Source organism: Tauraco erythrolophus, chromosome 4 (genome assembly GCF_009769465.1).
Source record: "Tauraco erythrolophus isolate bTauEry1 chromosome 4, bTauEry1.pri, whole genome shotgun sequence".
Classification (NCBI taxonomy): Eukaryota; Metazoa; Chordata; class Aves; order Musophagiformes; family Musophagidae; genus Tauraco; species Tauraco erythrolophus.
The window spans coordinates 64,955,367-65,027,455 of NC_141468.1; the positions used below are offsets into that span (position 1 = coordinate 64,955,367).

Here is a 72,089-nt window from a genome sequence, read left to right on the forward strand (position 1 = left end):
AAAAAGGCAGAAGTATGTGCACCCATCGGTAGTACAGTACAAAAGTAAAAAATAAAGAATATCAGAGCTTTGATAATTTATCTTCTCACATTCTGTTATTATGCTGGTGGAGTAAGTGATACATGTGCAATGAGTTGCAGCAGGCTACATCAAGCTACTTGTAGAATTCTGCCACTATTCAATGACGTCTGAAGTGCAGAAGGAAGAATAAAAGAGACCAGAATATGAAAATACAGCACCTGCAGTACAATTGTGTATTAGAATACTTGGAAAACTGCTATTACCTGAACTAAACAAACTTACCTCAAAGCCCTCTGTGATTCTGCCATTATGCTACATTAGAAGAAATCCCTTCCAAAGATTAACAGCTTAGCTAACTAAACACAGTTTAAACCTACACAGAGCAGAGTATAAGCCATTCATAGAGGATACAAATAACTAAATGTGTCCTTCCTGCCTGAGAAGCACCATACAGTTCAAGGTGGATCTGAAAACTGAGAATGGACCCGGGCCAACATGATCTCAATAGTTATTTTCAATAACAAAGTACAGCTAGCACCTCAGCATGCAACACTCGCTTGAGTGGAAGGGGACAGGGACAAAATGCAATGTTCTAAACAGCTTTTATGGAAATCACGCATTTTTCGTGGCTTGTGTTCGGTCTCTGGAGCTGCAGTCTTGTTTCATCATCTACTTTTAAATACCATCTTCCAAAACCAAAGGGTAACAAGTATAAATTGTGTCTATAAAACAGCATCACAACTTTATTCTCAATAGCTAAGTATTGAAATGCAAGCATACATTATAAATAGAAAAACAGCTGGCTTGGAGCACATTGCAAGCCACTAGCACAGTTGAGGGATTTGAATGACATCATAACCCGTGAGAGCATGTTGCTGGCCAGCTGGTGTTATTTATAATATACTCATAATTGAGGAAAAATAAAAACGCAAAAGTTAAGGTATTGTAGAACTAAGAAAGTTGAATTCTCTCTTGCCCAGTGTCATTTAAATTGTTATCGAGAGTAATTATGAAGATTATTACTAAAAAAGGAGGAAATCACTTTATAAATTACAACAGCACATTTAAGATAATTGTCATGGAAGCCCCCCAAACTGGACTACTTGTGTTACTATATTCATAGTACTGTAAAATTCTAGGAAATAATAGACTTCTCTTGTGTGGTTGCTAAATGATCAGAGCTATTTTGCCCTATTTACAAGTAACGCTCAACAATTCTGTTATTTTTAGCAAATTACAAACTGCTATTTTAGGGTTAATAGTACAGAGAGTTGGAGGTTTTAATTGTTACTCAGCATATAGGCTTGCCAGGTTTAATAATGTAAAGATTCATTAGGAAAAAAGTAGATAATCGAATGCCTGTCTTTCTATACTGTATAAATAAAATACCTGAGTCTCCATGCATAAATAAAATGTGTACATACATATGAAGATATTCACATACACGACAATGCCCTTACATATATAAGATTCTGTATATTTGAAATGCAGACACACACACACAGAGATAAATACAAATGCACACATAGCTATCTGAAAGTTAACCAGAATACATTTTCTTATTTTTCGTGGCAGCACAGGCTTTTTTGTCTGCTAACCCCTCAGTCACTAATGCACATTCTTTTAAAGGGAAAAAAATATGCTTCTGTGCTCTAGTTTTAAAATGCAAAGGTATGATGTTATTTGTCACCATGCCCAAAAAAGTCCTTACTCGGTAACTTTGCCAGAAGAGGGAGAGAGAGAGAAGGCAAATGCTCCCCCAGCTGTTTCCTGTCTACAGTGTCTGTGTAATGTAGATAAATGTGAGGATTTTCTCTAAATCCCTCTTCTGTTTGCTAAATCTCACTGTCACTGCTAAAATCAGAGCAGATAGAGCCTGCGCAATGGAATAAAGTCCTCAATATTGAAATGTGACATTGCTCTCAACATCTCACATCTCTCTGGATTTCTTTTTTCTCATCATTACTGCTAACAAATTCATTTCCAGACTTTGCACTTTTAAGAAGCAATGGAAAAAATCAACAGTCTTTCAACACAATTAGTTAAGTGCTGCTTTTGTGATTTCTTGAAGGTAAATATTTATTACTATTTCAAATTATTTTTTAGTTTTATTTTACTGTGTATTGTCTGCTTCTGGTTTGAGGAGTATTGTGCACTTTTCAATAACATTATTTTAGAACTGAGAATTATTTATAAATTGCTGAACATGCAATTTTATGTGTTCTGGAAAATGGCTGTATGTAATAGTTGCAATTACATAGATAACTGTAAGGGTAAACTATTGCAGATACATGTCTTAAATTTCACTTCTGTTCAGAGAACTTTGCAATATTTCAGTTATGTCATTATTAAAGGGTCCAATTACATCATTGTCTATATTGTTAATTAATGCTTCTGAAGACAAGAAGTTTTAGTTATTTTCTGCAGGTGCAGGGTTTTATAGGAAAAAATGTATTATTCACATGTTAAGTTTCTGCAGTTTTACGATACACAATCATAGATAAAGTGTTAATGTTTTCACAGGGAAACTTTTAAGGGATGTTGTCACTACAGCTATTTTCTGGCAGCATTGTAGAATTTACGTGGTTTTGCTTTCATAAATTAAAAGTAAATGCGAAGTTCTGTTTGTTTTCTACGTTAGAAACCAGCTGCAACTCTTGCTGACCTTGCATATTTGTATAGCTTAAGCAATTGTACATAAAGAAAATGGAAATTCCCTTACATGTTCATCTCCAAGTTTTCCCTTGTAGGGAGAGCTGTTTCAGGAAAGTTTGCATGTGAAGTTTCATGTTACGACCCTATAATTTCTACACATTAATATAAACTGTCTTTAAGTAAATTTGGCTTCAGTAGGTGCATTGATCTCTGTTTCTGTCAGCTGGCCCTAGTTCAACTGTCCATTATCAGCAAATTTATACCCTTCAAGAACATTTTTTTGTTTAATATTTTGCAAGGATTCTTATGCAATCGACAGAATTCTCCTGTTTTAATTGTTTAGGGCCTAATTATTTTTTTAAAAATGTCTTACACTTAAAACACACTTTTTCCTTAATGTGGTTCAAAAGAGCAGGTCTGTAACTGCAATGGGCGAAACCATTCTCTTAATGTATAAATGGGCATGCCTTCCAATATACTTGAAGGGAATTTTTTTTAAAGTATTGAGCAAGGCACTAAGAGACATAAAAGTAATGTGCTAGTTCCTCAGCTGGTGCATCCTGCCAAGCTTCCTTGGAATCAATGGAACATACTGATTTAAGTCAGGATGTAGCCCAGATCCTTTCATCAAAGTTAGCAGTATGTAAACCTTGATCCATACTAGAGTATATATGCTTCATTTATATAATAATTACTAGTGAATACTGTTATTACACACTAATTACATACTTCTACTATGTCTTGGTAATCAAGTCCAACTTCTATGTAGCAAAATATAATTTTGAATATAACTCTTTTTTTCTATAGCATATACTCTCTGTAAAAATGTTGTTCCCTTCAAGATATTTATCATTATTGTAGATATTCTTATATATTATTAAAATGACCAAACCTGTGAAGAATTCTTATGCACAACTTGTGCCAACTGATAGTTTGCAACATTTGTTAGACAAAAAGGATTTATACAGAAGAATTAGGAACTAAAAGAGATGTAAAGTGTTCATATATGACATTCCTCTGTGGTGCCACTCTTCTGGACTATAAAAGAGGAATGCAGCAAAAGCTGGTTATTTTACTGAAAAAAAGAGGAAATTCCAGCTGTGAAAATATGGTCAGTCATTCTAAGCAACTAAAAGAAGTGCTTAACCAGGCTCATCCTGAACCTGTATTCAATTTCCAAATGTAATTAGATGCTTCAACAAACCCCACCCACATGCCAATGTGTTTTAAACTCTCAGCTTTCTAGTCAAACTGGGGATATTGTGAGCACTCTGCCTGTTTGTAAAGAACCTGAGGCAATATTGGATTACAACTTTGTATTTGCTTAAGAATATTCCCCTCAGACATAAATAGGAACTTTGATTTTATCACAAGCATGTTGAATTGACTAATGTTATGTTTAATTTAAATGATGAAGTAAAGTACAAATTTTAAACTATGTTTTGGAATTAGTTTTGAAGAAATGGCACTTAATTTAACAACTAATTTATTGAGCCCTAGAAACATGTGAGTCTGTTTTCTTTTCCCCAAAGTTTTTACTTGTTTGAAAGATCTTGACTGTTTTTAAATTTAGAGATAAAGTTAGAAATTCTCTGTGGTTTATACTGTGCAGCCTTTTTGGCTTCCACTAAAGGAAAAACAGTAGATAATCTGTTTTGTTGTAGTTCAGTGCTGATATTTATCTGAAATACAACCCAGCTGAAAAGTCTTGAAAAATACAAAATTGTTAAATAGCTAAGATTTGTGCTTATTTCTGGCCCAAATGTCATACAAGAACAAATTGTTAAATACATAATGTTCCTGTATTTGTAATGTCTTTCAGCCTTCTGAGGTGGTGTGCTAAATAGTTTTCTGCTTTACCTCCTCAGAGCTGGGAACCATCTTAAGCTGCAGGTGCATCACATTTATCTTAGAAATGCAAAATTATGGCAAAGGAAAAAAGAAATTGATGTTGTTAAGACATGGAATCATTACAGGCAATAATGCCTTGTGTTATCATCATTCATCTGTAATCTGATCTTCCTCCATCTGTCACTGAAGCCATGTCCATGCATTAAATCTTGTTGGTTTTTGCATGGCAAAGTTGGCTAAAGACTCTTGTGAATGGGAAAATAATTATTCTTTCCTTTTATGATATATCATGGGATTTAGATTTGTTCATTATTTTCACAGTGGAAATATCAGGAAATAAAGGGGGATAAATCCTGACTTATTTATAGGTTTGTCGTTTATTCACCTTTGACTTAAGTTGAAATAGGGGACTCATCCAGCAAGGTGCTAAGATCCTTTGCCAAGAAAATAAGAATTCTTAAAAATTATTGACTAGAGAAGGCTCAATACCCCACTGGATGAGATCCCATATGAGCAGACAATAGATAATTTCATCAGTTTTTCTAAAGGTCAGTGAAAAAATAAGATTAAATTTTCTCTGAAACCCTGAAAGAAACTTTAGGGAAGACTAATCATTTTATTCCAATTACTTTGCACTAGTCTGATAATAGAAAGCAGTTTTAAGCCAAGGTTAACAGTACGTGCAAAAAGGATTTGTAACTTCTTACCTGACTGCAATACGAATGTTAACCTTGAAAGAGAATTAAGTTAAACACAGATTTACACCTTTCAAAACCAGCATTTTTGGCAAGTGATCTAAATCTTCAGAGTATGCATTAAGCACATTCTTCACTGTCCTGCTACTGACTATAAACAGCTTCCCCTGGTATTTAATGCTATCTTCTTTGACATGTTGGATAATATCTTTGATCGATATAAATTGATATAAAAGGAAGTTGATAAGTGGAATGGTGCAAATTTACACCCATTGAGGACTGGCCTTTCTTCAACTATAATTCCAGGAAAAAGATAGTTTGTAACTAAATGTAAATAAGAAAGAAATTATCACCTCTGTGTATACCCTATAACCAATCCTGACTAAGAGGATATAACGGAGGTCAGTGAAAGTATAGCTACTTCCATCAAGTAAAAATACAAATTCTTAACACTTTCACTAGTTCTCTTAATTTCTTGAATGCTTCCAAATGTTAACTTGCTAGCAACAGAGGACTGTAAGAGTCATTGAATACAGTGCCCTAGTATGGAAGGTCCCACATAACTCTTCTGTAACTTTGGCAAGCTCTACCTTGAAACTTCTTTTGTTTTGTCCTGGTGTTTCCCTTTTTAAGGTGACTGGAGAACCATGGAATACTACCTATGAATCCTTTTCCTACTGGGCCAAATTTCCTTCCATCGAGTTTACAGCCATTTATTCTCGTGCCAGTGCTGTTCTTCAGTTTAAATAGCTCTTCTCTGTCATGCCTCCTCCATCTCCCACAGTACATTGGCAGGCAACTGTCACATTCCCTCTTAGTCTAACTGGTCTCAGACAAAATCATTCAATGTTATCTAGTCTTCCTTACTCTGGTTATTCTGGGCTTTCCTTTGCCTGTCTATTGCACTTTTCCATATCCTCCTTTTGCAGGAGCAACCATAAATCATAATTACGACAAGGTTCTCTAACTACAGGTGAATGTGAACCAATAATATTCACCAGAGGAAGTAATCAGTTTACAAAATACATGGACTAGAATATGTAGACAGTTGCAAAATTATGGTGAGGCATTTCCTGATACTGTGTTTATTGTCTAACATATTGCAGTACATAATGCATTCTCAAGTCACAAGGATGCAGGAGTCATTTTCTTTAGGACTCTCTTGGGAAATTCTGACATAGCTTTTGCTTCCTTGGCAGGTGAGGATGCACACTGTGTCCTACATTCATTTCTTCTACCTTGGCCTGTGTTTGCTTACCTTAACCAGTTCTGCTGCTGCTGGCCCAGAAACACTTTGTGGTGCTGAGCTGGTTGATGCTCTTCAGTTCGTGTGTGGAGACAGAGGCTTTTACTTCAGTAAGTCACCACTTTCTTTCGTTCAACTGCTAAACTTTTCCATGTAATCTGTGTTGGGATTTGCAGCTGCTCTAAATGAGCTTAGCTGCTGAGTATGACTAGTATCCTTTATCTTGGAGATGCCCAAGTCTTCAGTGACCATGAAGTCTCAGTAACTGCTTTGTGCTGTCCTGCCACTGAAATTAAGTGGATGAAAGCACATGCTAGACCCAAGACATTCATAATGCAGAACTGCATGTACCTGTTATGTCAGACTACTTGTAAACAGTTTAAGTTGTATCATATTAAAAACACACTAAGCTTCAACATCTGGTTTGAAAAACAGGAAAGCTGGGAGGCAGCAAGCACAAAGTTACAACATCCAAGAATCCACATGCTTCATCAGTTAAATACAGGTGATGGAAAACTCATGCATGGTGTGATAAAGACTAACAAGTACAGACAGCTATGCAAAGATTTTAAATTGTGCAAAGCTGGAGTAGTTAGATAAGTAACAACTCTTTTATTTTAATACGTCCTTACAGGGGTTGTCAAGATCAAGAAATACACAACTTGTAAATAGTAGAAATCTATTTATAATTTTAAGCTATTAGTTACTCAAATAACATAAAGTTAATGAAACTTTTAGCTAAGGATATATTAATTCTGAATTCACTCATTAATATATTTATTCAAAACATGCAAGAATTTGTGCTTCTAGAGCCTCTGAAGCTAGTGTTTACTTTTAATAACCACATGTCCTTGTTCGAATTTCTGGTCTGAAGTTACCCGTCCTTCAGGGCCTCAGTTACCTTTCCAAACAAGCATATAACTAAGAAAAGGAAATATCGGGTGGTTAGGCTATAAAGACAATAAATTAATCATGTTGGGTTTTTTTTTTCTATTTATTTTTATAACTCTTGCCTTCTAAGCTATCACTTTTGTTTTTCTGATCTTACTCACCCCTTTCTTATCCATTTCTATTCATGGAGTTATTGCTTTCAACGTTTTTCTCCTTGCTTGCAGTAAAAATAGAGGGGAAAATCAGATTCTTGCACCTTTAGTTTACAGAAAATCCTGATTTCCTCAACATACAAGCTGCAGACATTTTCACTATCTTCTTGGCAATTTCTATTAAAGTGTATCTTTGAAACTGAGAGCCTTAGTTTCGTAGATGCAAAGTAATTCATTAAAGAACCCTGCTTTTCTGTATTCAACACTTTAGTTACCGTTAATGAGCATCTACTCTAGGGTACAGTTTAACTTAGTATACTGGTGCTAAACATAATATTAAAAATACTGGAATCTCTCATGAAGGAATTTACATTTTTCCACCAACTCTTTATGTGTTCATTTGAACACCAAAATCTGTTACATTTACCAGCAGCTGAGTTACACTAAAGGGGTTATTTCGGTGTCCTACAAATACTTTCTCTTTGTGGTCGGAAGGAATGTAAAGAAAGACTTTAATCTCCCTCTCTTGTTTCCGTGTCAGAAAACAATGAGACAATATACTACATCCTTAGAACAGCTTAGCACTTTTTTTTTTTTTTTTTGTATGTATCTTAGGCACTTTCCCAGTCATTCCTCTCAGAAAAATATTTGCTGCTTGTTCAGAGAACCATCACGCTTGCTTACCACAAGAGTGGCAGGTTCTGCCAAGCAATCAGACTTATTGTTACATGTGCTCTTTGTGTTCCTTGAGGTAAAAGGACATATGAAACGCAAATCATCATCAAAAACCCTCTTTGTTTCCAAGCTCAGTTATTCTAAGGTTGCACAATCTGTTTCAAATCTCTACATTCCCATACACAGTTTACTATGTCTTCTTTACTTTGAAATACCAGGATGGGATTCTGACATTTAAAGGAGGTCTTTACTCTTGTAATCTTGAGTTTTATGTGCTGTCAGTAAAGACTTTCTCTCTAGTTTTCTTTGTTGTTTTCTTACATTCTGAGTTTCACTTGAAATTAATGTCACTGTTGACACCATAAAGGTCTACCTTGTTTTGTATGGAAGACTATGGAAGATTTTACTAATGAATAACCACCTTGTTTTAGGAAAGTCTTGCACTGTTGTAACCAACAGACTGCAATTGCAACGTTCAATAGGAATTTTATGAAGTTGATACGTGGCCCTTGAACGCTAAGAAATGTGTGTCCTCTATCCGACTGCTTCTGATTCAAGAGGCAGTAATTTAATCTGTTGTAGCCTTCTGCCTCATATTTGTTAATGTTTAATCTAAAATATAGAACTATAGAAACATAAATCCAGTAACATTGGTGAAACGATTTGAGATTCTTATATCAAATGTATTAGAGAATGTAGCATATTATTGGAAGTTAAAAATGTTGCTCCATTTCCTGTGGCTTTTTAAGAATGCTCTATCCTTTGCAGAAGTAAAAATCCAGTTAACTTTTTTCTTTTATTGTGAAGAGAACGTCAACTTAAATTGTATTTTAAGCCTTCTATTCTCATACTCTGGTTCCTTCATATAAAGTATAATCAATGGTAATGTCTCCCTTGAACTTGCACAGGAAATAGCTGTGAGGGAAGGTTTTTCTTCCATCATTTTGTATTTCACTAGAGACTCCAAATATAAAGAATACCTTTTGGCTGAGGTGGAACTCCTGGTTCAAATTCAAGGTCAAAGCTTCTGTCTCTTCCTTGGGAGTTGTGGGTGGAAATGAAGATAGAAATAATTGAGTTACTTTCTGTTGAAACTCTCTACTTCACAACCACAAGGCTATATCTATGACTGGACTAAATTCCTTTATATAGTCTACTCGGTCCAACTTCCTAGCTATAAAAGGAAATTCTTCATAGCTTCTGAAGAGATGCCCCAGCTGCTTACCACACTCAAAGAAAAGTATTGACTTCAAGAGCAAGTCAAATGTGGTTTCTACCACTCCCTTTCTTCATGAGGTACACTGGCAAGGAACATTTTTTAATGTTTTTTAGGGGAGAACACTGCACGAGTCCCAATATAGAGCATCTGCTTTTTCCCTTGGTCACATTCATCCCAAACAGGACTGGCTACTTCTTGGACAGCTTTTTCTCTCCCATGATTCACCAGTGAAGAGCAGTTTGTTGCCACCTTGTATCTAGCAACACCTCTCCAGCAGAACTTCTGCCACTCAAGTTCCTGTGTGTTAGCCTATGTTAGGAGAAGCCAACAAACAGAGAGCTTGGCCACAGCTACGCAAGTGGCTACGCTTAGACACAACTCTTCTCAATTAATTTTTCTTCAGTCTCAGAAACTCTGCATTCAACAGTTATGAAGCAAAGTGGGATGTCTGCTATGTTCATTTGAATTTTGATGCCCGGAAAGATCTGCCATGCTATTATGAAAAATTAAAAGGTCAAATTACAGAATACTTACAGAAGTGATAGCCCAGGATGGGAGAAATTTTCCTTGAAATAGTCTAGTTGTATCACAGGAATTTACTTTGTAGATTAATTAAAAAAAAAGAATTTTCTTCATACAAGTTGAATTTGACGGACAATCATTCATCCTTGTTCATGTTGTTTCCTGAGGACTATTACTCCCATGAGAAAGAAGAGCAAATGTAATTTGCTCTAAGGAGCAAATACTATATTCTTTTTTATGTAGTTTCTTCTCTTTTAAAAATATACCTTTTCCTTTTCCAATAAATGGATACCAGTTTGACTAACAATACATACGAGTGCAAACAAAGAAAGTTTTCTTATTTCCTTAGTCACTTTGTTCATTCTAATTTCTAAAGCGCAAGTTAGATGGCAATACTTATTTGAAACCATGACAATCAATTTCATGAATTAAAACATCACCTTTTTTCTGTTAAAAAAACTGCTTTGGGCTTATGGTGAATCTTCTGAAGTACGACTTGAACAGAAAAGGAGCTTATTTAGATGCCTGACACAATGGAGTTCTGATATTCTTCAGAGAATGGAGAATGATCTAGCACATGCTTCCATATGTAAAAGAGTGAATCCCGTAAAAGACAGGCTTTTCTGGTACCCAGCCTAATGCTCACTGTGTCAAGTGTTTTGTGGAGAATCATTGCAGATTTTTACTACATTTGTTTCCACTAAGACAATCAGAACTGTGTGTTGTCCTTGGGAATATCCCCAGCTGTGCACGACGTTAAGACTATTGGTTTATAATCATCAGAAAATCAGGATAAGACAGTGAACATAATTTTGGGTAATCAGAGCTGTCATCAGATCTCATTGCTTTGTAGAACTAAGATATATACAGAGGAATTACTGCCTTAAGAGGAGGAAATAAGGGGCATAGCAATAGGCAATTACATTTTGATTCTTCCATTTCTCTTTAGTTAACAGCTTCTTGTTTACATTAGGAAGTCTGCTTTTAAGATGTTATTAAAGTTTCTAGGCCTGTCAAACCTATCAACATAATTACAAGAGATGGCATGGCACTCAGTTCTTTAACTACTCCATACCTGTAGGAGATATGAGTCATTAGCTCCTCTCTGTGTTGCTAATTGAAAGGAATGTTAATGTTACGAGCCCAGGAGAGGCATGCTGAAAAGCTGTGGTGGACACACACAGCCTGTGGTGTCAGTAACAGTCTTACAAATCTTTGCAAAGAAATGCTCATCATCTTGGCCATGTCCACATAGCAAGATCTGAGAGTGTTTTTAAGTTTTTTGGTCTGGCTACATGTGCCATTCATGTCCAAATCCTGTATCCATGGAAGATTTTAGTGTATTGCTCAATCTTTATCCCCAGGTTCCTGACTTCTTACAGTAAAGCTAGCCTGGAAAGGAGCTAAGATGTGCTTTAGCCAGGTCTGCAGCGTCAGTGCTCAGGGAACCAGGACTACAGGCACAGTTACTGATATACCTCTGTAAGAAAAAAGACAGCTCTGGCTTCTAGAATAGTATCACTGTATAATCAATTAATCGATACACAAGTTTGATGTGTGCTCTTTTGCAGTAATTGGTGAGGAAGTTCTCTGTACATAAGCTAGTCTTTGAAAGAATTTTGGCGCTTTTTTACCACGTTAAGAAAGCTAAAGAGTGTTCATAAAGGCTAACCTTGGTTTAGTGAGGTTAATATTCTCTACCTCTTTAGCAACAGAGAGAGAGAGAGGTTTCACCTTTTTTTTTGCATGGATCACACAGTGAGTCTAGAATGATTTAGCCTCTAAAACACACTAAATTTATAATCTGCAAACAGGTCTCCTCTACAGCTAGTTCTCAGGTCACCAAGGATTTCATAATTTTTCAACCTTTTCATTAAGAGAGACTGTAGTAGTAATGATAATTTTAATGAGGTGACTGGAAGCAAACCATTGATCAAAATTTCAGCAAGAAACAGCTCTGTAAAAAGTCTCTACTACCAAAACCAAATAAGTACAGCTTCTCCAGATGTTCAATTTAGATGTGTCCGTATTAGCCGTTAGATGTTAGAGATACTAATGCTTTTTATGATGTTTGCCTTTATCTGTGCACTAGACCAAGTTTCAAATTTGGTCTCAAATTGCAGAAAGCTGTTATTTGACATTTGATTCCCTAACTGCTATATGTATATTTAATACATTGTTTAGTCTCATGTTGGATAAAGTCACTCAAAGAAGCACTTGGCAAGATCAGCATTAATTCCTGGCATTGCTGCCCCTCTTACTTTTCCACTGAATCTTAAATACCAAGAAAAACCCTTGATTGACTTCAATCCTGGCACATGCTTTATGCAATTGGCCAAAACCTTTGCATATGGACCTCTTCATTTGTTCTGGTATTAATAATGCATTTGCAATATTTGATAAACAGCAGCAAGAGTCGCAAAGCAAACTATTCAGTTTAGCAGAACCACACAGTCTCTTAACTAACACTTTCCACATTAACTACTTGAGCATCTAGGGCAATTTATACAGAGTGCTCATTCAAGGAAGGAAGTTCATACAATCATTTCTCTAGACCTTATTCAGTACTTTAGCTTTACGCATGTTCCAAACCCTCTCACATCACTGAAAATCAAATAGAGACTTAAAGCCGTTTTCATTTCAGAGCTTTGCTAAAAAAGGATGGATCTAAATTTCTTTATTAAACCATACCCAAATGTCAGTATTTCCCTGTGACACCAGCTTAATTGTTCAAAAATATGACAACAAATGAAAGGGGTAGCCAACAGTTAAGTCATTTCTCAGTCTAGAAATCAAGATAAAAGAAATACCACAAATGTATGCTTATTGAAAAATTTATTCTAAATTCACCTCTGGTAATAACCAAAGGAACTTCCATGTCTAAAAGATAAAAAAGTCATTGATTCATACTTTCTTTGTGGTGCATTTAATGCAAAATCACTATGTAAGATATAGCCCAAGTACTGGGTCTAATTGTTAAATAATGACAGGCATATTTCATGTTTGCATCAGTGAATGAGGTTCTGAGAACAAGAATTTTAACACATTAACACATTCATAGCCTTTGGAGGGGCATAATGGATACTGACTAGTGGGTCACTCCAACTTATAGAAAATTTTGTATTGTCACTGTAAGTAAAAGTTTAAAAAATCGAATCCAGTTAAATGCCTATTTCAACCAAAATCTGTACCTTAGGTGCTGGTTAACTCATAACTTTCAGAGTAATAGGATAAAATGCTTTTCTTACTGTATAAAAGAAAGAAAAGTCAAATACTATCTTCTTTTCAGACTTTTTAAAGCATTAGCCAAATTATATAGATGAGTTTATCTTGTCAATTTTATACGAGCAACTTTTAGGTTAAATTTCTGATCATCTATCCAACATCAATTCCTGGTAAATTAGTTTGGATTCCTTTGAAAACTGCTTTGAATTCCCTAGTAAACTTAAATTCCTACAAAATCAGACACAAGTCTGAGACACGCTGTATTTTCTGATTGAATCCCATGTACAGTCAAATGTTTCAATGTTCTTGTTCTTACAAGACAGAGTGGAAGCTGTTCCCTTACCTCATGTTAAATCCTTTGCTAGTGAAAACTGGAATAAATTCCCTTTATCGAAGAAACAATTTATCATATCATAGAATCATAGAACTGTTTGAGTTGGAAGGCACCTTAAAGATCATCTAGTTCCAAACCCCTTGCCATGGGCAGGGACACCTGCCACTAGATCAGATTGCTCAAAGCCTCATCCAATATGGTCTTCAACACTTCCAGGGATGGGGCATCCAAAATTTCTCTAGGCAACCTGTTCCAGTGCTTCATCACCCTCAAAGTGAAGAGTTGCTTCCTTAGATATAATCTAAATCTACTCTTTTTCAGTTCAAAGCCATTACTCCTTGTCCTTTCACTACTTGCCCTTGTAAAAAGTCCCTCTCCAGCTTTCTTGTAGGCCCTCTTTAAAGACTGGAAGGCTGCCAGAAGATCTCCCCACAGCCTTCTCTTGTGTAGGTTGAACAATCCCAACTCTCTCAGCCTGTCTTCATAGGAGAGGTGTTCTGGCCCTCAGATCATCTTTGTGGCCCTCCTCTGGACACACTCCAACAGGTCCATGTTCTCCTTCTGTTGGGGACTCCAGAGCTGAATGCAGTACTCCAGGTTGGCTCACGCCCAAACCTGAAATTAAATTAATTTTGTTGATACAGAACTATTTGTTTATAGTGTTTGTGTCTTTGTGTGTTGGGCAGAAATTTAGACAAGGCTGACTACGCAGACGAAAGAAAGGGTTGGCTCAGACCATTCTGACTCAATCCAGTTCAGTGAACAAAACTGTTTCCTTTTTGAAAATAAATATTCTAGCAATACTTTTTAACTGTTTCTATCTCCAAACAAGTAAGCAATTAAGCAACACCCCTAGCTCCTATAAACAGCGACTTCTAAGGAAAGTAAATACTACTGAATATTGTTTTGACTTCTAAAGAATGTTAATTAACAGCCAGGTCCTACTAAGGCAATAGATAGAAGCTTAAATTATGCACACAATCTCTATTTCTCAACTAATCTGTATTCTAAAGAATATTTTTAAATGCATGGCTTATGCCAAGTTAGAAAAAGTATGTATGTTGTGAGAAAATGGTAAAGAAGATGTCATTATGGTTGCGAATATGAAAAGATGAGTACATTCTTAATTAGCTTTGATGGCTGTGTGATACTATGCTTAATAAATCCAATTTACAACAGAGTGATTTTTTTCAGACTTGCATTAACTATACTGAAGGTTTCTTATAACTTAGCTCCATCAAAATGACTGGATAAGAGCTTCTTTATTATAACAAAATTTTTACAACTTCTTTTTGTAAGTCTCCATTAATTACTTTAGGTTACATGAAAGCTAATAAGGACATCTGTTTTAGTTTACCATAGTAGGTCTAAATTTAATATGTATCATACCTTGAAACTTCTGCAGAAAAGCAAGATGTAATAATTTGTTTCTACATCCCCTGAATTCCTGAATTACTAGTCAACAGGTCTTCCATGAAAAAACTTAGTTTTTCCTACGTATTTCAAGTTTTATGTTTCTTTCCATTAAAGTTTCCAGCCTTTCATAGACATATTTAGTTTGGCAGGAAGAATCTGGTGACTCATAGACTGAAGAGATTTGAGAGCAAGCTACTGAAAATGTATCTAATTTCTCCTTATGTAATTTGGGAGCAAGTTGCTGATAGTATGTCTAATTTTCCTACTTTAATCAGATGTATTATTGGCAAATACATGTCCTGAATAAAAGCCATGTTTATTCCTGAAATATATAGCTAAGATTAAATGCAAAACCACCACATATATTTGCTTTTAGAACACTTCTGGGGTTTTTTTCTAATTGTTTCTGGCATTTTACTCTAAATCAATGGGCACTGAATGAAAACAGAGGTACTACTGATATAATTTGCATTATGACCCTACTTATATTTTGGCATTCAGTAATATAAAAGTATTTCTTACTGATGTTTTCTGGTGGGTTTTTTTCTTCTTGTTTTCAAGGGAGGATAGAGGTGTAGGAAGAGCAGGTGATGTTATTATACCTCCACGACTTATATAGAGAAGGACAGATGTATTAGAAAAGCTCTCATTTGTATTTTATGTTGTTGACTGTCGTGTTCCTTTCACCTCTTCTCAGGAAAAAAAAAAGACTTTTAAATTCAGTTCTTTCTAGACAATCTTTTAAAAATGTCATTTTCATTTATCCACATACAGGCTGAACCTTCTGAATGATAAAGACTAAACAGAACTTGATACAATATCCACAAGGAGATTCTGGTTCAGATTCATTCTATCTTCTTTAGGGTACATAAATAAGGTGTCTGAGTTAGGAGCCTACTCAAGCTCATTCTACACTCAGTGAGAGGAGTTAGAAACTTTCAGAGCTCTCACTAAGTTCTGAATATCCTGTAAGATATACTTTTCCTTCTCTACTAAATTAAGCAAGGAAGCTATGGCAATTGTATCCTTTAGTTAGTTAAGTCAGTTGAGTAAGGACTCTCCATTAAGAGTCTAAATTTTAGTGGGATGAATCTATTTAAAACCACATAGTGAACTTCAATGTGGAGATAAGGATACACTCATATGGACCACATTTCAGATTAAAGCAAATCCAAGTTAATTTTAGCTGGCATGGTATAGTACTGTTAAGCAAAAACCTAGAATGTGCCTTATGCAGGTAACACCAGTTAAGTGTTGCTCCTTTGGCCTTTAAGAACTCCCAGGCCTTAATCTAACTAAGTGTGAATCCTGTTGGAGAAAGTATTCCACTCTCCAACAGTAAAAGTAGAAGGGAAAAGCTTATCTATCTTTTCTTTCTTGATATAATAGATAAAATATACTTTTACATGCCATAATAAGTAACACTCCCTCAGGTTTTATTCCTGCATAATAAAACAAAGTGCATAAATAATGGAATAATTTCTCACACTGCTGTTCACACAGATTCATTTCTATTCCTATGAATATACATGGCCCAGCAGTTTTACAAGAAATTGAGAAAATAATAATATTTAAAACCTAGAGTGACATCTGAATATCAGACATCATTAAAGAAGCATTTTCTCTGTTAGAATGTTGTGTCATAAAATATCAAGGAGAAAGGACACAGAATGATGCTCAAGTACAGTTTTGAGATATTCAGGCCATTTGAAGATTTTAAAAAAAAAGCTGACCTAGTGAGCTCATCTATAAAAGCAATAATATGACTGAAGTAAGACAAAACTCTGTCTGAGATTGTTGGCTGTTCAATGAATTGAATCAATAGCACCAAGTGCCTTCACCTTCCTTGCTTCAGTTCCTTCCTTCATCCAAGGCAATATAGAAACAGTATAGAATCACTTCAAAGATAACTGCATTCCATGATCTTCTCTAAAGTGATACCTTTGCAGGGAACAGTAATTGCAGTAGTTAAAATTTCCAGACCAGATATGGGAGGTGTGAGTTGTACTTTAGGTTGCTCAAGTCTTGACAAACCTTTTTCAGTAACTGTATTGTTTTGAAGCAGAGTACAGCACTAAAAACCAAAAATTATTATTTTTATTTGCTATTAATAAATATGTATACAATTTAGCTTATTTCAGGCCGCTCTTAATATTGTGCATTGTGCCATTCCCAGGTTGCCTGGCTTGAGGGAAATGGGGTAGAAATGAGGATAGTGTTTCCACAACGTTCTCCCACTTCTCTGTTATATATTGACTTCTGCATTTAAAAGTTATGAAGGATCATCTTGTGTGAGATACTCACATGAATGATTTTCATACAGTTGTAGAGTTCCACCATTATTTCAGGAATTAGATACAGTAGATTTAATACAGCTATGCCAAGATACAATCATTTCAAAAGTGGCATGGTCAACATAATATGGTCATTCAAAAAACAATAGGAAGAAATTTTTGTAAAATTTGACCCTTGTCTTTCTTTTTGCAAACAATGGAATGAAATTCTACAACTGCAGCTCTAATGGCATTAAGTCAACTACTATAATTTTTGTTACATAGTCATCTTATTTTAGTTTTTGAAAGCAGTATGAGTTGGTGCGATAAAAGACAAGTATTTCCTGTTATCACTACGATGAAGACTAATAAAATGAGCAGAATTCATAAGTGGTGATATTCTTATTGTCTGCTGCTCTTTTCAAATATAAATTTATACTCTGATATGAGACAGATGAAGCTCAGATCTTTGAAAAAAGAGCAGAATTTTAAAAATAAATCATGCTTGAACCCCCTATCAAGAATCAAATAACCTACAATATATTTTGAATGCAAAATGATTATCTTTGAATTATGAAACAGGTGGGAGTGCCCCTATGTTTTTTTTTAGGATATAATATTAAAAAAAAAAAGTGTATATCTACACTTTCATACAGCAGAGCAAAGAGACACATTGTCCAGGAAAAGCTGATATGTAGCATAATAAAGAAGGGACAAAGATGACACCAAAGAAGGGGAAAATAGTGATGTTAATAATCCAGGCTGGCTCCGTCCAGGAGTTTCTTTGCTGTATAATCCACGATCAGGAGTCTATGGATACTTAGTCAAGGTTATCTGTTAACTTCAACTGTCTTTGGCTCAGTACACTCAGGATAATTTGTGTGAGTTAATTTGAGGAATTGTCTATGCTCACTAAAGAAAACGTTGATCATTGATTTTCCTAGGTCTTTTGGCCATAAGTATCATTGCACCACAAATATTTTCCCTTGACTGGATTCCCACTGGTTTCTAACTAGTCATCTGTTTTTCCTAAGAACTACTAGCTGAACTTCTGATATTTTTCCTTCTGTATTATAAATATAGCAAATAGAGGCTCTTTTGAGCAATCAATAGGTACTACTTGTGCCTGATTTGAAAAGGGTACATGCACATCAAAAAGCTCCTCATTTTTAAAATTCATTCAAAACAACCTGAAAGTTTTGTAGTGTAATTTTAAAGTTTATCTACCATTCATGGTACAAACTATTAAAAATTATCAATTATTCATACGTGAGTGTTTGCTGAAGTGCCTAAATTGGTCTTGATTTTGTGGCAGGTAGATGGCCATATCCAAAAGACTGAACTCTAACTTTTTAGAACTGTTAATCTATTTTCTAAAATTAGCATGAGTCTCATGAAAAGTCAGTGAGACCTTGGAGGCTCCTAAAGGCATATGAAGCAGATTTTCAATGTTTTTTGGCACTGAAGAGGAAAATGGACATTCAAGAGATTTTTCAAAAGCAGTCATGTATCTAATTTCCACTGAAATCAATGATAGGTGGTTCTAGCCAGGTTCGGGTTTTTTTTGTTTCAAATCCTTTTAGGCATATGCCTGTGGTTTTAGTCGCTTCAGCATCTTTGGAAATACAAGTCAGGGTCCTTAGCTACTTGTCTAAATTTTGCTTATGGACCTTATTGACTACTTGTGAAAAAGCTATCACTATTAAAAGCTCTTTAAAATACGAATTGGCATAATGACTTGGCTTCCTCTCTGACGTTAAACATGCTAATACGCTTAGTATGAAATCTTCTTATTTCTAGCATAAATATGTGTGGCATCAGATGAAAGCTAATAGTTTCCCAAGTGAGCTAAAAATAATGAAGGCTCAATTTGAATAAATTTTCTAAGAGGCATTCTGGAACAGACAGTGGTTAATAAGTACTGTAAATGCCACCTTTCTACTAACCTCATTTGCAAGATGCCAAAGCCTAAACATGGTCCGCAAACAATACGGCATAAAGATTGAATATAAGAAAAACTATAATCATTGCAGGAAGTTGGAGACAATGCAGATTTTACTGTTTTCTTCATCTTCAGATCAGAAAAACAGAATTAAAAATCTCTCAGACTTCTTTAGGATGTCTTATTTTGGAGTTTCAGGTACTTGTAACTTAGATCTAGTACCCACTATAATGAGACGATCTAACAGCACCTAAATTTACTGCAATAAATCTAAATACATGGTAATATAAGGAGTAAGAGAATACGTAGGTTTTACTAAAAAGCACTAGTTTACATAAACATAAATAATGCAAGAATGCATGAATTAAACACATTTTTTTAAACATGTGCTGCAACTCAAACAGAAGATCTTAGTGAAAGAAGTAGTGACGTAGGCTATGGTCTTAAGAATTCCTTAAAACCAGGGAATTTTGTCCTTAATTTTGGTCACAGGCCAATCAGTTTTACATTATGATACAGTCCATCACTAAATGACTACAGTCTTTAACAAAAGATTGTACCTGTAGTTATATAGGATGCATACTTACTGTGAGAAGGAAAAAAATCATTCAATTTTTTCTGTCTTTCCATTCATGTCTTCGCTATGTAATGCATGGTCTCATGCCCTATTAACTTCCAAGATCCAAACACTGCAGACAACAAGAATCAGTATTTTCCTCATAAACTCCTCTAGAGTGCTCATCATAGAAGTATTTGATTGCAGCACTCAGACAAATACATTATACTCTACAATTTCCCAGGAAATCATCTGTTTCTCCAAGCATTTGTAAGATTTTTTCCCTAGTAATTGCATATCCAACTGGAGATGGCAAGGATAAATTTTGCAAAGTAATTTTAACACTTCTGCTAGTACTTTGTATGTTCAAAACAGGATACAAATGTCAATGAATTTAACCTAGAGGTACAGTAAAGTTGCACCTTCCCTTTATACAGGGGAAACTGATGCCAAAAGGCAAAAGCAGATTTCAAAACATGCAGCTCCAAGTGTGCCACTTGCTCAAAAGTGGCTTCAGCATATACTGTATCCTACCTGATCTAACAAAGCACTTTTGCCAAGAAAGCTAGAAGCAGAAGCAATGTAATCTTCTGTTTTTATTCAACTCTAAGGACCTTTCCAAATAATCATTAGCCTCTTTCTGCTTTCATTGCAGCAAAAGAAATTGCCTCATCCTTGAGAGCTGCAGAAATTCCAGTTTTGCAGGCAGCAGCAAACCACCGACCAGGAATAGTTTTTGTTGCCAAGTGTTTAGTGATAAACACAATCCAGTGCAGAATCATTTAAAATTTTAAATTATTGCAATCTCTTGGTGAGGAGATTTGATTTTAGATTAAAATGTTAAAAACAACTAAAAAAGAATATAAAAACATTTATTTTCTTTCTCAGCTAATGAATGAGTTCATGAAAGGTGCTAGAGAAAAGCCTTATATCTGTTCACAAGAAGTTAATAAAGTACTGTGGCTGAGTAAACACCTCTCAGAGTTACATGCTAAACCCTCAGATGGAATAAGTAATTTCCTATCTTCAATAATGACAGCATAAATTAAGCTTATCTATTCATGGGTAGTCAACTGAAACTACAAAGTGTACGAGAATTCATTCAGGTAGTTTTATGATGTGAGTGTTAGCAGAGATCATCAGAACATTTCTCAACGGTCACTATATAAACAGAATGTTTTTCACATACCGAGCTTTATTGCCAATGGACAGTAATCTACTAAACAAAAAGCCACTTTTTATGTCAATTTGGGGTTTTTTTCCTGCTTTCCCCACTCTTCATCACCATGTTGTATGCAACACTTGGAAAACTGTTTGTTCTGAACAACCTAGACAGATAAATATGATTTTGTTCGTCGAGTCCATCCTAACTGTCTGTCGCGGTTTAGGCCAAGCCAGCACCTCAGGACTATGCAGCTGCTCACTCACTCCTCTCCCCTGGTGGGATGCAGAAGAGAAAATATAACAAAAGGCTCATGGGTCAAGACAAGGACAGGGAGAGATTATTCACTAATTATGGTCACAGGCAAAACAGATTTGATGTGGGGAAAAAAATCAATTAAATTTGTTACCAATCAAATCAGAGAGGATAATGAGAAATAAAACCAAATCTTAAAAACACCTTCCCCACACCCCTCCCTTCTTCCCAGGCTCAACTGCGCTCTGATTTCTTAACCTCATCCCCTGCAGAGGTGCAGGGGGACAGGGAATGGTGGTTGAGGTCAGTTCATCTCACCTTGTTTCTGTCACTCCTTCCTCCTCATGTAGAGGACTCCTCACACTCTTCCCTAGCATGGGGTTCCTCCAGCGCGAGACAGTCCTCCATGAACTTCTCCGACATGAGTCCTTCCTGTGGGCTGCAGCTCTTCACGAACTGCTCCAGCGTGGGTCCCTTTTGCAGGGTGCAGCCCTTCAGGAGCAGACTGCTCCAGCGTGGGCTTCCCATGGAGTCATGGCCTTCTTCAAACACAGCTATCCACTCTGGCATGGGGTCCTCCATCGGCTGCGAGTGGATCTCTGCTCCACCATTTCTCTCATGAGCCGTATGGGGCTATGGGGACAGCCTGCTGTCTCACCACGGGCTGCAGGGGAATCTCACCTCCAGCACACCTCCCCTTACTCCATCTTCACTGACCTTGATGTCTGCATAGTCGTTTCTCTCAGATCTCAGTCCTCTCTCCTCTGGCAGCTGCGCTGGGCCTGACTGGCCCCAGAACCCTGTCGGACCCAGCGGGACGAGCTCCGCCCAGCAGGTGCTCCAGGAGTGGGGAGCTTAGGAGCGCTCCCTGAGTCTTGATTTAGGCCCATGTTTCCCCCTCTCTCTCCACTGCAGCTCCCCCCAGCAGTTTGGGATTTTTCTTCTTCTTAAATATGACATCACAGAGATGCTACCACCAACACTCACTGGCTGGGAGTTGGCCAGAAGCAGGTCCCGCTTGCAGATGGGGAAGCTTCTGGCAGCTTCTCACAGGAGACACCCGTGAAGCCCCTCCGACGTTACCAAAACCCCACCACACAAACCCAGTACACTCTCTTCTTAATTTGAATTTATCGGGTAAAGGAACTGATAGGTTATCATTGCAATATTGCCAGTATAGATTGGTAACATTTTGATAAAATTTTCATTTTGCTGTTTCCCTATAGTCTCAGGAGATGGAGAGATGTCTAAGAAAACTAAGACCGAATTTGTATCAACCGTAGATTGTTTTCTTGCTGAAACAAATTTAATCACAGAAAAGCTGTGGCTGAAGTAAGCAGCTGAAATCAGAGTGTCCCATTGTTTTTTATTTTGAGACAGTATAGAAAATTCAGCTTTTCTTTGAACCACTTCTACCTCTTTGGTTTGCATTATATCCATGTGCCATGTTGAAAGCAGAGTAACAACGCTGGTTTAGAGTATTGCTTTTAATTCATTTTAAACTCCAGTAATTTAGCTGATGGCTGCTTGATTCCAGTGCAGCTAGTGAGAAAACAAGCAATCCAATGACCCCAAGTTCACTGAGATTGCCGGAAAATAAAAACAAGGGTTTGGAAGGCCAGTGCTTCAACACATAAAGAAATATATTGAATACTGCAAAAGATATAAAATTCTTAGAACTGTTGGACAGATTTCTGTGTGTGAACTTTTCTGTCCAAGTGGCATTGCTAAATACCATGACACCAATCAGAGCTGACATCATGTTGTTGTGTAACTCATAACCATAGCAATGTCACTTTCTAAAGTGCATTATATGTGCATTCAGCGGCTTAAAATCTCAGCTGTGTCAGATGTTAAATAAAGTTCAATCTGGGAGATTTATTTTGAAATATGAGCTCTTTATATTTGTTTTTATAAGGCAAAAAGAAAATGTAAAGCTTGTTAAGCCAATGTTAACACTGGAAGCTTGGATTCAGACAACAGACACAGTAAAAACAGTTTTCATCACCAATATAACTCGTAGTGATATAGTCTGGTAAGAAAGCTAATCCTGATCATTTTAACGGATGACAATAAGCTTACACTTCTATGTAACAAACAAGCCACAATTCACCTAAATAATAAATAAATCAATAAATAGTATAGTACTCCCAAATTGCTGAGTAAATGGTCTACCTATCGGTCCGAGTTAGTATAGGTTAGGCCCAACAACTACAAGCAACGGATAACATCATGTATCTGGGAATGTCATCCTCCTCTCCTCTTCTTCAAAACTAAGCACCTCTCCAAAAAATCATTAGCCTCTTTCTACTCTCACTGGAGCGACAGATATTGCCTCATTCTTGCGAGCTGCAGAAATTCCAGAGGAGCTGCTGTGCAGGGCAGCAACAAAGCACTGACCAAGAATAGTTCTTGCTGCCAAGTGGCTGGTGATAAACAGAATTCAGTATTGCCAGGTACTAGTAAAGAGAGTGACACGTATCCTTTGCCTCAAGTGACATGCGGTAGCGAGTATCTGGTGTTATCTATTACCTGTCCTTTTAGAATATTGGAGCTGTAAATCAGAGACATTATGTTGGACTGATTGTTCCTTTGTGTGATCACAGTCATCAACAGTGGTGTAATGTAGCCATTGCCCTCTTCATGATTCACTGAGGAGATCACTAACACTGTCTTTAAGACACATAAAAATATGAAATAAAGGCTCACTATACCCTGTAGACTGCATACTATTCAATGAGATTTGAGGCTATGATTTTGGAAGATAAGGGATTATATGCCCATACAACACCATCATCTGGGACAGAATGAATTATAGCTTCTTTGGCAAAGATTAAAGGACCTGAATTTCTCTGATAACAAGTAACAAAACCACCATCTGATTTTTCAACACTTGCCAATTATAACTGTTACTTAAAGTGCACAAGAATTCTGGACAGAGAAACCAGTATCAGATCCACAGTCACTTGATTTCTTGATATGCTGCATAAGATGATCTTGTTGTTAACCAATTTCTCATCTGTACAGAAAATTTATTTGTAAATTTTGCACCCATAGAAAGAAATGATGAGATGTTGAAATGCATGAATCTAGCAGTACCCAATGAGTACACAGTTATGGCTAACACAATCTCTTTCTGTGCAATCCATGAATCCAGAAATAAGACTTCCGAATACAAGAAGCCTAATTGGTGTAAACACTCTCTCACCTTTTATTTTTCAGAGGCCAGACCAAGTGTTTCTGTTGATAGGCATTGGATAGAGAATAAAGCAGCTGAGAGGTCTATGGCTATTTCTAGCTCTGGGACTAACTAGCTTACATAACCTTGAGCAAACCGATTTTATCTGTGTTTGTCTTACTTTCACCATGTGTGAAAATGAGGCAATGATGTTTATTCACCTTTTAAATGCTTTTGAAATCCCCTGATTCAGGTAACTATTCAGATCCATCCAAATACTATTTTTTAGAAGCACACCTATACAACTCAACCACTGGAAGGGTTAAAGTTTTAAACAGAATACCGCATTGCAGTAAGGATGGTAAATTATAGGTAATAGTCTATCAAACTTAGGAAGGCAGTTCAATAAATACAATAAAAATAGATCTGTTTACATAAGGGATAAAAATTGGCTACTACTTTCAAACTAGAAGTTAATGTATGCCATATTACTGCGGAGAATCCCTCAAACTGTTTTTAAACAATACTGTAACAGTTACATAAAACTTAATGGCAAGTTAAGTAGATCACCCCAGCAGGCCCTCTGCTTACTGCAAGTATATGGCACAGAGTTCATAGGTTACTTGAGACTCGTTCTCCCAGCCAAACGAGTCAAACAATAACACTTCTAGGCACTGAAACACTTTTCTTTGGATTTCAGCAGAAGCAGATGTGAGGCTGACTACACACTGAACAAAAAGAATATTTTGAAAAGAGGATGGCAGCAAAAACATGAGCTCAGCTTGCAGTTTGTCTGCAATCATCCTTATCTTTCACCTTGACACTAATTTTCTAATATTAGCCTTTTCATCTGAAGATCAGTGCAAAGCTTCAATAAATCGGAAGCTCTTTTCTTCATATGTGCTTCAGATTCCTCCACTAAACAAACTGGTGCAGTGTTTCAGTCTTCAATTTAGTTTGGGGTGTAAGTTCTGAGTCATCATCATTTAATTTTCTCCAAGCCTCCAGCTCGTGTTTTCTGTTTTTCTTCCTGAATGTGTCATAACAACTGAATTGTACCACCTCAGTAAAATGGTAAAGCCCAGCAGACATCTGCCAGCAACAAAATACTGTGCTTTCGCTCTAATTCCCCACGCATTCCACTTTTCACACCACTTTCCTTGCATCCTCTCAATAAAGTGGTAGAGCCTAGTAAGCAATTTCTTTTAATTCTCCACAACATTCTGCCAATGCTAACACAGAGATGAGGCAATAAATCAAAACAGTCGCCTCAGAGAAGAGTGCACTTGCCTTGCATGCTCTTTTCCTAGCCTTGTTGCTATCAATATTCCCATGAGGTTAACTTCCCCGAAGTCAGTGACTTCCCTGTAGGTAGGATATCTGTCAGTTCTGGGTCAATACTACGTTAATGAACTGTGAAGGTATTATTTTTCAGAATTGCTAAGTAGTTTTGGTTTGGGAAAATCAGTTAAGAAAAGTTTTACTCTTTCAAATTTAATAGCAACTCTGTTCAAAAGTTTCCAGTATTGTTAAGGCAGGAACAATAGAAAAAAGATCCCTTAGTGTGAGCTTTGAGATATCCATCATTAAGGAGTCAAGAGTATATTTCTTTTAAAAACAGTCGTTATACATCAGAATTGCATGCAGAAGAAAAGAGAATTAGCAGTAAGAGAAAGGTGTTACAAGCAAGGAAGAAAAATTTCATCTGGAAAGAGGTAAAAATGTTGAATCAAAAGAAAACTTAATTTAAAACAGAGGAGCCTTTAAAAGTTGCTAATAAAGTTCTGTATTTGGCAGCTACCTTACCTGAACAAGGACTTTGATTCCTTTGAGGGTGAATCATGTTTGAACCAGGTTTCAAGGACAGTTCTCCTCTCACAAATGCACAGCACATGCAACTGTGTCCAATTTTTCTTACTAGATCTGGGTTGGGCAGTGACTGCACCATGTACTAGCAATTGCATGTCAGTCGATAGCTGTATGAGTATCAACAATCTTGCAGCACTGGTTAACGCAGACTGCGAAGCATCTCTATAGAAATACTCACCCCAGATCACCAAACCACAAAGTAGCCACATCTCATTTAACTTCAATCTCAGTAGAGTTCAAGGAAAAATGTTTTTCAGAGAAATCTCACCTCAATGTTTAGATGGGGAAACGTCAATATCAGAGAGCAGGTTCAGTTACGGTAGCAGTAACAAATGATAGCAGCCATTCTAAAGCGCAGGAGAACTGCCAGATGACAACTCCTTGAAATCATCAAGAGGGGGGTATAAAAAGAAAAACACTTGCAGCAGCCCAACGCTTCAGGGAACCGAACTGATAAGTACGAATACTGGGCTGATAAATATCTATACCTACCTTTACTAATAAATAAATAAGTAAATAAATAATACCTACCTTTACTAATAAATAAGTAAATATGACACAAGTGCACATATTTGACCTAAATTAATTTCCCTTTTGCCTCCTGCCCAAATTCCACCTTCAAATCACAGAAGGACAAAGGTTATTCAATAAAACAGCCATACACTTCAGAGAAGAGGGGGTTACATTTTAGTAAGGGCAAAACCATGTGGCTTCTAATCTTATTGTCTGAAATGACTCACTAGTTTTAGCTGCACCTTTCTCTCTCCTATTCCTTTACAAGAAGAAAATGAAAAACCTCAAAAACTTATCAAAGATGTGCAATGCACAAAACCCGAAACTCAGTTAAGGTTTGGTTAAATTAAATCAATATTAAGGCAGAGATTAATAATAGAAAGTGTCAGGCAATCTGAAATTTAGATGTTGTTATCTGCTCCAACTATTAGTGTCAATGGAAATATTATGGTGCCAGACAACCATAATTTATAAGTATGATTACCAAACTTTGTGTTCTGTTGCTCAGTTGATGATAGTGTTATGGGATACTTAGTTTGCTTTTGCAGAAGTATTTAATTTTCAAACACTTATATGCACTTTGTGCAATAAGACAGGATGTTCTTTAGGGACTGGGCTGCCCCTTGCTGATTCCAGCTTGAGTTATACCAGATGCCATATAGCCCATCCAGAAGAGCTAACCCTTAATCTTTCTTCTTCTACATCCACTAAATTTGACTTTATATAACTGTGCCAGAGCACTGAGACAATAATGAATGAATGGTCCATGAAGAACTCTGGAGAGGTTTCAGCAATTTCTGTAAGGAAATGAGTCAAATGAATCTGAGCAAGATACAGGACATGGTGCAATAATGTCTGGTTTCTTCTGAATAAAAAGAAAGAACAAGTGTCCTCTCACTGATATGTTATCTTGAGCCAGTATGGTGCCTAATGTGAAATTTACAATGTGAAATAATAAATTAAGAACGTCTGGTCTATTAGGAAATATATATAGTACTCAATAATTACTACCAGCTTCAACACTAAAATGTTAACAATATGTTCGAATTTTTAAAGACTGCATTTCTTAGCAATTTTACAGTATATCACTTTGAAAGACCTTGTAGATACTTGCCAGCTGTGATACAGTGGTAAAGGAACACTACAGCAGACAGCTTATTTATCCTTAGATCACCCCACTCTTTTTGTCTCAAACCAGAGAAATTATTACTGAATTTCCTAATGATCTTGCAAGATAAGCATTGAAAATTAGTAGAGCTAGAAATTACTATATTAAAAGGAGTATTATATTCTTTAATTCTGATGCTAAGAACATAAACCTTTCCTAAGTCCTACTTACCAGTAGAATGACGTCATCCTGGAGTAGGGGAAAGGATAATCTTCCTTGTTGCTGCGTTATTGAAGAATGGCAAGGAATTCTGATAAATGTATTGCTCATCATGTATATAAGTGTAATTACAACCAAAACTAAACGGTCTTTAACATAAGATGGAATATGTAGTGGATTTTAAAAACCATATATTGTTTTCTATATTTCTAGTATCTTTTATCTCAACAATACAGCAACATGTTCCAAGCATTTTTCAATGCTTCCTGTCTGCTCTTTGCCTTCGCTCCACCAGCTGTCACTCCCGTGACATTTACCAAGCATGAAGCTGACGAAGAGCAGAGTAGGGCTTAAGTGCTTAAGCTGTGGAGATCAGTAACCATATTCTAAAATATCAACATAACTCAGTGTTTTGGGAACAATTTCTGATATCACTACTTGAATGGACAACACTGTTTACTACACAACCCCTCGCATTGAATACAGTTATTTTAGAAACTTAAAAGGTTACTAAACTACAACACACAGCTATTTTGTCTGCAAATTTCCTGGTTTTCTATTGTAATACTTCATTTAAACTAGAAATTAAGAAAGCCTAGCCTGATTAATACTAAGAAATTTCTGCATAGACAATTAAGAAAACTATTAATAATGCAGAAAAGAGGCCAAAGGACAGAGTACAGGACAGATTATTTGAGAAGTGTTTTACTTTGTGATTTGCACATCTTCTCTAGCCATTTATTTTTCAAATTCCAGAACTCCATTTAGAGGTCAAAATTATCTGAAATTCTGGTCTAAAAAAGGTCAAGAGGAGTTATCACATGGGGGCAGCTTCCTTCAACAGTTAAGCTTTCTTCCCACTTTCTAGTTCTTGTTATTTGAGCCACTGTAGTCCAAGATTCAAATACTGACAGGAAAAACTACTTCAACATGGAAAGCTAGCATAAGCATTTCTTCAACCTGTGAAAATGTTGATCTCACTACTGAAATTAAATTAACTCAGCCACTCCCACAGCAGAAAGACAAGTCGACATGATTTTCAATTGCCTCCGAAAATCATAGAATCATAGAACAGCTTGGGTTGGAAGAGACCTTAAAGATCTTCTAGTTCCAGTCCTCCTGCCATAGGCAGGGACAGCTGTCACTAGATCGGGTTGCTCAAAGCCTCATCCAACCTGGCCTTGAACACTTCCAGGGATGGGGCATTCGTCTCTGGGCAATCTGTTCCAGTGCTTCATCACCCTCAAAGTGAAGAATTGCTTCCTTAGATATAATCAAAATGTACCCTTTTTTCAGTTTTAAGCCATTACCTACACACCATTACTTATATGTAGTCCTATCACTGCATACCCTTGTTGAAAGTCCCTCTCCAGCTTTCTTGTAGGCCCCCTTTAGGTACTGGAAGGCTTCTAGAAGGTCTCCCTGTAGCCCTCTCTTCTTCAGGCTGAACAATCCCAAGTCTCTCAGCCTGTGTTTGTAGGAGAGGTGCTCCAGAACCTACTCCATGATCCTGCCAGGCACAGAGGTGAGACTGACTAGCCTGTAGTTCCCTGGGTCTTCTTTTTTTCCCTTTTTAAAAATGAGGGCTATGTTTCCCCTTTTCCAGTCAGTGGGGACTTCACCGGACTGCCACAACTTCTCAAATATAACGGATAGTGGCTTAGCAACTTCTGCCAGTTCCCTCATGACCCACAGATGCACCTCATCGGGTCCCATGGACTTGTGCACCATCAGGTTCCTTAGATGGTCTCGAACTTGATCTTCTCCTACAGTGAGTGGTTCTTCATTCTCTCAGTCCTTTGCATCCTGCAACCTGGGCTGTGCAGCTGGAGCTCTTGCCAGTGAAGACTGAGGCAAAAAAGTCATTGAGTACCTCAGCCTTCTCCATATCTTGGGTAACGAGGCCTCCAGTTTCCTTCCAGAGAGGGCCCACATTTTCCCTAGTCCTCTTTTTATCACTGACATATCTATAGAAGCTTTTCTTGTTGCCCTTGATGTCCCTGGCCAGATTTAATTCTATCAGGGCTTTAGCTTTCCTGACCTGATCCCTGGTTGCTTGGACAATTTCTGTGTATTCTTCCCAGATCACCTGTCCTTGCTTCCACCCTCTGTAGGCTTCCTTTTTGCATTTGAGTTTGTCCAGGAGCTCCGTGTTCATCCATGCAGGCTTCCTGGCATTTTTGCCTGACTTTCACTGTGTTGGGATGCATTGGTCCTGAGCTTGGAGGAGGTGATCTCTGAATATTAACCAGCTTTCTCGGGTCCTTCTTCCCTCCAGGGAACTCCCATGATACTCTATCAAGCAGATCCCAGAAGAGGCCAAAATTTGCTCTCCTGAAGTTCAGGGTAGTGAGCTTACTCTGCTCCCTCCTCACCACCCTAAGGATCTTGAACTCCACCATTTCATGGTCACTGCAGTCAAGGCTGCCCTTGAGCTTCATATTTCCCAGCAGCTTCTCCTTGTTGGTGGGGAATCTTACCTAGTGACCATAATTTTAGGAAACATTCAAGGTAAGATTTCTGGTTTGTCAGCTAGCTTGATTACAGCATTTACTGTTCTCACGTGTTTCTATAATCCAAACAGAGAGTGAAACTTAACTTTTATTTGTTCAAAAATAGTTCCATAGTGTTTCTATTCTTCCCACATTATGTGGTAAGGAGGGAAAATTACCACAAGCCTCTCTAATACTGCTCATGAGGTGACAATATCATGATATGCAGCAACAATTTCTGTGAAGACACAGTGAGCCTGTTACATCCTACAGCGTGGACATACCCTTACACTGCAGCACGTTTCCTCTGCTCTGACTTGTAGGTGCTGCCACACTGCTAACCAAGTGTGAAGGGGCCCTCTAGTGTAAAAAAGAAACTGAACCTTCCGCTCATATTTTGCACACAAGTAACACAACAAAACAATGACTGCAATGCCACTGCCAGTCTCCAGGTACTCCAACAACACACACTGACCGAAAGCTGCAACAATTATAAAACCTCTTGGATCTCAACACTAAAGGAAAAATAGGTGTATATACATACAGTTTGTCTTAATGGGGTGTTATGAATAATGTGATTTCAGGGCTAATGTGTGACTGGCCATAAAACTAGTCTTAATTGAAAAAGGAATCCCAAAACTTGAGAATGATGCAGAAATAAACTGCAGTACCTGTCAGCTAAATTTTAAATTTTTCAGTAGACCTTGACCTTAAGAACAATTGATGAAAAGCATTTAAAAGACAGAAGACTTTTTGTAGACTCCATGTATTAGAGCAAATTTTATCTATTATGATCTGATCACTCAAATCTTCTGGACGCATAGCCACTTTGCTCTATAATATAAATAATACCCAGGAAATACCAGTGTCGGATGTGTTTGCGCATCATACAGCTTCATTACCACAGCTCCATCTCTTTCTCTCATATGATACAGAAACAAAATTTTATATATCACTACAGCATGTAATTCAGGTACCATTCCCATAATATATACAGTTCAAGACATAAGAAGCCATTGGAAAAGCAGCATACGCCTCCAGAATACCTGTAGTATTCTATGAAGACGCTGCATAGTATCTATTGGTAAAAGATCACAGTCATGCAGGTAGAAAGAGATAGACACTTAAAGAGAGAAAACTAGAGATTTCGTCTCATACAACTCAATAATATGCAGCTATTTCCTGCATCAAAACTTTCGGTTTATGCTTTGTATCACTAAGATTAGAAAAATAGCAAGGATGATGCTTATGTTGATGGTATTTTATTGTCACTAATTCTAAAAGAGATATACGTTTAATTTATCTGGTCTACAAAATATACTGTTCTGAAGTTGTATAGAGAAAACCATATGCAATAGTTTATTGTTGTGATTTTAATCTTTAGAGTGATCACAGTTGATTGCATAGCAGTTTTATGACGCTGGATGGAAAGTCAAAACAATTATGAAGTTTAAATTGATATCAACTTATTTAATGCCCTGCTGTCTAACTGCTAGAGGGATAAACAAAGAATACCTAGAATACTGGAATGAGTTCAGGAAATTAGTTAGAAAAGTTATGAGGTGATAGAAGAAGACAAGAAGTAATGCATGAGAGGCATAAGCAACCGACGGATGAGGAGAGATGGCAAAAAATTAAGCAAAATCACAAGAGATGCAGTTTAGATAATCATTTAGAAGCAAAGAAGAGAAAATTCAGACCCATTTTAGATAAACAGAATTGTGAAAGTGAGTTCATTTTACTTCCATTTAGGATTTTATCCTGGATGCTGACCTGAAAGTTTTCTGAATTTCACAAATGGTGAAAATGAGTTCTACAAAATTAAAAGTGTCACCCTCCTTAAGGCCCTTAATGCTAGAAATCTTATGTGAATAGCCACTCTCACTAAACTTGCTGAATTTCTCACTTCCGGACAGGCTGCACAGCCTCCTTGGGTTATTTTGGCACCTCCTTTTCTGGCTAGCAAAGAGGAGTTCAGAGGAATGCAAAATGAAAAACAAGGGGAAAAAAATAATCCAACTTTCCCAAACCACAGAAAACTTTCATTTGGTATACATTTTGACCAAAGGTTCAGTGAAAGCAATGGTCATATTTTATCCAAAAATCACTCTCAATGGAAAGAACTCTAAAAAGTTTTGGTACAGAAGGACTAAAAGAAAGAAATATTATACTGCTGGCATCTACATCCACCCTCAAAGTGTATAAATACTCGAAGTGCAGGAGGTTGCAAGTATTATCACAATTACTCAATAGCAACTTTTAAGAGGCAGAGTCAGAGGAAATTGTATAGATTATTCCACTCTTTAATGACATTTGAGTGGCTAATGACAAAGTAAATTTGAATATGTCATTTTAAAAAAGCAACAACATTTTAACTGCACATCTGTAATATCTGAAAATGACTTAACATCTCCTGGACATTTTCCCATTCCTTCAGTTGTATCAAACTAGATAGAAGAAGCATGGAAGAAGAAATTACAAAGATTTTGGTGGGTTTTTTTTATGTGGAAGCATTGTTTTCTATCCTATTTGATTTGATTTATGCATATCGATATCAGATTTAATTATAGATTCATAGATTTCTAGGTTGGAAAAGACCTTAGAGATCATCGAGTCCAACCATCCCTAATCCCCATTAAACCATATCCTCAAGTAGATCATCCACCCTATTCTTAAACACATCCAGGGATGGGGACTCAACCACCTCCCTGGGCAGCCTATTCCAGTGGCTGACAACCCTTTCAGAGAAGAAATACTTCCTAACATCCAACCTGAATCTCCCCTGACTAAGCTTATGCTCATTTCCTCTTGTCCTATCACCCATCACTAATGTAAAGAGCCCTTCCCCTACCTCCCCACCATCTTTTCTCAAGTATTTATAGGCCATAATCAGGTCTCCCCTCAGCCTCCTCTTCTCCAGGCTAAACAGCCCCAACTCCCTCAGCCGCTCCTCATAAGTTTTATTTTCCAGCCCCTTGACCAGTTTAGTCGCCCTTCTTTGGACTCGCTCCAGGAGCTCAATATCTCTCTTAAAGCGAGGGGCCCAAAACTGGACACAATATTCCAGGTGTGGCCTCACCAGTGCCAAGTACAGAGGCAGGATCACTTCCCTGCTCCTGCTGGTCACACTATTCTTGATACACGCCAGTATCCCATTGGCCTTTTTGGCCACCTGGGCACACTGCTGGCTCATATCAAGCTACAATTAATTACTTCAGGATAGTTATTTGAAAAAATTAATTATATTATTAAGTCAAATTTTGAGTACCAACAGAGTATGTCTGAACATAATTTTCCTATGTACAGCTTGACTTTTAAGGTCACATTTGAATACTAGATTATTAAATTCAAACACAGCTAAGTAACCTGTTACTACAGAACTAAATATCTAAAGACTCACAACAAAAATGTTTGAAAAGGCCTTAATACTGATGCCTATGTCCAAGAAATAGCTTCAGACACAACTCAAAATCTATACTTTCGGATGATAAAAGCCTTCTTCAAAGTCCTCCAGAGATTTATTAGCATTTAATGGAATAAAAATTGAACAATAGGTGTTGAAGGCTATAATAAAATAACTGTGATTTCTAATAACCAATACAGGAATAAAATAGATTCTTTAGAAATGCACTTCATAGGAATTACTTGGTTCTGCTTTCTCATTTTCAGTGATACTTTGTAGGCCCTCCACTGGCCAAGTATGCTTAAGACAAGTATTTTTTTCATTTTTCCACAATACTTTTTTTTTTTTTTTTGCATAACCACCACAGTTCTTGAGCAGAGATAGACTCAGGCTGGTGAAGTGGATGTCACGACGTGCAAAAACACTGGCCTAGTATTGGGAAGAATAATTCTGTAGACTGAAGCACATCTAACAGAGTTAGCATTTACAGAGTTACCAGTAAGCTTACACATTAGTACACCAATAAGAGAAATGAAAATGTCTACAGCATTGTAAGCATACTTATTCATCCTACTTCTTTTCTGCTGAACTGGATTCCCTTGCTTAAATGATTGTGGATGCAGAAAGTTGTGGCTCAGTCAGAGAGCACGTGGCATTTAAAAGCCAGATCAACTTCAACATTGCCACAGCCTTTTTAAAGTTTATAGTATTCCTGTATGATCCACAGAACAAATCTAGTGAAACAAAAGGACAGCGAGAAAAGATATTGAAAAACATATTTAAAGGTATGTTTCAAAGAGGTTTCAATCATTAATCAAGTCTGAAAAAGTTGGAAAGGAAATAATAAAAGAAAGGAATAATTCTGGTTACTTACTAAAACTTCTCTTTAAATGTAAATAAACTTTTAAAACCTTTGAACTTCTCTGAAAAGGCCACTGAAACTTAGCAAGCTAGAACTTAAAAAAATCTACTCAGAAACAACATTCCCTTTTAAAAACTGTGACTGGAGAGGGCATTGTCAGCTCTGTAAAAGAGGGATTACTTCCTATTTGCTTCATAAACCAATTTTACTGCCTATAAGCACTTCTGTTTTCAACAATCCTACAGAAAATGTAGTTTTGGTATTTAAGATGTTATACTGAAACTAATTTCTCCCTGCACTATACCAGGGCTCCTTTATAATCCTCCTACATGTTTTCAGTAATAACAAGGTGAACTGGATGGTCAAGGAGAACAAGAACGGTTTCATTTATTATTCAGCAGTGACTTCCTTTTTTTAATGTTCCTGTCACCAGAAATTATTCTCCTAGCTCATATTGCAGCATTAAATCTCTAAAGAATGGAGTTACAACTGGTAGAAAACCAGTGTGAGTGAAAGGTGAATCAAGCCTAACAGTGTATTTTAGCTAGGTTTAGTTCTAGTTTTGTTTCCAGGCACAACTCACTGTCCCTTTCTCATCCTAATGACTTCATCCTCACTCCCTAATGACTATATGCTCTACTGGAAAGCTTCCCTTTTTCTTTTATCTCATTAGACAAGTTTAACAGCAGAATCATGATCTCAAAGGAATGTTTCATTTCAAGATTAGGTTTTTACATGCCCTACTGACTCAAAAATCATGTTAAAGGAAGACAGGTATATAGTTAAAGCATTGGCCTGGTGCTCACGTTGATGTAGGGTCAGTTCTTGGCACTGTCACAGCCTTCTCCTGTGCAAATAATTGATAGGTAGATTCCATAAATGTTACTCAAATTAAGTACTATCTTTCTTAGCAGACAGCTGTCATAATTTAGGAAAAAATACTGTTTAACATTATTGAAGATAAAAGAATCTATCTCTTGTTCTTTCTGTCTTAATTCCCTTTCTGAATGTAGTGGTTAATTTGTCCTTGCTAATTAATAATCTTGTAAATCAATCTTCACAAGTAAAAGTATCTCAATACGCCAAAAATAGCAGACAATCAAAAATAAGTTTTCCAGAGAATAATTCACATTTAAAATGTTGGCCATAAGAAAACTCCACACTGGACTTTATCAAAAGCATTAAGTCATTTTAACATGCTCAAAGTAATTTTTGAAGTAACTAAAGTAATGTCATTCTGACTTGAACAGAAAGGTTCGATAACTGAAAGTCTAAACAAGATTCAGACAATACTGCACAGGTATAAAGCTGAATTTTGTTTATTCCATATGGTCTGTTGCTGCATGATTGTACAAGGTTGGATGCTTGCTGCTGACAAAGCCCTTGGCAATGATACCAGATCTTCCTAAACAGAGCTTATACCTCCAAAGCTTAGAGCATATTCAAGTAAATCCACTGAAGTTAACTGCATTAGACAAATACAAAACTAGTGTGAGAAGTGAGGCAGGCCCTTATTGTTACCTTCTTTCTCCCTCTGGCTTTCTTTTCTGTTGTCACACTTGTTTCTAATAAGGGAATGAAAATTCTTTACCTCTATAGTAGATAAGATTACAGTGGCCTGCTCTCAACTGCTCACCCTCTTGTAAGTGCTACTGTTGTACAAATAGAAATAAAAGTTGTAAAGTGTGTCAATAGGTGCATTCCTGGATAGTGTGAGAGGTATTAGACAGGAGTTACTTAATGCAGCAGCCGTTCACACCTTCTGCCTCTAACTAGACGGTGATTCCATAATGTAGGAACAAGAGTACCATGTTTGCCATTTGTTGTTTGCTTTCATTTCTCAGAACACAGCTGAGAAAGAGTGCCTATAGAAGTAAAAATCTTGGTTACACAGTGCAAAGCAATGTACTGCTTGTTATGTGGTCAGTGGCACCAGCCACATAGCACACATTCTGCTTCACATTGCACATCAGTATTCTTTTGTTGTTACCTCTTTCAAGGAATCACATCACATCCCTTCCCTGCAAATCTCTCTAGATCCCCCTAAGACATTATTTACTCGCTGAACTATAAGGTTGGAAGACAAAGCAAGTGATTGCTCATTATCAGCCTGATGCTGACAGTGATGGAAGTCTTTTCATTGATTATAATAAACCTCGGATCAGGTTATATATGAGTAGCTTCTGGCACCTGACTCATCAGGACCTAATCCTGACTGCACTAAAAGATTTCCCAGTGGCTTCAGTGATGCTAGAATTTCACCCAGTTATGGTTTTTGTATTGTTATTCATTTGGTAATCCAAATAAAAGGCAGTTTTACATTGGTTATGGGATAAGGAGGGTATGAAAGATCCTGTCATCATCGATCATCCTTCCACCATACACAAGGGGAAGCAGCAGTTATTTCCTGCAAAAGCATATACAAAAGGAGAGAATGTATGCTCGTTACGGATGGATGACTGTATTACTATTGTCCTTCTTGATGCACCACAGGGGGCAATATTCAAATATAACAATGACCTACTGGTTTCTAATTATCTTGTCCTAAACGCTGATAAACCTGGCTATTCTTGCAATAGCAAATTTCTTTCCAGCAAAGCATTTCCCTTGCCAAAGTATATATATTTTGGCAGCATCTGGCACTTTCCAGCCCTGGAATCTGACGTAGGCTTGTAAATTGTGCTAGGTTGGCAAGGTTTTCAACCTCCAGAGCACTGAATTGGTGTAAAATAATACATTATATTGTTTCCCACTCTTTCTGCTATTTTTTTTCCTCAAAAGAATTCTAAACTCTGAAATTTCCGTTTCATATCCCTGGGCAATGCTCTGCTCACAAAACTATAGGTCTTTCTATTCACACGTTGCATCTGGCTTAGGAACTACTGTGTGAAGCATAATGGCTCTATCACATGCTTAGTATACTTAATGGCCTCCAAAGCAGCCGTTTCATGAAAAGGGCAGAGTACAGTGAAGCTATATGTGAGAAGAAATTGTTACAAGGTCTGCACTTTAGGAAATAAGTTTAGGGGAAGAGGATTTTTTTTTTTCCCTATTAAATACACAATGAAGAAAAAGAATGCTTCTGAAAGCATATTTCTAGAGGAAAAACTTACCTTCTTCAACTTATCTTGCAGACTAAATAAACACAGACATGCAAATTAAAAATTAAGACACCTTTTGGAATAAATTTACATTTGTCAGCTAACTGAAGTGAAATAGTTGTTTTGCTCTTCATCTGAAACATCAAAGTGCTTTCATTTTTCATAAGGTGCAGCTTAGAAATGTTAATTATTCTGGCAAAATAGTCTGTGAAGTCTTGATAGATTTCTCTTATAGATCAGTAGTAACTGAGTGCCTATGCTTTCCCAGTCTTACCTGGAATTTCAGAGCAATAAGCAACTATCTTCTTGCCTTAGACTCGGTAATTAATGCAATCCAGTATTCAACAAAGCAGTAGCTTTTTTTTTTTTTAGTATCTCAATATTAACAAATGCATATGCTTTCATAAAGATTTTACTTGTGCATACTGATAAAGCTTATCCTCTATTCTCATGCATATTAAATTAGACTTCAGAGCTAGAGCATCCATTCATTGAGCATTTATAAATGCTAATATATGCCTATTTTGATGAATACAAACAAAAATCAGTCTAAGCATAATTATTTTTTGGCACTAACAAAACATTGAAGGAAAATGGAAGCTAAATATTAAATATTGTAGCTTCAAAATGCATGCAACTTATTTACATGAAAATCAGATTGCCTACTTTGCAACGTTTAAACCTTGAGGTATTTCTGTTAAGGGACTTTACAACTGTTCACAAGATTTGTTGTTGGCTTGTTCGTTTGTTTGTTTGAACAGTTCATAGAAGTGTCAAAATACAGGCATTTCCTGCTGATTGAACATTGACTCATAATTTTCCAAATACAGATTAGAAATTCCAGAGTACCCTCAAGAAGTATAACCAATATAACATTAAACCATTTGTCTAAGATCACAAGGAGACGAAAAGTGACATCAACAATCTCTTATTTTGCATATGCATGAATTTATAATGCCAAAAAAAGACAAGAATACCAGCCTGAGACACATAACATAGTCAAAGAGATATGAAGATACACTAAACAGTAGAATGGCTGGTATTTTTTTTTTAACAATATGTGTCATTATATTCAATGGTTAAAATGGAAATAAAAAAGAATGGCTTTGTACTCCACCAGTGACATACATTTTGTGACTTTGGATGAATTACTTTCAATTGAGTTAATTTTCTTTGACCTTCAGTTACCTAGAAGAGGTTGTGCATATACTCGTAACACTAGATCAAGTAGCTTTATCTGTAGTCAATGGAAGTACACAGGCTCTTTCAGAGAACAATTAATTTCATTTTAAGCAAAGCATTCAAAACAAGAATAAGTCACTCCAGACCCACCTGCTTGTTGACTTGACTATCTTAAACTAGATCCCTAATTTTCAGATAGTGAAGCTGAGTAAGAAGAATCTCAAACTCAGCATCCCTAGTCTTCTGTGCCACCATAAGGCAGAGAGTATATGCAACTCCAAAATACTCTAACCACCAGCTCCCAGTCTGGATCTAGCATACAGGATGTGCTTGTTCAGTTACTACATTGTAGATTCTCAACTTTGTTGTTAAGGCCACAGAAAAATTCTGACTGACATACTGCCTCATGGTATGCCAACATACATCCAGATACTGTAAGCTACAAACTGGACACAGTGGTAAATAACAAAAATATTTGTCATCACACTTCTCCTGAGTATCCCTCACAAAGGTACCCCAAAACTGCTATCAAGGCTTCAAAATTGTACAAATTATATTACGCAGATGCTTTGATAGAAACACTTTGAGTTTTTCATTACAAGATTATGGTACACTAATAGGTCAATAGCCTTTCACATTACTTTAAAAGCTGCCGTTATAGCTGAAGATTGACTCTGATAGTAGGTTAGGAATAAGTTCACTGTTTGTCAGATTTATGATGTTTTCTGAATTACAGTCTAAATGGCATTATCGGATTATACTGCTGGGCTGAAAAAGACACTATGTACAGCAAATATAAAGAGTCGCATAAAAGCTCCAGTACACATTATCCTAGCTCTTCCTAGAGCCCTCTAAACAGTAGATTCCCTCTGTGTTTATCCTGGGCAATTTTTCGTGTAATTTCCTAACTTTAATATTACAACAGTAGATTTTAATTCTCCAGAGAATGCCCAGATTGACAACTGAAACTTCTATACGCCACCTACATCAGTGCTTCTCACACTGAAACCATCAGTAGAGCAGAACCAATGGCAGCATCAGTGAGATATTTTGGAAATAAGGGGAGGAACAAAGAAATCAAGTGTAAACAAGCTCTACTGAATTACTCCACTGACTTTGCATTATTTGAAGGGAAGTACTTTTACTACAGAAGCCAGCTGTTTAACTATTGGAATTCTGTACCTTGGCCTGCTTTCAGGGGACTTCAGAACTCTGTGACAAGACTTTATATCTGCTTGTAGCACATGGAAAGAAACATTCACATATTTGATACAGAAGATTAAATGAGAGCCAAAAACTCTATTAAGTAAACTTAGACCTACATGATATGAAACCTCTTTTGAGCTAGCAACTGACAAAAAAGGAAGGAAACCTCCAAGGAAATCAGTGTACGTCAGCAAAAACGAAAGCCTAGGACTGTTACATGTCTGCAGGCAATACTTTGAAGGTTGAGTAAATATAAGGAACTTTTTGATAACAGTTGGAAAACAGCACTCAAATTGTTTCAGAAAGATGAGAAAGAACTGTATGGGTGCCCAGTATACTGACACAGCAGGATCAGTCATTATTTTAAGGCATTATTAAAAAAAAAATTATGGAACGGAAAACTGGTATTAAATATGCAGAACCACCAGTCATTTATTTACTAATATGGATTTTGGTCTAGAAACTAACTTAAGTGCTTAGTTACGTCAGTCCTTATGTAGGAGAGCACTCAGGCATGTGCTTACTGTTGACTATGTGCTTTAGCCCAACCGACCATGTAGGAGCTTGAAAATTTGCCTAGATTTAAGTGCATATTTTGGTAACTTGATGAACTGAGACCATCTGATCCTGCAGTCCTTCCAGAAGAAGATGGGCCAAATACTGATAATATCTGTAGAAGTGGTAGTATCTCCTTGTAATACTTTATCTCATCTTTGTCTGTGATAGCATCTTTTGTGTACTGCCGCACTTAAGAGGAGAGTAGCAATTTAGAATCTTTGGTTTAAAACTAATTTAGGCATCAGATACTTCCCAAAAGTAGAGTCCAGAATCATGATTACTGAAAAAGAATAGTTTTTCCTATTTTCTTTCTACTTATTTGCTCTATCTGTTGTACAGCACTTCAGATAATAACACTTTCTATTTCATATGAATTTAAAGTATATTTTGTTGCTTAGGTTTTTCAAAAACGTTGAGAAAACTTATTTTGAAGCAAAAAAACCCCAATATTTGACTTCACAATACTAATGTTATCTTTTTATGAGGGATGAGCATTTAGTACAATGTGATACATGAATATTTAAGTCTATAAATAAATGTCAAGTTTCATTGCTGAACACATCACTGATGTGTAAATGATTCCATTCCAAACTTGTTACATGCACCATTCAAGTTTTTTAAAGAGCTATAAAGTATTATATCCTCATTCATAAAGTTATTATTCTGTCAGAAAGAAAAATAACTCATAGATGTCTTTGGTGTGGCTGCAGTAAAAATAATTTTGAAGTACACTGAGATTTCACCTGAAAGATTCGAGGATTCAGGGTTTATGTTAACTATTAATGCATAGGATAGTGCAGATAGTAGCTAGATGAGAATAAAACTCGGAATTGACAACTACCAAAAAAAATTGTACAAGTTCCTACTTGATTTATTGGGAAGACATCATACACAAAGAAATGAGCGATGTTATTAAAAGTTAGAGTGCACTGCTCTAGTTCTTCTACTTTATGTACCACCAAAGAAAAAGCAAACATATTCCTGCTGAAGTGACTGTATTTACGAAAAAGTTGTAAATTTGGTTCAAGAAATGATACTGATAAACTGGCAGAACATTATATAATCTGTTGCATGTCACTGTTTTTTCTTATGTCTTGAGTAAAAAACAGTTAAGGTAAGGGAGCATTAGATTATACAATTAAACTAAACTTAAAATGGCAAAATACAAGCGATGCTGTAGAAGTACAGACTCAACACAGACAAACTGGAAAGACTTATTGATCATTAAAGGACATGAAATATTTTCCAAATCATCAGCAAAATTTTCCAAAAACATCACCTCTACCAACCAGTTCATCTTTGGCTTTAATTATGACAAAGCTAAATGTTAGCCATATTAAATGACAAAATTTAAACCTTTTAAACCTTAAACGTAAAGACCTTTTAAACTTTAAATTTCGTTTGACTATTTCCTTTATAAACCCTTCCTATGCCAAAAAATGTCACTCTCAGTCATTAGTCCTTCTTAGAAGATCAAACTGACCAAAACATGTCACTAAGAAAAAATACCCAATAAGTTCTCTACAGAATAGATAAATGGCTTCAGTAAAGAGCAAGGACTTACCACTGAATCTTACAAGTTAAAAACATTTATAGTCTTGCTACTCACGGAAGGAAGAGTTCTATCAAGTTCTGTTGTTAACTCATGGAAGTTCCTGGCCAACATATTTCATCTAATTGATTCTAAATTTTGTCACCTGGAGGTAATAGTATCTATCTAGCATGAATGTCATGAGGAGCTAACATTTGTAAGATTCTTACAAGTGCAAAATATTATAACTGTCTCTTCTCCCAAGTAACAACTGATAGGATAAGAAGAAATGGCCTCAAGTTGCACCAGGAGGAGGTTTAGATTGGATATTAGGAAAAATTTCTTCACCGAAAGGGTTGTCAAGCATTGTAACAGGGTGCCCAGAGAAGTGGTTGAGTTGCCATCCCTGGAGATATTTAAAGGACAGGCAGATGTGGCACCTAGGGACATGGTTTAATGGGGGACATGGTTTGATGGTGGACTTGGCAGTGCTAGGTTAATGGTTGGACTCAACGATATTAATGGTCTTTTCCAACCTAAATAATTCTATGATTCTATGATTCTATGATTATTAATCCTGAAATCTTCTATTGGATTGATAGAATTTTTTTAATAAGTAACTTCCTTTCTAGGTAGAAAGGTCATTATAAGCCAGATGAAACTAAACAATGAACTCTCCATCCTTATTTTTACTATTAGCAGTAGCCAGGGAATCAACCAAACCTCTATGCCCGTTAGCTGCTATGAAATACCATTGAAAGGAAAATTCTTGAACAGAAGCTTTTAGAGTGTGTTTGCTTATGAAAAATTGGCAGCCTGAGAAAAGAAAGGTAAGCTAACTAATCAACTGTTTGTACCTACAGTTCAGCTGGATCTATTAGGAAGAGTTACACCTGCATATTCAGGAACAGAATTTGCCCTTCCATGTTTTAATTGGGAGCAAGACAAAATGTGAAACAGCTCTGGGAATCCCTCACAGTAATGACACTCCACGTTTTATTATGACTGCTAAATTTTAAAGGTACTAGGCTGAGACAACCTAATTAACAAACTTCAGAAAACTCTCCAGGGAAAGGCCTGTACTTTATATTATAACTCAGTGAGTTAAAATAGTCTGGAAAAAAACCCAAACTCTGTGTCTTAATAATACTCTTCAGTGATACGCAAAAACCAACATACACACACAGAGACAAATCAAAATATTACTGTAATCTATTCCTGGCTTGCTGTTCTGTTTAGTCTTACGAAACAAATAATTTAGCAGGCAATGTACAGTATAGAGGCCCTCAGTGGATTGCAATATACTATGTAAGCAAGTTTTTCTTTTGGTTTAATTTATAGTCCCTGGAAGAAAAGACGTTTAAAAACCTGTTGTCTGGGCTTACAAAGCTCATAGGGATAGTTAGTTCTTAGCTGACTGTATTGCTGGCTAAAATGTTAGACGTACTTTACCACTAGAGGTCTTTTCATTTATGGATGTACTAAGGCCTCAGGGGTTCTTCATCAGTGGACATATGTTCTAATCACAGAGAATTGCAAAATGCAGTGTTGCCTTCAAATTGAAAATTGCAGGATAAGTATACGGATATTAACCTAGAATTTGCTGTATAAGCATTGGATGGAATAATTTTCCAAAAAGAAACTGTATTTTCACCTTTTTTGATACCCTTATCTTTCATGTAGCTTGAGTAATTTCTTAAAATGTAAACTCCTGCCAAACTGTGAATAACAGATTTTTAGTCTCAGTGATAAAACTGAAGGGAAAAAAAAAAGGCAAGTAAAAACATTAGTAGAGCTGACTGAATTGAGTTACTTCGTTTTTTGGCTCTAGGTGCAATTTTCTTTTTTTCTGTATTTTTGGGTTCTTAAGCAATGTGGATCATAGTTTAAATGGAAACATTTAATGCCGAAAATGTCAAAACAAAACATTCAATCTTTTCGTAATTTTACTATCTGAAACCAAATTCTACCAGAATTTTAAAATAGACGCAGTAAAAGTAACTAACTACTTTTTTTTTTTTTTAGTGAATTTACTGCTCCATCATTTCTAGTTAGTCATAACAGGGCAAGAGCACATACAACTGGGTTGCCTATAAACAAGCTGAGGAAATAATGGGTCTGTAATCTTTGCATAATATAGCAGAAAAATCAATAGTTATTAAAGAAATCATAAATAACTGGAGGGGGTGGGGGGGAGGGGAAGAGAAGAGTGTAAGAGTTCTATGAATGAAAATGTCACCCTTTACTGGAGCTGAGTGAAAAATGCAAAGCATTTGCCAAACAATTTCTACAGATGCCCAGTGCAAGCACAAAACACAGGAAAGACCATGTTATGTCAGTCCCATTTCCTATCTCGTGCAAAGCAATAGAATATAAAATCTTCTTTTATCTGTTCCATCAACCATCTTCCTATTTTTGCTGCATTTCATCATTTACTTTGCTAACTAACTTCCTGCTTCCCACTAGTTTTTTGAGCTTGCAGATCTTACAGCCTGTGCAGTGCTATACATCATTTATTTCCCCTTTGGAACTCACTCTGACTTCACATGGTGGCTCAGCATAGCCTTTTTCCTTAGAAAATACTTGCCTATGACACAGGCATGATCTATGGTCTTTAAACACCAGCTACCTCAGATAACAACCAGTTTTCATCCAAAAGCTAAAGGGCAAATTTCCTTTGCAGGGCTTCTAAATGCCAGATTTCAACTTCCTTCTCCATTTTCAATGCCAAGGCAGTTCAAGAAAATCTTTTAATAATACTATTCTAAAAAGATATAATTTTCCTCAAATGCTTAAATAGCAACCACCCATAGACAGAGATCAAAGCTGCCCATTTCCAGGAATATCTTTTGAAGCTGTATCTGAGAACAGGGTCTTAGAATAGATACATACAGGCAGTCTCTACAACTGTCATTGGTGATTCAGTTAAAATAATGCAACTTAATATGATTGCTGCTGAGATCTTTGCATTTTCTTTCTAACGTAAAAACTTTCCATTTGTGTTTTGAATAGGTAAGCCTACAGGGTATGGATCCAGCAGTAGACGCTTACACCACAAGGGAATAGTGGATGAATGCTGCTTCCAGAGTTGTGACCTGAGGAGGCTGGAGATGTATTGTGCTCCAATAAAGCCACCTAAGTCTGCACGCTCTGTACGTGCTCAGCGCCACACTGATATGCCAAAAGCACAAAAGGTAGGCCAGGCTGGGGAAAAAAAAAAAAAGCCCTACAGGAAAGGAAAATTCTGTCAAGGCTGCTAACATAGTAAACTGATGTGTTCTGCTTACTAGGGACCATGAGATTTAGTGGGGTTTTGGAAACCAGTATCTGTTCACAGGAAATAATTAGGAAAAGGTGTGTTCTATCTCATCTCTTAGAACACTCAATAAAACATGGAATTGCTAAGCTAGTAGTTGTGAGGCTTTATCCTACTACTGAGTAGTAAATGACAAGTATTCACATCATCCAATCATAAATAGCACCTAAGACTTCTTTCAAAAGAGAAACCAAACATTGAATGTTGTAACAACTGATCTATCCAGAACCTTCTCACTCATCCTTCCTTGTCAGAAAAAGGTAGAGTGAGTGATCAAGAGGGAAAACACAGCACTTCTGCTATTAGTTTTCTATGTAAATGAACAAATTTTTTTTTCTTTCCACATTATTTTGGCTTTTTTTTTTTTTTTTAATTTATCAGAACTATATTATCTGCAAAGATGACATACTTCATTTTAACTATTTAATGGTTAATATGTATATTCTCCAAGCACTTTGCATATTCATTGGTATTATTTGTACAGTTGTGGAGTTCAGAGTACCCAGATTTTTGTTGCTGTCATACTAGATATAGGCAGTTAAGTCTCATCTCTCTTCAACAGAGCCTACAGTTCAGAAAACCCATCTTAGGCTAGGCTACCATTAAGCTCATGTCCAACTGTCTCTCCTGTTTGAGCTCTGAACATATGTTTTACATGTTATCTATCATTTGTTGTAAGCCTCTAGTGATGTATTTTATTGTCGTTGACCCTGTCTGTCTACACATACATTGGCCCCACTCCTGCAGTTATCTGAAATTTTTTTCACATAAAAAAAGAAACTGCATGAAATCCTAAGATTTCATGAGAAGTCAGGAAACCAACACTAATTTCCCGAATATAATCTTTGTGAAAAGAACAACTGTAATTGTTCCAGCATTTATTTCTTTTCCATAAGTCAAGTCATAGAATGGAATCCTTTCATCTCTTCCTCAAGAGCTTTCAACCTTTTAAAGTAATGGCTATATGATTCTTCCTGGGAAGTATCACCTTAGCCGAGAACATCTCAAAAGGCACACACGACAACAAGTGAAGCCTTCTTCAGGTAAAGCTCAACTATAGACAAGAAAACACTGTAGTTTATTCCTGTCTGGGCACACATATATTTACGGCTTGCGGGAAAAGAAGAAAACAGGCTTGAGCAGTAATCCGTGTGCTCCTTCCCACACTTGTTGCTAAGGTGATGCGTAAAACATTCTGAAACTTCAAGTAAAAGGAGACAAGATACCTGCCAGCTCTCTGATGGATCTCCACACCACCTTCCTTGGAGGGCCAAGAAATCATGTCATTCTTTAGGCAGCTGTCCTCTTCACAGTGCAAAAGATAGGCAGGAAAACACTTTTCGTATAAACAGAACGGAATGGAAGAAGGCCTTGCGCCTTTCTGCAGCAACAAGGGAGTTAGTGTTCAAGAAGGGATGCTGGGAGAAGAAAAAAATTAGGAGTATGTAGTAATTGAGAGAACCTAGCTGCAGAAGAAATCATCCAGGAAATTAAAAGGGGAAAAAAATAAAGAGGTGAAAAGGGCAGTAAAAAGACAATGAGGAGCAGACAAAAAGAAGGAGGAGGGAATTAGATCAAAGAGGCTGAGAAGATGGGAAATATTGAAGAACTGAAGAAACCATGGTGCACTACGCAGAAAAGACTGAATTGTAAGTAAAGGGGAGAGAAAATAAAATTAGACAAATATTAATATAAAAGAAAACAACACGTTTAAAGAAAACATATGGGGAAAGGAGGAGAGAGGTGAACACAAACAGAAAAATCATAAATGTTTCTTGATGAGACCTTGGCAATAAAATATCAGAAATCTGATGGGAAAAACAAACTGAAATTTTCATTAATATCTGTGGATGGAGAAAATTAGATTGAGGAAACAAAAATACAGAAGGGGTAGGAGAAACATTATTCAGATTTATGATAGATGAAAGGAAAATACAGCAAAGGGAAAAGAAGGGAAACAGAATTCATTAAGAAAATCTCTGTGAAAAAGCTGTGGTGCATATTCTCATGTAATTGTTTTTTCTTTCTTTTTTTCTTTTTGCAGTCAGCTGTACATGCCTCCATTAAAAAAAAGACAATGTTATGTTCATGCTTTCTTCTTCGGATAGGCTTCCCCAATATGCATTTAGCTAATTCATAGTGTTGATATGTCATTGATTTAATTGAAAAATTAAATACACTAAAGTCAAATTATTTTTCAGTTGAGCAATTTTTTTTCTGCTTTAGAATATCTTTCTCTTAATATTATATGTCATATATGAGATACACATCTTAAACATAGAAAGCGATATATATATTCAAAATAATATTTAAGGGAGGATTAAGTCAAATATATAAGATGTTGTAAAGTTATTGTCAGATTTCATATACAATCAGTTTCCTAATGCCTTTCTCATTTCTAATGTACTTTTTATTTGGCATCTCCTCATAATGTTTTTAATAGACAAGTCCAAGATTTGGGTTTTCGTTTAAGTGTTTTTGTAAGAAGTGAGTGGTCTGCTTTCACAATTCCTTGAACAGATCATTCCTCTCAAGCACAGTTGGGTAGAATAACTTACTTCAATGGTGCAGAGCTGTTCTTCTATTTATAGCTTATATTCATACTGATCTTTAGTCATTACATTGCAAACAAGTGTTGCTACACTACACGTACAAACCTGAATGATGAAAGCCAGGCACTGAATGATAAATGTGGGCTGGGAAATCCAAACTCCCTATTCACTGTTATAAGGCCAATATCAAGAACTAGTTTTAATCCAATTACAGAGACTGTGTGTGTAGAGTATCATTTGTTTGTAGCTAACAAACAAAATATTTCTTTCTCTGTAGGACCACTACCTTTCCTGTTCCAAGACCTTTTACTCACAACTAAATATAAAAGTATATTGAAAAGTAAAAAAAAAAAAAGTAAAAAAAAAAAGTAAAAAAAAAACCAAACTCGCATTGTTATCATATACTGAGGGGTAGAAATTAAGAAAGAAAGGCAGAGAAAGAAAGAAATTAATAGAAATTAAGAAAGAATGCACTTGGAAGTACTTTATTATTGCCACGGTTGCCGTATACAATGGAGCACATACGCGACCTTAACTCTATCCTGATTTAGATGCCCAGCTTTCACCACCTCGTTTGCACTCAGCCCATGACGAAATTACCTTAATTTGGAGCAGCCACTGAATGCAACAAGCACACATAATACCTTGCAGAGAGAAACAAGGTATGCATCAGAGCCCAATGTTGTAGCTACAGGCTAACCACCCTAAAGTCTCTAGTGAACAGATGGGATAACTCAGAGTATCTTTCCAGCTGGATTTCAACACTGTGGGCCTTGAGTAAGTTGTGAACTACAGTAATATGTAGTTTCTGTTAGCACCCAGCAGTCAAGCATCCTTTTCAGAAATCTATCTAAAGGATACCAAACTCTCACCAGAGTGTGTGTCCCCTACTTAAAAAGAGGTATCTGTCTCCTCTACTCCCTGAAGTACTTTATATTTTTTGAGTCGAAGCCTACAGAGGTCACCTAACCTGTCTGGATCAGCTACTCTACCTGGGATGAAAAAACTGTTTGTAGTTTCGAGAGCTGTCTGAAGCATTCAAATTGCTTTCTCCAGTGTGAAACAACAAATATATCCAAGCTGGGGTACAGGAAATATACAGTGAAGTGGCAGTTCTGTTTTTAAATGCTCAAATCTGGTATAGAAAAAAGTTTTCTTTTTGATGACAACTGGACAGTGGTTGGTCAATGCGAAAATGCTTTAGTGTTACACGAACCGTTTTTTCCATAGTCTTCACATTTGCTTTAACAATCATATGTGAAGCAGATTTTGTACAAAACAAACATAGCTGGCTAAGATTTAGTAAGCCACTTACTTTATATCTTTTGCTTCTGTTCCTCTGAATTTGATCTGCAAAGGTAAATTATTCCTTTAAAATAGGATAGGACCTATTGGTATAAACTACATTCAGTCAATATGCGTTCTAGAATATATTGCCTTAATCATTCAGATTCCCCAGTACAAAAGCAGCTGACCAGAAATATAGAAATGACATAAAATATGCAAGAACTACAGGTAATGCAACTGCTTCTCTCTAATAGGTTTCCTAAGGAAAGCTAGGTGATTAAATTTTATTTTCAGTTTAGTGTTCAGATTTAAGAAATAAAAAATTCAGGACAACTGTTCTGGACTATTTAGGTAAGGGAATAGAATAATTTTAGATCCCAATGCATCACTAAGACCAAGGGTGATAAAGATTGCTTTTCTTTTTTTCAGTTTATTTAATTTACTTTTATGTATATACCTTTCTATTATTAATATTTATTAATTCTCTATATTTCTTTGCCATACTGAATGAAAAAAAGAATATGTTTTGAAAAGGGAAAGACAAAAGTTTCAAAATGGAACTGTTGGAATTGAATCTTTTGGTATTTCCAAAGCAAAACATTTTTATCACAAAAAGTCAAAATAAAGCTTTTTTGATTTCCTGCTGCTTTTGTGGTGAAACTGATCTTCATTAAGCTATTTTCAGACTCTTCAAAACTTCAAACTTCAAGGAATTTAATATTACTCAAAATCCCCTTCCTTTGCCTCTGACCATCTTAATTAAGCTACTGAAATTTAGTACTTCACCTTTCTGCATTAATTATAATACTATTCAAAACCAGACCCCTGTAAAACAAACAGTTAAAATGCTGTACAAATTAAATTTGATTAAAACGTTTGCACATTTAAAGAAATAAGTAATTTTTTGCAGGATCACAATCCAGCAAATATTCCAATTACTCTTGCAGCAATTTTCTTTTGTAATAAATTTCATTTGAAAATTCGTGAGAAATAATTATTTTATTGAATAAGGAAAACAAACATTTGATCAAATAATCCAGCCAACCTGCCAGATCTGTTGTTCACTCAATTTACTGATCACTTATGCTTATCCAAAGTCTGTTGTTTATTTGCTTGCTATTTGAATACTCTGTTGAAAGCTTTCAGTAGAATTTTTAGTGGTAAAAAATAAGAGATATTTAGATATTCGCCTTACCAGAACTGATAAGAAATAGGAAGTGATCAACTGCATAATACAAATCCATTATAAAATTCTGCCTCAATTGCAGTTAGTTATGTACATAAGCAGAGATTTATTAAAGAGGACACAACTTAATCATATGTCAGCATTTTTAAACCCAAGAAAGATGTCCCAGAACTTTTGACAAAGAGAACAGGTGTGAAACCAAAACACATTATAGATCAAGATTTTTTTTTTTTTAACCTAAAACTATGAGAATAATTGTTGGCACTGCTTTCAGATTAAAATCTCATTTAATGAGAAAATACATCAGCTAGTAAGGTAGGAGTAAGGAATGATGAGAAACTTTCAGTATTTGTGCTGGAAAGCAGAGTAATGGTTTCGCCTATTTTTTCACTGCTTGTGTTGAGAGTTTTAAACTGTGAAATAGGAACAAGAAAGGGTATTAAAGCTCTGTCTTCAGTGTACATGGTTTCATCTAGCTTTTCTTTCACTCTTTTCTTTCTCTTCTGAGAGATGCTAATAAAAGTTTAGTCTATTTACTCTTAAATGAATTAAGTTTTAACAAGAATTTGGAAAACTAGTGAGTAGAACTTTGAAAAAGAACTGTTCTCTGTTTAAGCAAAGGAAATTGAGCTATTTCCACAACAAATGTGTACATGAGGGAAGACTGTAACCTTTTTGAACAGAGCAGTGTCATAGAACCTTGAAAATTATTACATAAATGTGAACACTGATAAGACTGATTTTAAAATCCGTTAAATAAAGAAGAGGGAAAGCCAAAAACATAGTGCAATGCCATCCCTTTGTATCCTGAGAAAAAAGACGAAAGAGGTGTACATCTTGATATAATTTTGCTCTTTCTCAGATTTTTAGTCTCTATTCTTCTTTAGGCTTCATATGTGGAAAATACACATCAATATATGTGCCAAAGTATTGACAGAAAGCAGATTCTCTTAAATTTTTTTTTTCAGATTTTATGTTATCGTCAGAATTTAAATAAATACTAAGCGGAACTAAGAGAGAGAAAATCATTAAGAAAACAGAAAAAGTGTTGCATTATTTCTCATTAACCTTTCTAAGATTGGCAGATTCTTTTGTAATCGGCTCAGTATTAACTCACAGATACATTTACAGACCAAACAGGCACAGTGGCACTAATCCTAATTTCTGTTACAGCCATGCCACATTGCCAAACCAATGAGGGAACCTTTAGGTGTAACAGATAGAACTTTGCCTTCTCACTTCAGAAAATCATTTTCTCCCACTGCTTACTTTCCAGCCTTGTTATTATGTTACTGATCACACTGCCCACAGAACTAAAAAGCTTTCAAAGAAACCCCAGAGAGTTCGTAGCCAAGACATCATGCCTGTTACTACAAACATCAGACTTTCCATTTATTACAAATAAAGCAAGAGATCTTTTAACACCAATATGAGGTTTGAATGTCCATCCTCATAGGAAAGAGTGCTACTGCATGCTTCCCAATACCTTTCCATGTTAGTTTAATGACCTTTACTATAACTGAGGTAGCTGTGGTCCTTACATTAATCCTGCCCTGCCTCCAAAGATCAATGTTTAAGGTGATAGGTTAGAAGTTTGCACTTCGTTGTTCAGGAACTGACTCATGCAAAGTTGACATTTTGTATCTCTCATCTTAAAATGCTTGTTGTCTTTGTCTGAGTCTGAATATCAGCTCAGAGGATCTGATAATGAAAAAAGATAACAATTTTATTTCTAATTACCTTTTTTCCAAAGGCTTGAGCAATAACGCAAGCTTTTCTATACAAGCACAAATGCAGGTCTGAGAACCTGATTCAGGCATTCACACTTTTTTTATTTTTTCCAATGGTCTCAAAATTGCATACTTGAAAAAAAGTATTCTATGAGTCAAAGTATTTTCTGGCATGCATGTTACAGCTGCCACCATCAGTGCTGCTTCTTTATAGTTATTCATCAAAATGCTGATTCCAGAGGAGAAACAGTTCTAGAAGTAACCTGCCATCTTCCCTCAATTTCAAAGCTAGCCTGTGTATTAAAAGAGCCCTTTTTCCAACTACCTGTCAGTATTAAAAGCTATAACTGAAACCCTACTGCATCTTAGTATTTGCTTTAAAACGGCTTCATCATCCAAATAAAGTCAGACTAAGAGTAGTGGAGAGAATTTGTATTTTCATTTGGGAAACATATAGTTAATTTTCATTCTAAGCATACTTTGAAAGCCACTGCAAGGCAAAATGACTGTTGTTTCATAATTAGTTTCTCATTGTCCATTTTATAGATCACGAATGTGCAGCTTTTAAGAATCTATGACTTTTTGTAAATAAAATGTAGCATGTAACTTTTCCTGTGTGCTGATAAACTCTCTTTAAAGAGAACCTAGGGGCAGCATTGACGAGGATATTTTGCTGTGTCGCCATGAGGAAAAAAACAGGGCAGATGAGTCAAGGAATTCCTGTTTTCTTACTTCATTGTTACGAACATCAGCATTTGTAGCATAAGGCAGGACCCTTAACAGTGGCAGGCTCCTGTAAGGTGCTGCGATGATGATTTTAGTGAAAAGCAGTCAAAATTGAAAGGTTCATTCAGAGTGAGTACTTCAGCGTGAAAACTGAGGTATAACTTTGGAAAACTAAAGACAGAAAAGGTAGTTTTGGAAAAGCTGTAAGAGAAACAGGCAACAAAACAGCAAAAATTATTTTAATTTCTGTTGACATTTCTGTTTCTGTATTCAGTCCATGCTAAGGAAGCTATTCCATAGCGATATTAGCAAAATTTGATGAAGACAAGCCAGTATCCTACCAAACTGATCACAGGAATAGTGACTAGATGATTAATCTCTTCTTCCTCATTTAGTATTGTATTTCAGACTAAGAACATCTAGAATGGCAGATTCCTAACAAAGACGTATCTTCATTATGAATACTTTGCTATTAACAAATTTGGCTTGTCATTGATGATAAATCTTAGCTTGGCTCAATACTCTTACTTGGTGGTGGTATAATTAATTTGACAATTACTAGTACTGTTTGGGTTTTTTATATTCTGAAAATAATAATTCAACTCATATCCATCAGAACCAAATTCAAAACCAGTGAAAATGAGTAAGCTCTCTGTTAGCTCAAGTTTTGTGATCCTTTGCCAGTTTCCGATTTATTTGATGTTTAATAGATACTGGAGGCAAATGGAAAAGTTCTATATAGAACAACATTTTATATACGAAATGATTTTTAAAAACCCTCGGAACTACTGTAATGCACCAAATCAGCTTCCATTTTCTTTCTGTCCATCAGAAAAGTAGGCAAAAATTTAATTACTTTTTAAATTTTAGAGATTACACTTTCTTTTTTTTTTTTTTTTTAGGACTTAAACAGCAGATAATGCAGCAGTAGAGTTGCATACACATGCCTTACCTTTCTCAGGGAGATATTTTATTTTTAGATTTCCTTAGGACAACAGACATGATTTCAGTTAACCAAGAATTTTACTTCTTATGAGGATTATAGATACGGAGAGTCACTTAACAATTCTGTCTTTAGTCTGGTACAGAATTTGTAAAGATTTGGGCTCAGCTAATATGTACCAGCATGGCAAATAAGGAAATCAAACTGAGAGATATATCCCACATCCATCACTGCTACTGGAAACTGGCCCGTGCAAGGAAAGACAGTGAACTGAGGGCATTACTCATTCCAAAGCCCTCTTGATTTCCCTGGCACTTCACTCTGTCTCTTTTTGAAACTACAAATTATTTGACTGCAGCTCCTGCAGTGAACCCACACATTTTATCTTCCTAAAGGCCTTACCCAACAAAAACCTTACACATCTAATATGCCATTTATGTAAAATGTACATAGCAGAGTCCCACTCAGCAATTCTGAAAACTTCTGACCACTGGGTACCAAAGCCCAGGAGACTCCATAAATCCTACAGTTACAACTCTAAAGTTCCCTGGCCCCTATACATCCTGCTTTTGCAAATGCCCTTGTTCTGAAAGAAAGAAAACATTTGGTACCTACTGTATGTCTAAGCCCATTCAGGTTCCAGTATGCAGATGTTTCCTCTGCCAAGATCAACACTGACAGCAATCAAAGTGCTTATGCCTAGGAGAACAGGGAATTTAGTGTACAGAACTTTTGCGTAGTTAAGTTCTGTGTGAACTTGCAAAAGAGCTCTAACAATTCCAGCATTCAGGATAACTGTTTTCTCACTATTACAAGTTTTGTGGTCATACAGCGTATTAAAATCTATCTGGAATAATTATTTTTTTCTACACCTTCAGGAAGTGCATTTGAAGAACTCAAGTAGAGGGAACACAGGAAACAGAAACTACAGAATGTAAGAACATGCCATCCACAAGAATGAAGAATGAATGTGCCATCTGCAGGATACTTTGCTGTAAATAAATTATTTGTTAAACATTGGAAGACTTAAAAAAACCCTATGGTTTAATAAGCTTGATGCAATCTCAACCGATGGGCATTCTCCCAGTGAACAATGCAACTAAACATTCCAATATTATGTCGTTAGAGAACAGAACATTTTAACCAGCCCAGAGCTAAAAAATTCTGTGGTTGATATATTACTGTCTGTTAACCTGTTTTAAATGTCCTGCACAAAATCTCTTAAAGTCCTGTTCCCCTCAAAAGCCTACAAATTTATGGGCCTTTGATGGATCCAATTGCACTAAATTAACCTATGAACACTGGCTGCTGGAGTCATTCATCAGCCTTGTCTAAGTGGTGTTGTTTTATTTGCACTTCTATACAAGCAACAGGCTGTTTGTTTTACAGTGTCTGATAACATTGTTTGTCTACCCCTTCATATTTGCACAGTCTGACATTCCCAGTAACAGCAGCAGTAAGGTAACACATACAGTTTCAAACATCCATTAATTCCATCTGTGGCATTTTGACAGAATATGGGTTATAGATGCATTTGTTTTAAGACAGTTTTGGTTTTCCTTCTCTCACAAAGATGCAGTTCATTGCAATTTGTGAGACAAAAGATTTTTAAAAGCAGTTAAAGCATAGGCTCTCAAGCCATTAATGATTCTTCCAGGTAATTATTTTGCAACAGTATAGGTAACTTCTTTCTTCCTCCATATAATACAGTATGTAAAATTTAGCATATCAATAATACACATATATCAAACAGTATGTAAAATTCTCTGTTTTATAGTACAACGGTGCTATTTTATAGTTTGTTACATGAAAGGGTCTGGCCAAAACAGTAATAGGTAAAAGCAAATATAGAAAGATCAAGCCAAAGATTAAATAACAAGATAGTTTTAAATATTCAGTTTAAACAAACTAAAATCTCTTCAGATTCCAACATGGAAATAACATTCCCAACTTAGAAAGAAAATTCAGATACTTGTTTCCTTGTAGATGTTTGAGTGGTGGTGTTTTCAGTTACAGTTATGTGGAACACAAATTCATAGATCCCTAGGCCTGGAGAAGACAATTTGAGAAAGCCCTCAAATGACTTCAAGGGGTAGCCCATTAGAGCCTAAATCTTTCTGAGATATCAGCATTCTATTCAAACATTAACAGAGAGTTGCTCAAGTTCTCTGCCATTTTAATTCTTCCCACAATCAGATGTGACTAAATTGACTGTTAATTAGGCTGCTGCATCTCTCTGTAAATTAGAAAAGCTAATCTAATCACCAAATTACAGTATAGAAAGAGTCCTCAAGAAGAGATGAACCACAACATCTTTCAAGCTGCTACTCACAATAGCTTTTCATGCACTCTTGTGAGACACACATATTTCCAGATAATCTCTGCCATGTAACCCTGGTAGGAACTGCACTGATTCTACCTTGAATAACACCATGTCCTGTGCTCCATTTTTGTAAATCACCTCAGTGCTAGATCAGCCCTGCAGTAAAAAGGGATAGGTAGCCAACAGTGTCCCAAGGTGAACAATAAACTTCTCTGTGAGAGAAGGCAAGAGAAGACAGGGGAGAATGGACTGTTCCATCCTGTCCAGAACTGCAACATGGGTCCACTTGACTACTTCCCCCCATCACCTTGCACATGGTAAGCTCAGGCAAGGGATGAAGTATTGCTTGGTCAGCCTCAAAGAGGGCAGGGAGAATACTGTATGAAGGGAACAATTAAGGAGACGTTAGGTTAGATTAGATCTGTAAAGGAAGTATCTCTTTTTAAAAGCTCAAATCTGCCTTCCTTTCTACTACATCCATGGCAGTAGATGACTGAACTATAGATTAAAACACAAGAGAAGAATCTCTGCAGACTGCATATTGTACAGCTCCTCCATAGTTTCTTGTGAAAGAGACAGGAAAGGTAGGTCTTAAAAGTCTAATAAATTGTTATAGTTCTTTTTTTATTCTCATAGAAAATTCGGGTTTCATGTTTTTTTTTTTTCCCAAGGACAGTGCAATGTATTCCTACGCGACTCTCTAAACCCTCTGCTTTCTGTGAGATGCCTGTTTATATGCACTATAGGCTGCCATCACAATGTAATTGCAGAACAGTAAATGAATAAAAAGAATATGTCACAGCTGCCATTGACTGAGATAGTTATGTTTAAAAAGGAAGAAAGTTCAGAGAAACAGATGGTAAAACTAACCTAAATTATTTACTATCAATTCAATAAACAGAGGTAGCAATTCTGGTATCTGTCACAGCTCTTACAGACTTTTTTTTTGTCAGAGAGGATGGAGAGGAAACTATTTTTACTTCAATGGCTGTTAAGAATTCAGAAATGCATTCTAAGAATCAGTCTATTTTGATGTCACGGACGTAATACATGTTTCCATTTCATGACCAGAATTCTTTCTGTTCTCTACCTACTCTGAAGTTCTAAGGGGACGAGGGAGGAAAGGTGTGAGCGCAAAAAGCAATTCGAAGATCTCTGTGGTTGCAGGTTTCTTTGTAGATAACATTTTACCGATGCACTGTTAACATAACTAAACAACCATACATCACTGTGCTATTTATTTCCTGTAAATTAATTCAAATTTTGGTCTTATCTTGACATTCATGCACTCAGATTCATGCCACCATAGTTCTGTTGAGAAATCATAACTAGAAAATGTGGCTCATAGACAGCAATATCTAACATCAGAACTTGACAACTGTCTAAACAAACTAGAACAATTCTTGAAAGAAACTACAATAAATAATTAATAGCTACAAGCTTCAAAGGAAACACTTTACTAGAGAATAAATGGTATCGCAAAATGGAGAATAGCTCAACCACTGTAGAGGTGAGAAATGCATGGATGGGAAATGCATACTTGTGCAAGAAACCTCCAGTCATATGGCAAGGAGCACATGATGTACCACTCGATGTGAAAGAGGAAGGGCTGCATTAGCTTAATAATCTCAACAAATCCGCTACTTAAAAGAATTTGAAGCATGAGCCAAAACATGTCCCTCCCAAAAGTACAAAGTAGTCTGACTTGAAAAACTTCTAATTAGAGAAACTGAAGGGTTCAGCTGGATTTTCAAAAGCACTCCAGATATTTAGGAACAGGGCTCCCGCTTCATGCCATTGATTCTCATAAATCCCTTAGGTGGTAAAGAAAATCCCACTCACTACCCTTCCATATCATGTAAATCACATGACAGAAGTCACAGATCTTTGCATTCTAGAATAGACGTAAAACTCCAATTATTACATAGAATACCACTGAAGTGGAGAAGTAAAAAAGTGAATTAAGTCCCATTATTTTCAGTTAGTTAAAAAAGAACTGCAGATCTAAACCCACTGAAGTTAATGTACCTCTTTCATCAAGGTAGCAAAATTTGAGCTTTGTCTCCATAGTAACCATAATTATTAAGAGTTTAAATGTAAAATGAATAAATTCTATATTCTGCTCAAAATGTACTTACAAATCTATACTTAAATTTGTGTGAAAGACTTGTGTGAGGCTCAAGAGAGAAAAGAAAATCAAATAATGGGATACCACACTCAGTCCCTGTAGATACGTTACAGTAGGCACCTTTTACCCAAGACAGATTGCGGGGTCAATTCCCTTTTTAAGATTAAAGGGTAAATTTGTGGTAGGTTTTCTTTACAGAAGTGAGTTCCACACACAACTTGCAGCTGTGTTCAGCTGCCTCATGAGCTGGTTGTTGACTTAGTATCAACGGTTAGAGTTGATTAAAGAAGACCCTAGGCCACGCACTGCATCTTCTTGACTCTCCATTTTAACAAGCAAGCGCATGATAAGACGAGTTCAGAAAAGTGTGTGCATATTTGCTTTACCTGTTACTGAGTTGGCCAACAATGCCAAAGTGGTGCTATTGTTTTGTTTAAGAAAGTACTTGACTAAAATATAAAAGAAAGCATAAATATTTTTTTAATGTATGAAAATGACAATTATATAGGTATGGTTATTAAAATAGAAATACAATTAGCCATAACTTTTCAACTTTTTGTCACTCAGCAACATCAAAGAAATCTTAAATCAATGGAGATGGGGCAGGAATAAAAGTCAAAATGCCACAAGAATTCACAGACTTGAAATGCAATTCTGAATCTTTACTCCAAGTCAGAAATATAGATGAAGAAAAGCATTTAAAGTCAGGGAACAATGGATATGAATGAAAGCCTGTTCGGATTAATGAGAGTCCTATATAACACCAAAGATTTTAAGCCACACTCTAGTCTGAAATCAGTGTAGAGTTTGACTTAAAGTCAGTGGCATGATACGATCGAGATCTTCATTGAATTCACATTTTTATTTTACCTGATTAGCTTCTCAACTCATGGCATGCCCCCAAAAAGTCAATATTCTTTAAAAAAAAAAAAAGAAAAACACAAAGAAATTAATCTGATTTTAACAAGGAATGAAAAGATAAATATTCTTAACATGAAACTGGTTTCAAACTGTGAGAAAAAGTTGAAATATATGGCTAACATTCTGTGAATTTTTTTTTTTTAACTTTATGTGGTCACTACAAACATCCTAATGTGCAAAATTTCACATTCCTTTGTTTTGTTTTGAAATGACAGTAAATTAAGCCCAAATAGAGATTCTTGGAACCTATAGGCTAGATAGAATACTTATGTTCTGATGAAGGTATAATCAATATATTTAAAATGGTTTATTTTTAGTCTGAAATAGAATAGTAATAATTTATTTGGGGACTCAACCTATACTGGTCCCTCTTTTAAGGATACTGTTCAGTGCAAACAAGTCTTCCAAATGCCAAACTTCTATTCAAAATCAACATCCCTGCCTCAGTCCGCCTCCCCCCAGCAAACCTATTTAAATCCCTATCGCAACATAATTTTGTTGTTTGTCTGTTTGTTTTGGGGGGGTTGCTTTGTTTTGATTAACTTTGTTTTGATTTGGGGGCAGGGATAAGGAGGAGGAGACGAGGCTTTCAAATGATCAAGATTTTTTCCTTTTTGATACAATTCACAAAAAATAAAGGATTTGCCTTGATGAGATTACTAATTATCCAATTCATGTGTGGAAGTAGTATTAAGTAAAGCAACTAAATTAAAGTTGTCTTGAAAGAAGGAAAAAAGTTATTAACATAAAGTTTTTACTCATTCTAATCCTACACTATACATTTTGCTTCTCATAGCATTCGAATTTTCTACTGGACCATAACAGTCCAAACACACAGTATCTGATATATATAAATCTTCTTTGATTTTTTACATGAAGGGTGTTATGGGAATATCTGAAACTTGATTACATATAGTACAGCATAGAGATACCAGTCTAGCAGAGAACAAAGCAAGAAGGACCTCCCTGATGCCTACATTAGGAAATCTTACACTAGTTGCATAAAGAGTGTGTGTGTGTATTTATAGATATATACATATATAGAGACATATGTATATATATATAATGTTATGTGTGTAAGTGTATGTGCATGTGTGTGTGGACGTGTGCATTGCATATTTACTCTCAAGTACAATTTGAATTTCTTGCTTATTTCTCATGGATAATATTCAATAATCCACTTGGAATCTAATTTTAGAAGAACGTTGTACAATATGGGTGTCACAACTTAGATCTTACCTTTGTTTTTCACACTTTAAAGAAATGACCTGATTTCTAAATCATAAGACATTTTGCTGTCATCAGGCCAATCTATTTATCTGTTTAAGTACAGATATAAAATACTAACGCTGAGGGTCCTATTATGAAAACATTGATTTAAAAATTTCTTTTATTTCATTCTTCTCCAGAAAACTTCTGGTAAGTGAGATTTTTTTAAGAGTAAAGTTCCCTTCAAATTAAGAGTAATGGTAATATAAACAGAGAAGAATGAAAATTTCCATCATTTAATAATATCCCTCAATTATTCATTTGTCAATTACATGGTTTTTGTAAGAATAATTCATGCCTTTCTCCAGTACTCTATATTATTTCGGAAGTGGAAAAGACTTAGCACTGTAAATTCTTATGTCCCAAATTATTTATAATAATTTTTGATTTCTCTATATTCTTCAGTAACTTTTTACTTTGCCAGCTTGGCTCACAAAAGTCATAAAAAGCATCAACATGATACTTCTGCTGCTAAACATTCTTTCCCACAAACATTTAACATACATACAGCCACTTGCAATATTTACATATTCACATTTTTTTGAAGTTCTTAAGAAACAGCGTAAATATAATTGGGAGGGTTGGGGCTTTTTTCACATTTTAAAGGTATGAACCATTTTTTAACTAAATCAAAGACATGCCATCTTACTGTAGTTTACATTTATTAGTATCATCTCATTCCTCTAAAAGCAACAACGAAATACCTGCAGAACATAAAGGTCGCTATTTATAAATAGGATCATGCTTCATGTACTTGTGTTAAAGAAAAAGGTTTAACCAGATAACTGTATTTACAACTGATTCGATGAAACTAATATTTTGTAGTGAAATATTAGGCTTCATAAATTTTAAAGTGAAATGAATGTCCCACTCTTCCTGGTTTCCTGGCATCAACCTGGTTTATGGTATGAAAAAGCCCAATTTGACGATCAGAAACAAAGGATTGATTACCAATAGACTAAAGTGCTACCAATGAAAGACATACAGTGTCCTTATTTCGTGCACAGGGATGAATTCTATCTGAAGTTTGGGCTTTTTTCAGATTTGCATTTCAAATCAAATTGATATAAATACTGCATAAGAATTATAATACTCCTCATTATTTCCACTTAAAGTTTGAATATAATAATATGCAAGATGAAAAAACAGTTGTTAAAAGTGTGTAATAATAATAGATAATAGTTGTCTGATTAAACTAGTCGCATCAAACATGAGTCATAAAATGCTTCACTGAAAGCATACTGATACTTCATAATGTTCTGAACAGCTTCACCTGTAGTCTGATACTTCACGTTGCCCTTACCAGAATGTGATGCTTCTGTTTTATAGTTTCTTGATCCTTGGAGTTGAATATTAAACACGTTTATCAAACCTCAGGATTTTAGGAAAAAAGTTAAAGTAGAAGGAGCAGCACCACCTGCTGCTGATAATCAATCACACATGAGCTTTCTCTCCTCCCATATTATCTGCAAAGCCATCCAGAAGTGCTAAATGAAGAAATCAATAGCACTTGGTTTTCAGGAGGACACCCTTTCCAATAAGAATAATAACTGTCTTCCCATTCTTCACTGTTGGACTTTAATTGGTATCCTGACTAAAACTGGGGTTTCTATGATGCGAGCATGAACGTGGATACGTGAATTTCCGATTTCACTACTGAATAATGCTACTATTAACATTTCAAGTCATTATAACCAAACCGTGACAAGTGTTAAATGTTCATTCACTAAAAAGCATTTAATCTCTCTATTAAAGTTCTAACTGGATTTATTCTTTCTTTTTATTTTCTTGTGCTTACTCATAATACAATGTCACTACTTGATGACAAATAATATTTCATACTGTGTATGTAACATCATTGTGTTGCAGAATCCCCCAAATACCTCAACAATGTCTTTGTTGCGCTATTCTCCCCATTTAGCATCTACAAGCTTTTCTAGTAACAACCAATATATCAAAAAACAGAGCTCTTAATATGTACAAATATTAAAAAAAAAATCAAGATTTTTTGCTAGTTTGCAGTTCATGTAATGCCATCTTGACCATTCTCTTCCCCTCTCTAAGCTGTCTAGAACAGTAAACTTTGCTCCATAAATAATAGTGTATTCATGCTTTTAAAGGCTTTTATATGCATTTATGGTAGGTAAAGGTTGGAAGAGGTAGCTGACTGATTTTCACTTTTATCTACTTTGATTTCAGTAAAGGGCTTTGTCACTCTGTATACATAAAGGCTAATGCACCCTTTGGTTTGTAGAATGTACTGAAATGTTTGCAACCCTCTTGGTATCAGGTCCAAAATGTGAAGCATTACTGTTAAGAGGGTATCTTTCTAATGTATTTGTATGTATAGTTTACACCTCTGTGAGGTCTAATAAAGGATTATGGTTAATAAAAAATGCGTTGAAAATTCCTGATCCACATAAATTTTTCAGTAATTTGCATTCTTCCTTCTCTTCCCTGGCATATGCATTTAAATTCTCAGAATACACCAAAATCAGGACATACCTTAACAGGATGAGCAGGCTTCACTCCTAAGATAGGACTGACATGGAAAGTTAGCTAGTGGCTCTAGAGCCTTGATAAAATGAAGCGTTTGCAGAAGGAATTATGGAACTTATAGATAAAATTAATAGTAATGAATGTCCAGGAACAAGCTGTTTTCACCCACAGATGAAGATATCTGAACTCTGGTATACAGCCACTCGTTCAAAAGCTCCTTGCTATATAAGAACTAGAAGGTAGCTAATGTATACTGACTCTTCCAAAGATATCCATGGGACATTTAAGAAACTACAAACTATTACAATTTATATCTCTATCACTTAAATTGTTCTCAAGAACAGAATCTGTGGGTATATGAATAAATACTATATGATAAATATGGTATCTTGCAGGAAAAGGAAGATGGTTGTTGTGAAGTTAAACCTCAGAAATCTTTGGGAGCTCTTTAGAAGAAGCAATAAGCATGTATTCAAGAAAGATCAGGGTGATCTTGGATTTCCAAAATTCTTGCAAATTAGGTCCCTCAAGCAAAGTTCTTAATCACACTAAACTGTCATGTAATGAGAGGGAAGTTCTTCGTATGTGCACACTGCTGATTAAAAAGCAGTAAAGAAAAATTAGACAGTCAATAGTGTAGGGGCACCAGATGTGAAATCCTGCTGTGATCTCTTCTAGCACCCATGCTGTTCAACCTTTTCCTAAATAAGCTAGAGAAGGGGTGAACGATAAGAACACCAAATCTATGGGTGATATGAAGGCAATCAGGTCAATCAGGCATGATCACACCTTAGTAAATCTATGCTGACTGTTCCCAGTCGCCATCTTGGTCTTCATGTGCTTGGAAACAGCTTTCAGGAAGATATTTTTCTATAACTTTCCAGATACTGAGGCCATCTTGAATGTCCACAGATCTTGGCCCTCTCGGATGGGTGCAATGTTTTCCTCTTTTCTGTCACTAAACTCCCACAATTGCCATAACCTTTCTAATACGACAGAGAGCAGCCTCATAACAACACTGCATAGCTCCCTCATCACCCTTGTAATTCCACCTTCTTTTCTCGTGGGCAATGCTTCGCTCTGCCAGTGAACTCATGGTTCTGCGAGGCCTGAAGACAGCCTTACCACTGCAAATGCAAATACACACACAAAAGCCCGGGAAGTCTCTAAATTGCAAATCAATGCAGGGTAGGAAAGTTTCACTACATGTTGTCTTGTTCTAGCGTTTTTCCCTAGATATTGATTTTGGCTACAGTGCAAAACATTTTCCTGGACTGGTTTCCCCATCTTATCTTTACTCTGATTTCTTGTATTTTTATTCTGCTGGCATAGGAGCCCTTCTAGACCCTAAAAGCACACTCCTTCACTCAAATTCTCTATATTTAAATATTCAGAGCCAATAATTTTTAAACTCACACTGTCTTATCAAAATACTTGAGCAATTTATCAAGATTTCAGTTTTAAAATAATCACCCAACAATAATAAAAGTATTTTCATTCTTACTTTCTAAATTAAGAGATGCAGTTAACAGAGACCACAACAACTTGTGGATTTGGCAATGTGGCTGAGAAACATTTTAAAAATCCATTCATTTGTAATCCTAATCACAATTTTTAAAGCTGTTAATCATATGCATTGCATACATTACTACAAGTTTTCAGTCTTGGATGAACATATACTTGTTAATAAATATGACAGTATGGCAACCTATGCTAACACAATGAAAATAAGAACACACCATAGGAATTAAGAAAATGTCTCAGAAATTACTAATAGTTCAGAAAAAAATCAAAACTTTAGTGGCCAGCTCCTTTCCTCAGTGCACTTCCTCAGATGCAGATAATTTAATTTATTGAACCTTTTGATCAAAGAGTTGCTGAAGATTAACCAAGCCTGGCTATTGACTTACTGGGAAATTATTTATTGACCTAACTTGGAACTGGGTTTGGATCACAGCTAAAGAGAAAAATCAATCTAGAAATCCATTGCTACTTGAAGGCCAGCAGAACTTCTGGAAGCTTAGTAAAAATTAGGACTATCAACAGCAGCTGTTAAAAATGTCATAGAAGAAATTTTTATTTTATTAGTGCAAATTTGACATTATGTGTGGAGAACTGATTTTTTCTTTTTTTTTTTACTTGGGCAACTTCATTCAGCTATGTGTGGTTTCGTCCTGTATTTTCATACTGTTTTATGCTTGGTTAAAAATACCTTTATTTACACATTAGTGCCTTAATTTTGGTTTACAGCCTTATATTTTCACTTGTTATACCTCTTGTATACACTTTTTAGATAAAGTAGATTAGTGGTGATTCTAAGCCAATCCTTCATCTCTGCGAAAAGAAGTTACCTCTGAGAAGTATGTTTTACCAACTGAGAGGGTGACAGAGCTATTAACATTTGTGTTTGCACATGTTGCACAATGCATCAGTGGTACAAAGATTTTTCTGCTGGCTTTCTGGAAAGAAGTCATTTGTCATCTCTATATTTTGACAACCAAAACATCGAGAAGAAATTGAACAGAGCCGGAACAGTTAGTCAAACTGAGATAAAACAAAGATTAAAGCAGGATTTCCAGATTACCACTGAGTTGGTTTTGTTTGTTTGAGGAGTGCTTGGACTTAACCTTCAATAAAACAACCATTTCAATTAAAATGCCCTGTCTTTGGACCAGCCCTCCAGGACTCACCCACTCAGCATGTGCTAATGTTTTCACTCTGTTTCTTTTTTCCTTCTGTTCCATATATCACATATTCTTGCTACACAGTGACCCAGTGCAATCAAAGAAGCAGCAAATGCCTTCCCGGTCCTTCCAACAAAAAAAAAAATACGCTAAGTCTACTGATTTGGGCATTGTGTCAAGAAGTAAGAGATAAAGATTTGAATGACATCAGGCTGAAAATGGAACCAAATCAGATCTCTCAGTGATTCTACACATACTGCAATTAGCTTGCACTTAAAACAAAAACCAAAACAAACAAACAAACAAAAAAAAGAAACAATGCCAATGGTTTTTTGAGTGCCCAATACCACACCATTAAGCATGTCCTCAGCATTCCGATGAGATCAAGACCTTTGAAGACTTAAATGCTATAGAGAATGGATACCAGAACCTAGTGTGGCTTACAAAAGAGGGAGGCATTTCAATTCTTGGGGTGGAACAACTGTGGGCACACAGAACAATATACAACTCTAACCATTTAAAGGTCTTAAAAAAAAAAAAAAAAGGTTTAAAAGGTTTAGAAGCTTTTCAGGTTTAAAAGCTGATATGGCAGGGAAAATCAGTTATTTGCACCATTAACGGGCCACAGAGAAGCTGCTAATTTTTGTTCAGTTTTGGTCTAGGCATTGGTATTTCAGATATATATTTTCTTGAATTCTTTCAAGTAGTTTATGTTTCTGTCACATTCATCATTGGTATTCTAGTTTACAGTACAGAAACTACTTGACTGCAGAATCTCTACCAAAATCTGTATTCATACTGTTCAAGAGAGATAGTTTTCTTCATTTCACATTCTTCAAATCCTTGCTTTTCTGAAAATACTTTATATCATTGCCTTTCCTGAAGATTTTCAGCTGTATTGTTGTTATCATTGCTGGTGCTTCCCAGCTTCAACTATTTTTTCATACACATAACTCATTCCTAGCTCTTGGAGCCAAATCAGTCAGTAAATTTCTTGGTAATTTAACATGCTGAAGACAATCCTGTACTGCTTTAAGTACATCCCATTGTTGTTTTAGGAATCAATAAAGAAGTTACTGACTTCAGACAAAACACTTAAATTACCTTTTTCTGCAAATATAACTTACTAACAAACGCATTTCCTTCTGTTCTTGTTCTGTCTAAGCAGCATCGAGATTTTTATCCAGCTTTTTAACTTAGTTTAAATACCATGTGTTCTCTGCTATGCCAGCCAGAACAACGGCCCCAGTTTATCCTATCCTTAATGTCACTTTTTGCACTTTCTATTTCCATGTCCATACTGTCTGTAGTCACAAAATCAAGGTAACTTAATAGATGAACTTGCAGCATGCTAACCGTGTCGCTACCCAGGGACTCCAACGAGTCAAGGAATTTCATCTCACAAATGAGATGCAAGATCTCACAAACTTAGATCTCATATTCAAATGGAGACATTTCTACTGCCTTTCTGGGTAACCACTGACATCTAGGGTTCTCCTCTGTATCAGCGTGAAGCTTGTATTTCTATATCCTGTAGAACGCCAGTGGCCAGCAAGTCTGGCTCTGAAATACTGCTGAAATCTTGATGATAAGGTCAAGCCACTGTCTACCCATTCTATTCTGAGATGGACTGGAACCTTCCTGGGCACTAAATAAAAGAAAATCTCTAGTTGGTGTGATTTCTTTTTCAGTCTTTTTGCATTTCTACTTCCTTTTAACAAGGAAACAGAACGGTTCTTTAAACTTACTTGCTCTAAGTGTCAGTGCAGTAACAGAATAACCAGAAATGCCATCTAAGTCTTTGGCCAAGACTCTGTGAGGTACTTGAATCAATAAGTAAATATGTACCATAAGTAGGTCCACTTAAAATGTTTATCATTACTAAAAGTGATATTATTAAAATCATTGTAATTATACGTCCATAAGTATTTTTCCATGTAATCTAAGTCTATTAATAGAGAGGTACTACTATATTTTTTTCTTTAACTCACGATACTTTTGCTACTTCAACAGAAAGCTATGCAATGAATTTTATTCTTTTTTAATTTCTTCTCTGGACACTCTTTTTACTTCTTTCACTGACATTTTTCAACAATATTTAATAAGAGGTACGTTTAAACTTTATTTTATTTAAGATTTTAAACTATATGCCTTCCAAATAAATAATGAAGTATAAACTTCAGGCTTCCTGTATTTTGTATAGCTCTGATTCTTTCCATTGTTAGAGTACAAATCCCTTGATTTGATTTTGTTCTGCTAGTTACCTTTTTTATACATTCTGTCTTACTTTTCTCTGATCTTTACTTCTTCCATCTTTCTATTCCCTTATCCAATTCAAAAAACATCAAATCCACATATTCTTTCTCTGATTTTTGAAAGAGGATTCTCAGAGTAAGGTTCTTCACTGTCTCCTAACAACAGAGAGCCTCTTAATTTCCTTACACTCTCTGGTTTTCTTTTATGCAGCTGGATCTTTGCTTTTCAGATAACACTGTTAATCAAGGAGCTGCCACCACCATCTGTTAAAGTTAGCTTCTGTGCTGGTTTTGGCTGGGATAGAGTTAATTTTCTTCATAGTAGCTAATATGGGGCTATATTTTGTGCTGAAAACAGTGTGGATAATACAGGGATGTTTTCGTTATTGCTGAGCTGTGCTTACACAGAGTCAAGGCCTTTGCTGCTTCTCATCCCACTCTAGCGAGCAGGCTGGGGGTGCAGAAGACATTGGGAGGGGACACAGCCAGGCCAGCTGACCCCAGCTGACCAAAGGGATGTTCCATACCATATGACATCATGCTCAGCATATAAAGCTGGAGGAAGAAAAATGAAGGGAGGAAGTTCAGAGTGATGGCATTTGTCTTCCCAAGTAACTGTTACGCATGATGGAGCCCTGCTTTCCTGGAGATGGCTGAGCACCTGCCTGCCCATGGGAAGTAGCGACTAAATTCCTTGTTTTGCTTTGCTTGCGTGAGCAGCTTTTGCTTTCCTATTAAACTGTCTTTATCTCAAGCCATGAGTTTTCTCACTTCTACCCTTCCAATTCTCTCCTCTATCCCACCAGGGGTGGAGTGAGCGAGCTACTGTGTGGGGTTTAGTTGCTAACATGCTAAACCACAATAGCTTCCTAGAAGTATCCATATAATCACATTTAGCAAACACAATATATCCAAGATAAGAATATTCTGTAAATGTGTGTCTAAATGTTCATCTGAAAGTACTTTTCCAATGTATTGACAAGTTCTTACTTCAGAAAATGTCATTTGTTACATATCTTGTTCTAAAGCTATCCTTTCTGGCATATCTTCAGCATTCATCAGTATTGTAAGCACATTCTTTCTTTCTCTGTTTCTTTTTCAACTGTTGTTTTGCGTGTGCACAAGTTTCTTTGTACAAAAAAATATCAGTGCTAAACATTCTTTTCCCATCCCTCGTATTCTAGTAACTATACACCTAGAGAATCTCTCCAGAAATGTTTTCCATGCTATCTGGGTCTGTGTGACAGTAAGTCTAGGCCATGAGGAAGAAATTTTGTCCTCCCTTTTGCAGTGCTCACTATTCCTTCAAGCTTCCCAGCAGCAGATAAACATTGTAATTTATTTCCTTAAAGCTGAAAATTTACAAAGAATATTACAAAATCTCCCTCATTATGGCTCTTATATCCTTAAATGTAGGAAATGAATGGCAATGTTTTCATTGTGGGTTGGACAGAATAACTTTCCCAATATCACTTAACACACTGGCGTCAGATACAGGTAAATTGTCCATGGCACCTTGATTAAAAATATCAGTTTAACTGATGACATCACAGTGCTTCTCCAGCATCTTGTGATTTCTTCCTAACCTGTTACATCAGTTTCTTAGATTCTCTCAAGCACTAGAAAGCGTGAAAATCATTAGAAGTACATGGATGTATGCAGCACAAGGTTGGGTAGATGAGGGATCTTCCGGCTGCATAAAAAGCTGCCTTAGTGTGCAATATAAAATTTTGAAAGGTTTGTACATCTGTCAAGGCAAAGAGTGGAACAAAGGCAACTTTTATTTGGAATGTCTTTCCCATTCTAAAAAATTCTGTTCAATATTTGGCTAAAAACAATAGCCAATAATTTATCATAATTATTAAAGTGGATTTTTTTCCTATTCAGCTTGTCTTCTTACACAGAAATGTTTATTAATTGCCCAATTTCAGGGTGTACATATAATTACAGATACTACACAAGAAGATAATAAATCTGCAAAATTTTAACCTCAAAAGTTTCAGGAAACTGAAAAGCCCAATGCAAAAATATAGAAGCTGAAACATAACGGTAATTATATAATACTCTATGATGAAGGCCCCTCTAAAACTCTTAGTTTAGAAATGTGTCATGTGATGCCTCAGACTACTGCTGCCTGAACACATTATCAAGGTGGTATGCCATATAATTTGAACAAAGCATTAGAAATTGACAGTAACTAGTACAGATAATTATGTTATGAGATCATGAATGAATAATTCTTTCTACTTATGGAACATCTCACGGTGTTTTTCAGAAGAAAATGAAGCAGAATTATCTTCATTTTGCATCAGACAAAAGTGAAATTCTAGCTAACTTCCTAAAAAATATACAGCTAGTCCATAACAGAATCCAGAGCAGCACTCGAGAATTCCAACTCTGTTTTTATATCCACTGTTAAAAACAAATATCTTGTTACAGACATTCTATTATTCTAGATTTGGGAAATAAAGCATCAAGTGTAGAATAGATCTGATGAGAAAGCTACTGAAATCAATGGGAAGAACTGTCAAGGCCTTTGAAATGTTTATGACATCCTTTTTCAGTTACAAAGAGATGATCTATCATTATATACCATGGGACAATGCTACTTGATAAATTTAAGTTTGCTGTCTGTTTCTTTAAGTTTGCCTTTTAATCCTTCATAGTCACTGTTTCAAATTCTGCCTTTATTGATGAAGAATTTAACCTATTGCTAAAATACGTACATAAAGTCAACCCAGGCTTTTCCAACTAACTTAGAAGAAAAGTTAAACTATTACATTAATTTTAACGTAGTGTTAGATAAACATATCAGGTATATATATATAAGGAATATATTTATCTCACTTTTAACATATTATCCTAAAAGGTAAGTATGAAAGTCTCAGACATTGGAATCTACCAGACTGCAAATTCAGAAGGTGGAAGACAATAAGTTGGTACCCTGACATCAGCCTAGAAGTCTTACTGAAAACACCATATAGCACCATCCTCAGTTATCACAGACTTCTAAAATGTCCTACAAACAAAAACAGACACAGGTTTCTACAAACACTGTAAACACTTACATGTAGTAGTTTCAATTGCAATCTAAACTATGGATGTACTCCTGGCAGGTCTATAGTTATTATTCTTCTGCCAAAATGTAGCCGCATTGGTCTCCTGGAAAAAACATACACAGAAATTCAGCTACTAAAAGAAATGGTAAAGGTTTTTTTATCTCTCTCTGATAAGCTCTTGAGAAGTCAATGCCTATATGGGACCAAAACAAGAATTTACATTATATAAGCAGCCAAGCGACTACTGAATTAGGAGAAATCAGCAACTGCTATATATTTCTCCACACTTGCTCTGTTAGTAGGGCTACACACACAGACATTACTCTGTCAAAATGGTAAAAGCTTCAAAACAGACAGAAAATTAAAATGAGCTAATTCAAGAAGATAACAAACCAATACTTTTTGAATCACTGCTAACTGAGACCACTCTTTCAACCACCGTGTGGCTGGTAAGATGTAGGAGTCTTGTAACATATTTATGAGGGAAACAAGAGCATCAGACAAACAAGTTGTAACAAGTACACACTAATTTACCAGCCAATTAAAGTTTCCAACTTTAATTGAAAAAGGAAATGCTTGAAAAAAACTCACTGTGACAATTCCTTCAGTCTCTGGAAAATAAAACTGTATTCATATAAGAGGAGAGATTAACATGCAATTTAACTATGTCTTATCGAAAAAAAAAGGGGGACAATGAAAAATCGAATATTCGTCAATACTCCTAACGGAATTCACAGAGGTGTTTTTTTTATGCTTAACCAAATGAGATTTGGACAGTTTTTGAATATTGAAAAGGCAATACACTAAATTCATGTGCCAATTATTTGTCATGCACGTTGCTCAGAAGAGGACTAAGATTTTGCTTATTTTAAAGGCTTGATAATGACATCTCTGTTTAC

General features: G+C 36.0%; 1 protein-coding gene across 1 annotated transcript; it reads left to right on the forward strand.

Annotated features, from left to right (window-relative positions):
• The first annotated feature begins 2,029 nt into the window (after positions 1 to 2,029).
• IGF1 (insulin like growth factor 1) lies at positions 2,030 to 54,990 on the forward strand. Its single transcript, XM_009979299.2, has 4 exons — positions 2,030 to 2,092; positions 6,422 to 6,578; positions 45,325 to 45,506; positions 54,931 to 54,990. Exons 1-4 carry the CDS (start codon positions 2,030 to 2,032, stop codon positions 54,988 to 54,990), a joined length of 462 nt encoding a protein of 153 aa, XP_009977601.1.
• The last annotated feature ends 17,099 nt before the right edge of the window (positions 54,991 to 72,089 follow it).

Coding starts and splice junctions, on each gene's coding strand:
- IGF1 (XM_009979299.2), top strand. CDS start 2,030: ATGGAAAAAATCAACAGTCTTTCAACACAATTAGTTAAGTGCTGCTTT. Junction 2,093..6,421: donor GCTTTTGTGATTTCTTGAAG/GTAAATATTTAT, acceptor CTTCCTTGGCAG/GTGAGGATGCACACTGTGTC. Junction 6,579..45,324: donor AGACAGAGGCTTTTACTTCA/GTAAGTCACCAC, acceptor TGTTTTGAATAG/GTAAGCCTACAGGGTATGGA.